General features: G+C 32.7%; 4 protein-coding genes across 13 annotated transcripts in view; 2 read left to right on the top strand and 2 right to left on the bottom strand.

Moving 5' to 3' along the window:
• Nucleotides 1–25,458: 25,458 nt before the first annotated feature.
• Nucleotides 25,459–29,690, top strand: LOC103494919 (glucose-6-phosphate/phosphate translocator 2, chloroplastic-like). Its single transcript, XM_017046113.2, has 6 exons — nt 25,459–25,764; nt 26,168–26,696; nt 27,090–27,315; nt 27,610–27,832; nt 28,474–28,687; nt 29,224–29,690. The coding sequence occupies exons 1-6, from the start codon at nt 25,592–25,594 to the stop codon at nt 29,233–29,235; spliced, it is 1,377 nt and encodes a 458-aa protein (XP_016901602.2). The 5' UTR covers nt 25,459–25,591; the 3' UTR covers nt 29,236–29,690.
• An 870-nt stretch (nt 29,691–30,560) lies between these two features.
• LOC103494920 (tryptophan synthase beta chain 1) lies at nt 30,561–35,011 on the bottom strand. Its single transcript, XM_008456305.3, has 5 exons — nt 34,563–35,011; nt 33,134–33,490; nt 32,078–32,520; nt 31,879–31,973; nt 30,561–31,201 (listed from the first exon to the last, which is right to left on the bottom strand). Exons 1-5 carry the CDS (start codon nt 34,908–34,910, stop codon nt 31,026–31,028), a joined length of 1,419 nt encoding a protein of 472 aa, XP_008454527.1. The 5' UTR covers nt 34,911–35,011; the 3' UTR covers nt 30,561–31,025.
• Nucleotides 35,012–51,309: 16,298 nt separating this feature from the next.
• LOC103494918 (FHA domain-containing protein DDL) lies at nt 51,310–56,344 on the top strand. Of its 9 annotated transcripts, none has more exons than XM_051083046.1 (11): nt 51,311–51,624; nt 52,050–52,616; nt 52,950–53,037; nt 53,602–53,668; nt 53,914–53,971; nt 54,109–54,201; nt 55,038–55,152; nt 55,248–55,295; nt 55,376–55,421; nt 55,519–55,589; nt 56,048–56,344. In XM_051083046.1, the coding sequence occupies exons 2-11, from the start codon at nt 52,115–52,117 to the stop codon at nt 56,085–56,087; spliced, it is 1,128 nt and encodes a 375-aa protein (XP_050939003.1). In that variant the 5' UTR covers nt 51,311–51,624; nt 52,050–52,114; the 3' UTR covers nt 56,088–56,344. The 9 variants fall into 9 exon arrangements, with proteins under 9 accessions (XP_050939007.1, XP_050939003.1, XP_050939005.1 ...); XM_051083048.1 differs by having other exon boundaries at nt 51,311–51,484; XM_051083045.1 differs by having other exon boundaries at nt 51,312–51,624; nt 52,107–52,616.
• Nucleotides 56,345–70,884: 14,540 nt separating this feature from the next.
• LOC103494916 (septum-promoting GTP-binding protein 1) overlaps nt 70,885–72,089 on the bottom strand; it is a 2,737-nt gene continuing 1,532 nt past the window's right edge. For both annotated transcript variants that reach the window (XM_008456298.3, XM_008456299.3), the window contains exons 5-6: nt 71,499–71,582; nt 70,885–71,309 (exon numbers count right to left, since the gene is read on the bottom strand). In XM_008456298.3, the coding sequence (XP_008454520.1) occupies nt 71,145–71,309; nt 71,499–71,582 (249 nt within the window). In that variant the 3' untranslated portion in view covers nt 70,885–71,144. The remainder of the gene's footprint in view (nt 71,310–71,498; nt 71,583–72,089) is intronic.

Consider the following 72,089-nt stretch of genomic DNA (forward strand, 5'->3'; position numbering starts at 1 on the left):
GTTTCATAATACACTTAGGATTAAGACTAATGAGATAGAAACCTAACTAGTTAACAAAGTTATGTATAGTGGTTACTTTTTCGTGGTCTAGTCTATGCAAACTCATTGCATAGGATACTCATACTCACATGTCACCTACACGAATGCGTTGGATCATTGTGTTTGTATCAAATACAAAATGAGTCGTACCTATAGTGTTATCAGGATAAGGTACCCAAACTTATCTCTATACTACATATCAGGAAATCCCTTTAACCTGTATCTTTAACATTAATCCATGTATGTCTCTACATATACTGTTAAACACTCATCAAATAACTTAGAATGTTTATTTATTGGATTTAGGTTATTAACACAAAACTAATAATATAATCAATAATGCTTTATTGAAATTATAATAATAACACTTTATTAATAACGGTCGGCATATTACATTTACTATTTACGGGTTTCAGAACATAAAACCCAACAAACTCCCACTTGGACTAAAACTCTGGTCTATTGATAATTGATGAGATGTACAAAATAAAGTAATCCGCAAACATCATAAATGGTTGAATGTACAAGTATATTACATGAAACGTATATATACAAATACAATAAACTAGAGCATCCTCATACCCATATTACACATCTCCTACTTGCCCTAGATTACCTAATGTACATATCTAGCAGACCTAGACTTTCAAGATGACCCTCGAACACTTCATTTGTGAAATTCTTCGTAAACGGATCAACAATGTTGTGCTCTAAAGCGATCTTGGTTACAATCATATCCCCTCCTTGCACAATCTCCTATATCAGGTGATATTTCCTCTCTATGTGTTTTCCTCATTTATGGCTGTGAAGTTCTTTAGAAGTGGCTACTGCCTCACTATTGTCACAATATAAAGTGATGGGCAAGTTCATGTTTGGAACAACTTTCAAATCATGCAGGAACTTCTTAAGCCAAACTGCTTCTTTTAGTGTTTCACAAGCAACGACGTATTCAACCTCCATGGTGGAGTCTACAATGCATCCTTGCTTGATACTACGCCATACTACAACTTTTCCATTTAGGATGAACACTAATTCTGACGTGGACTTTCTAGAATCCTAATTAGTTTTGAAACAAGAGCCAATCTAATATGTAAGGATCAAATCCTTAGCTCCATACACAAAGATGTAGTCTCTCGTTCTCCTAAGATACTTGAGGACAATTTTAACAGTTGTCTAGTGGTCTAATCATAAGTTAGATTGATACTTACTGACTACTCCGACTACATAACAAATGTGTGAAACACTAAATTTTTCTAAGACCATTGGAAAACTTAAGTTCTTTGAAGTGGTTGTTAAAGGAAGTTAAGCATAAAAGTGTCATAAAAAGTGTCATGGTTGTTGGAACAAAAGGAAATTTTGTTTAAGTGTTGAGGCTTAAGAGCAAGTCATTTAAAGGTTATTTTGGTGTGTGTAAATGGCTAAAATGATGGAAAAAACCTCTAAATAACTGTCATTAGGTGTTTTAGAGGTTATCTTGCTTATGTATTAGGTGGCCAAAAGAAGAAAGAAAACCTCTAAAGAGGTTCATAACCTATGATCAAGGGCAATGGTCGAGTGTCATGCATGTTTAGGCAAGATGGACATGGTTCTATTTTCATAAAGGTTATTTTGGGCATTTTGAGGCACACGAAAAGGCCATGGCACAGCCAAGCGATAAGGAGAGGTTAGCGTGTAGGGTTGTGCGCGCAGCACAACTTGTGCAAGGCACGCGATGGGCCCGCTAAGTAGGCTGCCAGAACACATGGGACACCTCATTGTGACGTTAGCACAAGGCATGCTGCCCACCTCAGCGAGGTTAGCACGTCGCAAGGCCCCAGGCCATGAGTATGTGACTAGCCTCAATCACCATGCCATGAGCGTCGAAGGGATGTTTTTGGGTTGTTTTCGGTTGTTTTGATATTTTTTGTAATTTTAAAGGAAGCTTTGAATATTTTCATGGTTAAGGGATTAATTGAGGATTAAATATGGATTTTTCATATCAAAGAAGTTGTAAAGGAATTTCTCGACGAAGGCTCTGTTCAAGTACTGTGAGTAACACATTGATTTAAAAGCTATTATTTAAACATGGCTTCAAACTATACAAGTTATTTCCAAGTTATTGTTTTAAAGCCATGTTTTATGATAAATGTTATTGAACTGATTTCTTAAAGCTAAGCTACTAACATATTATGAAAGCAAAGGAAATGTTTCAATGTTTTTCAATATGTTTTATCCTAGCCTAAATATTCCATGAGACCTATTGTATACATGTGGTTAACTTCATATTAATGGTTGGATTGAGCCTATAGTTTATGGGCCATCAGGTAGGGTATATCTTTATGCTTTAAAGGAGGAGGATTACAGTGAAAGTTGTTTTCTATCGACTATTCTGTCTTAGGACGAAGAGGTTTAATACTACCTGTGACTATGGATCATTGTCTTCCAAAAGCTATGCCAAAGTTCAATGTTTTAAGTATCATGTTATGAAATGATTGTTTATTGATAAATGTTATTTAAGCTTCAATTTTATGTCAAACTGTTTATGAAAACATGTTTTATATAACTGTTGCTCACTAAGTCTTTTAGCTAATGTTTTCCCTCTTTCCAGATACAGGTTATGAATCTGCATGTTGAACATACTGCTACTAGGCCAATCAGTTTTCATTTATGAAAAGAAATGATTTGTCGAAGATGTTGTCATATTTTGTAAAAATTATGCACAAAGTTATTTTTATAGGGGCTACACTACCATTTTAAAGTCATTATCAAGTTTAAAGACTTCCGTTGGAAAATGTTTATGTTTTCAAGTCAATGGTCAGTTGAAATTATTTTAGAGCTAAATGGTTTCATTTGACATCACGCCACCTTCCAGGTCCATACAGGTGATTCACGAGGGGGTGTGTCAAAATGTCTGGCCTAGTGCAGAGCATAACATACATTAAGCTACCCACAGATAAGGCATAGGGAATACGTCTTATATCGTCAACTTCTTGCGGTGTTTTAGGACACTGCTCCTTAAACAAGTGAACCCCATGCCTGAAAGGTAATAAACCTTGCATAGAGTTCTACATTGAATACCAAACCAACATTCGATATCGATTGCTTAAGACAGTACTGACGTTTTGTTCTTACAATTCCTTGTGATTTGGATCTCAAGAACATATTGTGCCTCTTCCAAATCTTTCATTTGCAATTGGGCTTCTAACCAAGTTTTAACGTCAATTAGGTATCCTACATCATTTTCAATATGTTACTAAGAAAGTTGCTTTTCTTTGTTGATTTTCTTGTAAACACAAGGTTCATCAATGTTTTTGTCAAAATCATAAGATTGGATCACAATATTAAAACTAATGTTTAAAGATTTGGATGCTAGTTTCAACCTATAAATGGATCGATTCAACTTGCAAACTTTTAGCTCTTGACCTTAGGTTATGAATCTCTCGGACTAAGACATAAAGATACTCTTTTCAAGATTACCATTCAGAAAAACAATCTTAACGTCTATTTGTCATATTTCATAATCGTAAAATGAGGCTATGGATAAGGGAATCCTTATGGACTTTAACATAGCAATAGGAAAAATGTTTCCTTATAATCAACTCCTTCCCTTTGGGTATACCCATTTTGCTACAAGCATAGCTTTGAAAGTCTGTACCTTCCCAGCTAAATCTCTCTTTCTCTTATAATTCCATTTGCACCCTATAGGTTTCACCCCCACAGGGTAGATCTACAAGCTCCCACTCTGAATTGAAGTATATAGACTCCATTTCAAGGTCCATGGCTTTGACTCATTGGTTCTTGTCTACATCATTCATTGCCTGTTTACAAGACAATGGATCCTCAACACCATCATCTTGTATGACAATCTGAGTTTTAGTTAAATCGAAGTAACAGTTAGGTTGTAATACAAACCTCCCACTGCTTCAAGACATTCTCAACAATTGAGAAGGATGAGATTGACTTGATGTGTAGATTTCATCAACTCTTGATGACAGAACAACTTCATCAACAACTCTTATTAATTCATCAGTAACTTCTTTTAATACTAATTTGTTTCGTGGTTTATGATCTCTCATATAGTCTTCTTTCAAGAAAGTAGCATATATTGATACAAACACTCTGTTTTCTTGTGGATCAAAGAATATGTTGGCTTTTTAGCCCTTAATCTTAAATTAATTAATTAAATTAAGTAATTAATTAATGTTTTGATAATAACAAATCTTAATTTCTTTATTAACAATTTTATTATTTTGAATAGTCCATAATGTAGAGCTTAAAACAATGATTCTGACGCCTTTTAAATCACCCAAATCGGAGTTCAAACAAAAAAAATATTGCTGAAAGAAGCTTAACGGAAAAATACCCGAGATGGTGACGTGGCGGACAAGTAATCAATTTGAACCAATTAGAGAAAGCCACTTGGACCAATGGAGGAGTAACACATGTAACTTTCATTTTTGCTTTTGTTTTTTAATTGGTTTTTAAAAAGAAAATGAATTTAATATTAGTATTATCTTTATGTCTAACGGCTAGTTTTTTAGAAAGAAGGTGAACTTGTTTTATTAGGACTTAAACAAATTATTTTAAAAAGGACATATTATTATATAATGTCTAATGGCTAATTGAGTTTAAATCTCAATCATTCAATTTTATTTTACTTACATCCAATGACCCAAAATGATTTTCGATTTCAATATCTTTCTCCTCCTTTTTAAATACTTCATTTTCCCCCAAATTTTCAAGAACTTTGTTTAACTTTACAATCCTCAAAAGTTACAAAAGTCACTCTTGTTATTCTCTCTAAAGCTTCCAATTTTCATTCTTTTCATCTTGTCCTTGAGAGAATTCTTATTGTATTGTGAGGATTAATTATTGTAAGCTTAAAAATTGTATATTCGCTCTTTTTATTAGAGTTTTCTTTTGTATGTTTTTAAAACTTCAATACTATTCCGTGGAAAGGAATGAGTTTGTTCTTGAACCCAAAAAATGAGCAAGTAGCGGTTCAGCTCTAATACGTGGAAAGAGTCAAAAGAAGGTTTTCAATCAAAATCCCAAGAGGTGCTTAGGAAAGTGGATGTAGATCAAGTTTAACTGAACCACTATAAAATTACAGTGTCTTGCTTTCTAACTCTCTTCTAATTATTTTTGCATTTAATTTTAGTTGCATATTCTTGTTGGTTGAGTTTGATTGCATACTCTATTACATACTTTTTACCAATCTTGTTATTTAACAAGATTTAGCTAAATTTTTTTTATTTAATTTAAAAATTATCTAATTATTTTTATTTAGACTTATTTGTTAAAAAATTTAATTAAACTCTATTCACTCCCCTCTAGGGTTGCCATATTGGTCTAATAGAATAGACCACCTCTCGTTTCTTCAAGGTAACCAACAAATTTGCACAACCTTGAACGAGATTCCAACTTCTTAGATTTGTCGCTAACACGTGTGCCAGACAACCCTAGATTCTCAAGTGACTTAAACTAGGTTTACGTCTTCTCCATAACTCTAAAGTTGTTTTAGAAACACTCATTGATAAAACATTTTTTGAGATATGAAATGTAGTCTCTACTGCATACCCCTAAAATGAGCTAGGCAACTGAGCCTAACTCTTCATATAACAAATCATCTCTAACCGGGTTCCATTTCTCCTTTCTGATACACCATTTTGTTGAAGTGTACCAAGTAAGGGTGTAAGAATAACTCGAATAACCCGACAACCAAGACTACCCAATTCATATTATATGGGTTGGGTTGGGTTAGTTTAAAATGTGGGTTGGGTTCGGTTGAAAATTTTAGTTTTTTACGGGTTGGATTGGGTCTCAAGTTGAGGGTTGAAAAATTCAATTCAACTCGACCAAGCCCGAGTTAATATATATATATATAATATATATTAGGTTAATTTTTATAAATATAACAAACAGGTAAAATATTTACGGCTCATGTAACAAAATGAAAAAGCTCATGAAACTGGTCATTTTTCTAAAATATTCCAGGTTTGCCCTTCCTTTTCATCGTCTTTCTTTACTTCTTCTGCGATTTTTTTCTTTCCATCATCTTTCTTCTCTTCTTCTGTAATTTTTCTTTTATTTTTTCCAAACTATTATTTGGTTCAAGATCGTGTACTAAATATAAAAGATCTATTTTTTATTTTTTTCTTAAATTGTTATTTGGTTGTTCAAGATCATGTACAAATATAAAGGATGTTGAAACGTCGTTTAGATTTCAAATCTAAACGACCGTGTACAAAAAATAGCCAAATCTAATCGATTGTGTATCAAAGAATCTAAAAAAATCGTTTAGATTTCGATAGCCAAATCTAAACGATAAACGATTGTGTACTAAAGAATCTTGAAAAAAAATGTTTAGCCAAATCTAAACGGTCGTGTAACCAAATCTAAAAGATCGTGTAGCAAAATCTAAATGATTGTGTACCAAAGAAACTTAAAAAAATCGATTAGATTTGGGTAGGTAAATCTAAACGATCGTGTACCAAAGAATCTTGAAATAAATCGTTTAGATTTGGCTACCCAAATCTAAACGATCAAATCTAGGCGATCAAATATAAAAAAATCGTGTACCAAATATCAAAATCTAAATGATCGAACCAAATATATAGCGTGCGTTGTTGACGAGGCATTTTTAGTATTTTCATTGTAGGTTTGTCGGTTTTTTCCGTTTTCGAAATTGTTCTATGCAATGTGTAAATATTTTGCTGCTCTGTTATATTTTCGAAAAAACCCATTTATATTATTTATATTTTATTGTTTACTTAATATTTATAAATAATGTTTGGAATGTTAAACTTTTATGGATGTTTAAAACTTTGAATTTGTCGATGTTTGAACTTTTATGTATTTTTCGATATGACATGTACAACAATTTTAAACTTTACGAACATTAAGAATGAAAAAAAAACAATACAACTCAACAACCCAACCCATATTTTAAGGTTTAGGTTGGGAATACAATTCGGATTATTTGGGTTGCCCACCCAACCAACCCGAAAATATGGGTTGGATTGGGAATGTCTCCAAACATAACCTAACCCGCTTACAACCCTAGTACCAGGTGCTGAGAGTTGGAATTGGATTTCATGTTCTATCATATAGTCTTGAAATCTCAAATCCATGTACTCTCCACCTCAATTAGATCGAAGTATTTTAATGTTTTTACTTAATAGATTTATAACTTCAACCTTATACTCCTTGAACTTTTCAAGAGCTTCAGACTTATACTCCATTAAGTATAAATAACTAAACATGAATAATCATCTATAAAAGAGATAAAGTATTCAAAATCTCGTCAAGCTTTTACATTCATCAGGCCACAGAGGTCTAAATGTACAAGTTCTAGGGGCTCTTTGGCTCTTTTTTTCTTCAAGAAAAGATTCACATGGAGGTAATGTTATCTTCTAACTCATTTAGAAGTTTATTCTTTACCAATCTCCCGATCCAGTCGAGATTAATGTGACCTAATCTTAAATGCAAAAGATAAGTATTGTTATTTGGAGAAATTCTTTACCTTTTATTTTGAGTGTTAGCAGTTTTAAACATCTCTTAATTTTAAAATTACTTTCGCTTCATTAGGCCTTAATATGTATGAGTTATTTTCTAACTTAGCTGAACAAATATGTACACCATTGTTAAAAATGATAGCTTCATTTAAAAGGAAAGAAGAAAAGTACAATTGTTCTAATAAGCTAGAAATAGAAATTAAGTTCTTTCTAATCTTAGGAATTATGTACAAGTTTTCTAAAAACGGGTATCTATTTCTAAAAAATAACATGACATTTCCCACTACACGAGTTGAAGTGACGTCTCCCATTTCACATCCCGTCCCAAAAGTCACTCTATATAACCAAGTGGGGACATGACTACCTAGACATTGTGCACGAGTCTCTTCATCAGATATCACACAGAACACCTAGTAAGCGGAAATAAATGCAACCAACAAACTAAAACGCAAAATGTGAACTCAAATGAAATAAGAAGACTTTCATACTTTAAATAATAGACTACTTTCAGTAGGTAGTATAGAGTTTCATTCAAAAGAACTATATACAACTGAAAACAACATTTAGGCTCTTCTCACCTAGCTTTTATATGCTATGTGAGTTGACAGTGGGCACTACCAAAATGATGTGTTTCACAAATGACACAGTAGGCGCTCAAGGCTACAAATTCAGCACTAGATGTTCTTTGCTACCTAGGGGGATAAAACAAAACATTTGAAAGGTTAGATAAAAATGTCTAGTGAATGGGGTCTTTTATCAACTCCTTTGATAAGATAAAGTTTGCCTTAACGCATTACAATCATTTCGCCAAATCGTGTGGTATAAATAATATATACAACTCAATCAATAAGACATCGAATTTAAATCAAATCATTTTAATGTGTTAGGCGATTCACAACATCTCAATTTTATCAACAACTTTCATAAATCATAATTCCTGTGAAAATATTTTCTTTTCAATTCTTTAACTGTTAATTATATCGCATGGAATGCATCTCGCATATAACATAATCACCTCACGAAATTATTTTGTTGGTTTAATTGCATCTTTGTACCATTTCTTCAGCTCAAGCGTTTACCATACTCATTTGCCAAGTTGCAACTATACGGAGTAATCTCAACCCATTTAGCAAGTTTCATCAATTCCCTCATGCATAACCCGTCTTCCAATGTCAGATCTCACGATAAGCAAGGGTTATCCTATACCAGTTCACACAGCAAGTATGAAGCATCCTACTAAGATCACGCAGCATGAATAAGACATTATATTCTACAACAATACACAGCAAGAATAGAACATTTTACCCGAGATCACACAGCAAAGGATAAAAGGCATCTGATCATTGCATAGGATATAAAAGATCATCTCATTTCATCATCTCAATTTTATCAAATCTTATGCATTCCTTAAATACACATTATTGCATCACATCATTCTAGTTCATAATAAGTCCAATTCATTTATAAATCATATACATTTTAAGAATTAGAAAGCATAAAATAATTCATGTTGTTCGTGGTCTTAGTAGAAATATAATAAGGATTTAACCATATTTTAGAAATCCTTTTTTATTTTGTAAAGCATTTTGTAAGAACCACTCACAATTACAATCAGCTAGCTTCTTAGTCACGAGCTCTCTTGCACTTTCTTACTATGATTGTCGAACTCAAGCTCCTTTTAGATCTCTAAAAAGCTTGGAAATTATCTCAATTCTTTCTTAAGTAAGCTCAGGGTAAAAAAACAGCTTTAAAATGACCATAATTCATCTATTTACAAGCCTTTCCGATGAAGTTTCCCATGACAAAATTATTACATCTGTCGGCGGTGAGAATTGGTCTAATATCAAAATGTCATGTGTCCATGTCATTTTCTTATCCTAAATTTGGATTTGGCAACAATGTCAAATCAATCACTGACTTGCTTGCACAAGGATGACATGCTACTTCTTAGTGAAGGAAGCTTAAAACGCAAGACAATTCATCACGAAGCTTAAACGCAAAATGCAAGTTATTTTGCACTTTTCTTCTGTCACATAATGGCCTCATTGTATAGTCCAATCTTGCCACATGAATCTTATTGCATATACAAATGACAAGACACAATCACAGCTTCACATTCGTTCCAATCTTGAGCATCATCTCATCCTCCTCGAGCTGCTTGAAGGAACTAGTTTCCTATAAAGAAGAACAAACGATGTTAGTGGCTCTTGAATCAAGTAACTAGGCATTTTGGTCATTTTTCACTAAACAAGTTTCTAAAACAAGTAAATCATATTTACCTTCCTTTTCCTTCTTCTTCTCAGCAAATTATTTGGGGCAGTTTCTCTTCCAATGTCCATCCATATTGCAGTGGAAACATTTTCCCTCCAACTTAGCCTTCCCTTCGTCCATAGCAGTAGCAGTAGGACCCTTCCCTTTCCCTCATTTCTTCTTCTGAATTTTCTTAGATTCAAAAGATGAATGTGAAAACTTGATTCCAGATGATGAACCCTTCTAAAACCTCCTAGAATGGGCAATGTTTGCCTCTCCTTCTTTCTGTCCTTATTTTTCATAAAAGACTGAAAAGTTTGCAATTCGTTTAGGAGGGTAGTCATGTTGTACTCTATCTTGTTCATTATCGCATTACTGAAGAATTGAAGGAAGCTCTTCGAAATAGATTTCAAGGTAAAGGACATCTGACTCTACTCCTCAATGACCGTCTAGTTCATTTCTACCACAATGAAGTGGACCATCATGTTGAGAACATGTTCTCTAGAAAATTGGCCCTCCTTCATACGGGCATTAAAAATGTATTTTATGGCCTAGTATTGGATCTAAATGGACGGTTGCTCAAACATCTGCTGAATGGAGTCAATGATCTGACTTGTAGTGACCATAGCCTCATGCTTCTTACTCATTATGTCAAACATACTAGCCAAGATGTAGACGCAAGCCTTGTATTGGCCTTTGTCCAACGATCATATGCATCCTTGACATCTGGGATATGCATTTCATGTCACACCCTATCCCGAAGCACCTCTCACTCGGCCCAAGATGTGGTGTGAAGCCAACCGACATCGTTCTTCTTCTAACGATACATGTCGACCTTGTTTAACCTGTAGCTCTTGGCTACCTCTTTTCTTTAAACTTAGACATGAAATGCGGAAAGAGAAATCTAATTTAAAATTGATGAACTAAAATCTTTGCAGAACACCTTCAGGTTTACCCAACCATGGGACAACCTGTTCACAGTCTTATATAGACAAAACTAAATTTAGAGTTTCAACCATGGCAACACCAAAACAAAACTCAACAAATTCAAATCCTTATACTAGTCTATTACAGATAACGGCAATTAAGTCTTCTATTAGCTTAATTTCAAATTATCATGCATGCATGAAATGAGTCGTACAAAAATCTAGTCAATCAAGTAGAGTAGGCGAAACTTTAACAGATGTCGAAACCATGATCTCTAGTTCTAAGGAAAATAGAACATTTAAAGGATGAGCTATAAAGTATCGCAAGTGACAACTTTAAAAACAAACATTGTAATGAAAACATTTGAGCAAAATACATGTAAACTTAGCAAAGCAAATTTCTTTCCAAACTTAGCTTTTAAACTATCTTTTCTTTCTTGCTATACCTTAAACTCCTTGTATCTACGAGAAGAAACTTTAGACATGGAAGCTCTATCCTTCAATACGATACATGCGAGACGAAGCTTTAAGTGCCAATAGCACCCTATCTTGCTATAGCTATCATGAGATGGAAAATATAGGAATTCGTAGAGGCCTTGATCTCTTGCTTAGTCTATGTAATGGAAATTCTAGGCATCTACCGAATACCCTCATCACATGACCTCTATGCATAAGAAAATCTATCATATCAAGACATCTTGGTATAGACTTAAGTATATTCAAAAACATCATGCTAAAACCTTAACTCACTTAAGGTAGCATGCTTATGAAAAAAGCTTGCATTAAGCAAGTCTTAAATTTAGCTTTGCTTCAAATAATCTCTTTGCTCAACTATTTGCAGAAACTTAGTATTCAAACACATTATCGTAAATCTTATGTTTTAAGAAACATTTCTCAAATTGAATGCTTTAGAACTTCAACTCAATCATGCTTTCTCATAACTCATTTCTAAACTTGAAACTTATGCTTTGTAAATAATTTCATAAATCTAGCATATTCAAATGCTTAAACTCAAAGCATGCTGTAAAACATAAATTCTTAAATCAAACTTAGAAGTTCATTTTAAATTCATTTTATCACTTATAACTTATAGCTAGGTTCTTAGTGATGGAACATGAGCACGAACAATGGAAAAAAAAGATCTTTATTCTAAATGCAACTAAACAATTTAGTAATTAACATGCAACAACTATCCTAATAAAGCGAAATTAGTGTTAATTTATGTACCTTCGTAACTTTTCAATCCTTATAATCTCCTCATTAACTCAAACTGAAAACCACCACAAGTGTTGACACGTTATTCTCTAGACTTAGAACAAGGTTATAGGACCCGATAGGTGAAGGAAATTGAGAGAGAGATGGAAGTTGAAGTAAGTTAGAGATTTTGGGAGAGAAATAGGTTTTTGGTTAATTTTGTTATTCAAAATTACAAAAATTATCAAAAAAAAATTCTCATTTCAAAAGATACTTGTTTATAACCTAGTTACAAAAATGCATGTAATCAGTTCATAAAATCTCAACACCTAATATTCTACTAACTATTAGTGGAACTCAGTGAGCTAGATGTTTATATCTTATGTAGCCACTTATCCCACTAAGTGTTAGTGGAATTATCCAACAATATGTCATATTTTTCCACTAACTTTAGTTCAAGGGTAATATGGCCATTTGACCATAAGTCTACGTCAAACTTTGGCCTTTTCAAGTCAAAAGTCAACATTTTGACATTTTATCATTTTGTCCGTCTTAACTAATTTCGACCTTCCGAGCATGAATCTACATTCATTTTTTCAAAATTCAAATCAACAATGAGCCTAATGCTTCAACATTTTGACTTTTTACAACATTGACCATTTCCATTAATTTTGAGCTTTCGAATATAAATCTGCATTCATATTTTTAATATTTAAATCACATTTAAACATAAAGCTCTTTCTCAAAGTAATAACTAATGGTCAATTTCTCTCTCATTACCTAATTCAAACAATTTGGATTATTATGCTTGGTTGAAGTTGTGTTTTCCAAACATAGCTAGGTGTAAACTCTATACTTTTCTCTTCATAATATGTCATTGATTCAAGATCATTGCATGCAAAATGCTCCTTTTGAATCTCTTTATTACATACTTCTAAGCCCTTGTCCTGTGCAAGTTTTTATATTGTTTACCAAGTGAACAACAGGTTTATCTAGGTGATCTAAAGTCAAACAAAGGGAGTTGATGTCAAAGCGTAGTTCTAAGGTTCATTAGGCGTTTAAGAAGTATAAAAGAATAGCTATATAGTGTAATTAGTGTAAGTTTAAACTGTATCGACACTAGAGAGTCTGTAAATGGGGCTAAGATGGATGCGAGATGGAAGAAGTGGTGAAGGAAATCTAAGCATTACCAAGCGAATAAGCAATAAACAATCCTTGGTGCGAGATAAATTAATTAACATACTTATGATTAAGACGCGCTCCTCTCAAAGTCGTTAAAAGCCACACACATAGCCACCTTCTAGGGTTCACATGACCAAGCTTCATTAAACAAGTTATATCTACAAGGTTGCACTCATAAGGCTTATAGGGATTCATGTTTAAGGGTGGCAGCCTCTTAGCGCCTAGTACCCACACTTGTTCTCCTTTTGAAATACAAATGATGGAAGTGATCTCGCTAATGTGGAGTTTGTTTCCAAACTCACCTTGTGCACATTAGTTATATCCTTACTACTTGCCCTCTCGGGTAGTTGGTGATATGCACTGTCCAAGTGATGAAAATAACTTAGCTAATGTGGAAAGAAATATAAGCTAACTTTCTTATCAAGAACGTATCATAACACTTAGCTACAAATAACACAAAGATGGATGAACAATTAAGAGATGAATGGATTGAAGAGGTATAAATATACATTGTATTAAAGAATATACGTTTTCAGCCATTGTACAATATAAACAAATACAATGTAAAGAAATACAAAAAAAGGAAAGAATATGGGAATAAGATCTTTTTTACTCAGCGTCAAGCTCTCATTAATGTACTGACCGAAAAAGAGGAAGAAAGACTTTACAGACAGTAGAAAGACTATTCATTCCCACCACTCATTAGGGTTTAGTCCCTTTAAACCTTGATCGGACTGAACACATTGCTTGATGGTGATGGAGTCCTTTATATAGGCAGATTTAGGCGGGAAATCTAGTCTTCTGAATATGTCAGTGCCGAAAGCTGCTTTTATGTTAAGTCATATCAACTCCATCCGCCACTTTTGTCTTCTAGCAAACCTCTTCTCGCCTACAGACATGGCCTTCTTGCCTAATCTTCTAGCAAGTTTCTATGTGATTTGCCAATTTCTTCTTTTGTTCATAATCCTACATTTAGACACAAAAAATAGGGTGAAACATGCATGAAAGCTTATGTAAAGTGTATTTCCAAATATTTATGAATTTACAACATAATCTATGTGTTTGACACGTTTCTTATGCATTTTAGTCACATTATTCTACCTAAAAGCCTATAATAACTTGTATTTTTACAAGTTATCATATTCCAACATATTGTTCCAATTTAATTCCATATGAGCTAGCAGAAGAACCTAATGAACCAATAAATCATGGGCTCTGTTGGAATTTGTGTCCTAAAACTCGTAGTTTGTAGTTACAATTATATTCTATTCAATAAAGTGGTTATTAAGGACTTATTAGTGAAAATGGAATACTATAATCTTGAATCCGATAAACTAAAGTCCCGAGACTATCTAGTGTAGACTTAAACTTTATGTAGAGACATAAATGTAGATCAAGTTCAAGTTTATAGCTCAAACGGTCTATTAAGGTTGGGCACCTTATTCTGGAAATGTTCTGAATGTGGCTCGCTTTGTTGTTAGTACAAACAATTTGATCCTAAATCGTTCATGTAGAGATATGGAAGTAAGGGCATCCTACATAAAGAGTTTACATAAGACTCGAACCATGAAATAGTCACTTTTAAGTTATAACACCGTTGACTATATAAAACTGACTATTTCGATTATGACGATCTAGGTAACTTAATCTTAATCCTGAGTTAACTATGAACTTCTGTTCACATGAAAATGTCCTTAGATCTACATAGGTGAGGGCAACTAAACGGCGCTGGCCCAATAAGCCTCTCATTTCAAGGTAAGACCGGGTGGATGGCTAAGGACATAGGGTGCAAGACGGAATTCGCTCCTACTCGCTTTACAGTTAGTAGATTGATTGTTCCCTTAAGCACTGAATCCAAGTCCTGAACAAGGGATCCCACACTCTCATTGTTCCAAGAGGGATTCGATTTATAGGTTGGACCTTAAATCAATTGTTCAATAGTGGATCAGTGAGACTTAAGGAACAAAATAACTTGTTAAGGATTAAAATACCGATCATGGTTTTATCAGATGAACCCAAATATATATATACTGAAGGGAGTGCAACTACTTGATTTTAGTGGAATGACCCATTAGTTAACGAATGTTGATTAGCTCGGTCTAAAAAGATTTAGCCAGTTAATCTCTGATCGTTATAGTCGATGGTTCATAGGTCCATTAGTTTCCTCTACTAGCTCATATGGAATTAGTTTAAAACAATATGTCGGAATAATTCGAATTATTCAAATTAGGTAGAGAGAAACCGACAAATATATGTGATATAACCATCGGTTATAGAGCTTCATGTTGAAATGTGATTTAAATATTAAAAATATGAATATGGATTCATATTCGGAAGCTCAAAATTGATGGAAATTATCAAAGTTGTAAAAAGTCAAAATATTGATTTTTTACTTTGAAAAGTCAAACTTTGACGAGCTTTATATCCAAATGTGATTTAAATTTAGGAAAAATGAATGCAGATTCATGCTCAAGAGGATGAATTTAGTCAAAACAGACAAAATGGTAAAAAGTCAAAATGTTGACTTGGAAAAGTCAAATTTTGACTTTGACATAATTGGTCAAATGACCATATTGCCCTTAGACTAAAGTTAGTGAAAATTTTCAACATTTTGTTGGATAATCTTATTAACAATTAGTGGGATAAGTGTTTACATAAGATGTAAACATATAGCCATTAAAATGAAACGAAGAATGAGGTGATGATTTTTTTAAGCTTTTTCATGCATTTTACATGTAATTTTTTTATAAAAATTTCTTTTGAAAATTCTTTTAGAGACTTTTGGATAATTTGAGAAATTATTCTTTTTTAAAAAAATGATTCCACCTCTCTTCCAAACCAAAAATTGTTGGTTCCCTCCTCTTCATTCCATCCTTATCTCTCAAATTTTCCTTCACTTAATGGGTCCCACAACTCGATTCTAAGTCCAGAGAATAATGAGTTAACTTTAGTGGTGGTGTCGATTTGAATTCAAAGAAGATTGCGAGGATCAGATGTCTTCAAAGGTATGTTTTCTCTTAACCCTAATTTAGTTTAATTAGTGTAGAATTAAGCATGTTAATCACTAAATAGTTTAGTTGCATTTCGAGTAAAATTTTGATTTTAATTCTACTGCGCATGTTTCGTTTTCCATCATGTAGTACAAAAGCATGTTGATTTTACTCAATTTCATATGGTGGGTCTATCTGTTTACTTGATAAATTGTGTAGTTAAACTAAAATGGATTTATGGTTCTGGCCTTAAATTAATTAGGTACTTTTATTTGTATTACCTATTGCAATTGACCCGGTTTGTGGCTTAATTAATTTGCTTAAGGGTCTATAATTTTGAGTTGATTTTAGGTTGTAACTACTATATAGAGAGAGATAAAATCAAAGTTTTTGGAGAAAAATTGAAGACAGATTTGAATTTAGGCCCGAGACCCGAATTTTAACCCGAAACCCGACCAGTAACCCGTCATGTACACCTTTAATGATCGTGTATGGTTTTGGCCCATTTCAACCCATCGCGCCTAACAGACCAGGCCCAGCCCACAAGTTCTCCACGGCCTTTGTACGTGACCTACCAACGACTCACACGCTCGTAAGCCTGACCCTAATCTGATCCGATAGTCGTTCGTCCAACTTGCGCCACGTGTTTGGCTCCAACACTTACAAGCTACTCAACTTCTCTTTACCTCTTCTCTCTACCTTGCCATTGGGGTGAAAATGGTGAGAAATGAGAGAAATGAGAGTCTGTTGTCTTTAAAAACACTCATTGCGTCCAAAAACGCTAACCTCGTGTGATAGAAATTTCTAAAAATTTATACGTCGCGCGTCCAATAAGTGATCTCAATCGAGATCGACTTGAGATCCTTTGAAATTTACACTTTTTTGATCGAGAATCCTAATATTTCCTCTTTCTGCTTTTAGTACAAGTCAAACATGCAAGATGGCTCCAGACGCATCTCTAGAACCTTTTTGTTTTCTAACTCGATCACCAAGCACCATGATGCTCCTGCCTTAACACTGTGATTTGCTCTCTATTTTTTATCTCGCTCGAGATTACTCAAGGTTGGTTCAAGATTCATACTTCTGTCTATTCTCTGCATTTTCTCTACCCTTTCTCTTTGCTAAATAGGACCAAGTTTTAACACTTTGTCCCAAGATCTTGGGCAAAACTCTTAGCTTCTTCTCAACTTCTTAGTAAGCAAAGGAGATAGAAGATATGGGTATTACATTTTTAGCAAGGGAAGGAGGACATTTCACCATTAAGAGGAAGTGTAGATCATCGATTACCAGAATCGTATTCAGGTTTAATTTCCACGTTGCATAATTCTCACTAGTTAATATTTCATTTTTAAGCAGTGTGATTATTGAGGAAGACATGCTGAAATAAATAACAAATAATTGACCATATTTGTTATCATTGTCCTAACTCATTACACAAAATGTCCATTCAATTCAGGAAAAACAAACAATCAAAGAACCCTAATCGAAAAAATGATTTAGTTTTTACAACGATACTTCAGAAGTTTAGTGTAGCAGTCACTAAAGGGTGATCAACTACCCCTCTCTTGAATTGAGACAATCTCAACTAATTACTAATACCAAAATAACTCTTCTTCCTATAGCTCTTAGCTAACGTTGTTTGGTTAAGGATTCATTAACTAACTTAATTCATCCCATAAGTGTGATCCTACCATTTTCAAATGCAAGATGTATGCTACAACAAGCTACGGTTAGGAAAGACAACTGTTGAAGACTAACCTAAGAAACTCTATCCATTTTTAGAGTTTGACTTTGTTCCAACTTCTATAATTAGGCCCTTCAAAAAGATTGTAGCTCCATGATGACATGCAGGCTAATTATAGAAATCTCACAGTGCAACCGAGGAGACTATAGGATACATTGACACGCATCCTTCTCTACCTACTATGAACATTTTTCCTATTCACCTTGTTATTGACTCATATAAACACTTTCAGAAGGGAAGTCACACCCAGGGCGATACAAAGTCAAGTATCTAATTTCATATATTTAACATATCAATATATATTAAATAACTAATGAAATTAATAATCATGCATTAACATGCTTAACCAAAGGTGGGATTTATCTAAATAACATCCATAAAGCATTTAAATAACAATTGAACCAGTAAAATTGGACTCTAGGATAAAATAAAGCAAAATTTACATTAATTAAGCTTTAAAAATATCCAAAATGGCTTCTAAAGCTCCAAAATAGATCCAAAAGCCTTCGAAAAGCTTCATTGATCCATTGGTGAATCAAACACCTGGCTATATATAATACCAGACTTTAGTGATTATTGGCACACCCACCTAAGCAAACGTGGTAAGGAATCATCGTTTACGTTCTTTACACCACATCCAATGATGGTCGATATAGACTCATATGCTTAACATATTTCGCATTTGAGAAAATAATTAAAGTTGATTTAGTACAAAATTTACAAAAAATAAGTTTACAGTAGATTGTAGTATGTCACGCATGCATACATCCCATGATAGTATATTTGGTCTTAGTGGACTTCCTCTTCCCCTTGGCATGTTGAATATCTAAGACTCTTTTTAAGCCACTAAGCTTGCATTGATGTTGAAATTTCTGAACACAATCTCTCCGCAATTATCATTATCAAAATGTTGAAATTTATGTCCTAAAACTCGTAGTTTGTAATTATATTATATTCAATAAAGTCATTGTTGAGAAATTGAATACTATAATCTTCAATCCAATAAACTAAGGACTCATGGCTATTTTTTAGTAAACTTGAACTTTATGTAGAGACATAAACATGGATCAAGTTCGAGTATATAGCCTAAAATGGTCTATAGTATATGAATAAATGTTGGGCGCCTTATTCTGGGACACTATGGATACGACCCACTTTGTAATTAGTACAAATGATGTGATTTTGAATCATTCATATAGAGACATGAAAGTGGAGACATCTTATGTAAAGAGTTTACATATGACTGAACCATGAAATAGTCACTTTTACGTTATAACATCGTTTATTGTTTAAAACTGACTATTTCGATTATTGATGGCCTAGGTAACTTAATCTTAATCCTGAGCTAACTATGAACTCCTGTTCACACGATATTATCCTTAGATCTGCATAGGTGAGGGCAGCTCTTTAGCGCTGACCCAATAAGCCTCCATTTCAAGGATAAGATCGGGTGAATAGCTGGTGACATAGGGTGCAAGACAAAACTCACTCCTACTCGCTTTAGGGTTAATAGATAGGTTGTTCTCTTAAGGACTAAATCCAAGTCTTGAACAATGGGTTCCACCCTCTCATTGGCCCGAGAGGGATTCAGTTTATAGGTTGGACCTTAATCCAATTGTTCAATAGTGGATTAGTGGGACTTAAAGAACAAGATATAGTCTAGGAGGTAAAACTGTATTTTGATCTAGCCGAGGTTACAAACAACCAGTAAAGGATTAATTTATTGAACATGGTTATATCAAATGGACACAAATATATCTATAGTGAAGGGAGTGCAACTACAGGACATAAGTGGAATGACCCGTTAGTTAACGAATGTTGATAAGCTCGATCTAAAAGAGTTTAACCAGTCAATCTTGGATCGTTGGAGCCCATGGTCTATAGGTCCATTAGGTTCCCCTTCTAGCTCATATGGAATAAACTTAAAATAGTATGATGGAATGAGTCGAATTGTTCGATTTAGGTGTGAGGAAAGAGAAGCCGATAAGTATATGTTATATAGCCGTCAGTTATCAGATTAAAGATAGGGCCTTATAATTAAATTTGATTTAAATATTAAATATGTAAATGTGGATTCATTCTCAGAAGCTCGAAAATGATGGAAATAGTCAAAGTTGTAAAAAGTCAAAATGTTGACTTTTGACTTTGAAAAGTCAAACTTTAACCAGTAATATATTCAAATGTGATTTGATATTTAGAAAATGAATGTAGATTCATGTTTGGTAGGTCAAAATTAGTCAAGACTGACAAAATTGTAAAAAGTTAAAATGTTGACTTTTGGTTTGAAAAGTCAAAGTTTGACTTTGACCAAATGACCTTTTTGCCCTTTGACCAAAGTTAGTGGAAAAATACAATATTTTGTTGGATAATCCCACTAACTCTAGTGGGCTATGTGTTGTCATTTGATGAAGACAAAAAGTCCACAAGAGAAAGTGCACTTTGTGTTGTTGGCTCATAAGCTTGAATATAAATTCACTATAAAATAGACTTATAGGTCTTTTGGAAAAGGGTATTTTTGAAGACCAAATTTGGGCTGCTTGTTTTTTCTTTGTATTTTTTAAAAACAAAATTAAAGCCCAACCATATTCTTTAATACCATTTCCATCTTCTTTCTCTCTCTTGGTTTCCTTCACCAACAGGTCTCACAACCCGGTTTTGAGTTCGGAGGATAGTAGGTCAATCCTAGTGGTGGTTCAAGCAACAATCAGGGTTTTGAATGTAAGTTTTTTTTTATAAAAAAAATCCTAATTTCAAACTAATTTACGGTTTAGGGTTTCATGTTAATTAAGTGCAATTAGGGTAGAATCTCAATCCTATTTTCCCCGTGCATGTTTAATGTCTATCACAAAAGTGTCCCAATCATAAAAAAAAATTTAGAAAATTTTGGTCTACTTTGGTTCTCCTATCTTTTCTTAATAAAGATAGCTCAACAAAGTATACCAAAGCTAATTTCACTATATCATCGTCGTCACACTCGTATTCCAAATGTGTGTCCTCTAACTCGCTTACAAAAATGGACTCTATATCTTTGAAACTTCTCTAGCAATCTATTATTCCCAACAAACCAAATAGACTCCTTTTTGAGATGCCATAGACCGATTACAATGTTAAACTCCCTTCCGCCAAATGTACAAACAAGATCCCCTAACAAGAAACTTATACAATCTTTCGTTCATCTTTCACCTCTCTCTCAATAGTACGTGATGAATGAGTGGCCCATGGAAGACAATATTTATATCCAAAAAGTGGTCAAACCTTGTTTTCCTAAATAAAGCTAACTGATGTTGTTTGGGTTTGGTCTTAATATATTACATGTTGTGTTTTCCAAATGGGACAAACAACTTACTAAAGCATGAAAACGATGGGACGACTTAATCTTGTACATGGGTACGTTAGTCGATGTCGATGTCATAACAGAAGCCTGAAACAAAAAGGAATGGGTATGATTTAATTAGAGAGGTTGCACAAAGAAAGAAAAATAAATTCGACCAATATGGAAAACAAGAAGAAACAAATAAAAAAAACATACAAGGGTCTCTATGCTATGTGGGAAAGCACACTTTAAATCACCCTAAGTCATGTGAGATTATGCAATTAAAGTTTGAAATGTGCGAGATTTGTACAACATGAGTATGAGATGTGTGAGATGTGCAAGATAATACATAAATATCTAAAAAGCTTCATAATAAACATGCGTAAAAGCACACTAAAGGACTTAAGAGAGGTAGAAATTTGATTATGGAATGCATAGTGAACGTTTGAAATGTGCGAGATGTGTGTGAGATAATACATAAGTACCTAAAAGGCTTCCTAAACATACGTCGTAAAAGCATTCTAAAAGACTTAAGAGAGGTAGAAATTTGATTTTGGAACGCATGGTGAAAGTTTGGAATGTGCAAGATATGTGTGCGAAATAATACATATGTACCTAAAAAACTTTCTAAACATGCATAAAGCAATCTAAAAGACTTAAGAGAGGTACATAATTGATTTTGGGATGCATAGTGAAAGTTTGAAATTTTCTTGATGTGTGCGAGATAATACATAAGCACCTAAAAGGCTTCCTAAACATGCCTAAAAGCAATTTAAAAAACTTAATAAAGGTACATAATTGATTTTGGAACACATAGTTAAAGTTTGGAATGTTCTTCATGTGTGTGAGATAATACATAAGCACATAAAAGGCTTCTTAAACATGCGTAAAAGCAATCTAAAAGACTTAAGAGAAGTACATAATTGATTTTGGAACGCATAGTAAAAGTTTGGAATTTTGTTAATGTATGCGAGATGTGTGCGAGATAATATATAAGTCCTTAAAATATGTTACAATTTTCTTACAATTAAACAGTCACTGAAAACAAAAATTACAAAACAATAAAAATCCATGAAAGATTGCAATTTCCTTCACAAGTCCTAAAAATATGTGGCAAAAATTCAGTTATAGGATAATCATTGAACATTCAATTGGATCTGTTCTTTTTTTAAAAAAAAAAAAAAAAAGAAAGAACCCATATGATATTCTTATGTACTAGTCATGATGACCAAGAAAGCAAAATAAATTCAATGCCCCATTATAAGAAGAAAACCCATATTAATGAACCACCAATAGTGAAATCAAAAGGTGTAAACCTATTGAATAAAAAGGCACAAAATTTGTAGAAGACATCACTTATGATTCAAGTAAAAGACATAAAATAGAAATGTGATTAAAGAAAATAGAGGAAAGTGGTTTAGAAAGAATCTAAAAGAAAATGCAGGGGGAGAGGATGAGAAGATGGGGAGAAGGGAGGTGAAAATGGTGGGTGTTTATATGTAAAAGTTTGAAATGGAGGTCACCAAAGATGGGGAATGAGAGAGACCTTGAAAAAGGTAGAAAGGGAAAATGGGGTTGAAATGAAAATCACTGGAGATGGGAAAAACGACAAGAAAAAAGTGAACAGAGAGAAATGAATTTATTAAAACGAGTAAAACCAATTGCAATTGCAATGGTAAAATGGGAAATTGCCTCACTATTGTCATTGCATACAGACATTCACTAGAGGAAAGGATTATTCAGACAAGGAGAGGACAAACTGTTCGGGTTCATGGGCGAGAGGGCAAGAATAAAATGAGTTTAAAAAAAAAATTTACGTTATGTTTTAGGTGAAGGAGATGAGAAATTTTATTAAGGGAAAAATTGGCTTTTCACTATGAATTTGTCCTGAAACTCTATTTTTTTTTTCAAACTTAATTCTGAAACTCATCAACCCCTTCAAAATTGACCTATTTTTGGCAATTTTTCAATTAGCTTCAAAAAGAATAAGCTTCACTTTTGCCATTTCCTACAGCAAAACGCAACCAACTTGCTACTTATATTTGGAATGAACAAAGGCTTTGATGAAACGACTTGAAATCTCCTAAAATATCTTGTAAATCTCATGCTCATGGTGAGAAACTTTGTCAAAAGGGGTAAACACAGTCCTTTTTGGAATACTATCCCACATGACTAGAGCAGCTTGACGATGAAAACTAGAGATCACATTGTTAGCACAATAATTTGAGATTTCAGAAGTAGCAATATGTGGTGTCTTCTTCAAGCAATTGGAACTCTTTTTGGTTATTGGAAGACCAGATGGAATCACTGTTCTATTAGGTGATACTTTAAAACAAGAAGTTGTACTCTCAACACGAGCTGCCATAGAATCAAAGACATCTGGACTCATAGAAGATGTTGGACCATAGCTTTCTCCAACTTCTAAAGTGACGTCACTTAAAGGTGACTACAAAAGAGGGGTGGGGGGGGAGTTAATTTGCATACATTATAGCAATAAAAAATAATAATTGAGAAATAATAATAACAAAAAGAGAATAAAGGAATGCTTACCAAAGGTCTAGGAAGATCACAGAACTGTGAAGCACTTGGAACCTCTTCGAAAATTTTGTCATCACAAACCGATGGTTTATTGATTTTTTTTAGATCTCTTCCAATGACGATCATAATTACTGCTTAACTAATTTCATTATCCTTAAGGACAAATCCATCCGTCTCAAACATGCAGATCCTTTTGCCTCCATTTTCGTCATCAACCTTTTGAAAAATTTAGGTAAGAGAACTAAACGTTATGTTTCTTTTCTCTCTCTCCAACCAACATTTTCAATGTATATTTCACCAATATTCCATCGAAACACTTATTATCAATCAACATTTATCAATAAGCATTGAATGATCTTATATCAACAATGAGACAAGTAAAATCACTCTCAAACATTAATTCTCATTCTATACTCTTCGTTGAAAAATTCTTCTCAAATCATTCTCTTTAAAAAAGAGTTTGGTTTTTCTATCGCTTTTGATATTTGTTCAAATTTGTCTTTAGAAACAAAAGATCGAACTGTAAGTGTGAGTGGTTGATTTTTTTTCATTCAAATCTACGTGATTGTTTATACAATCATACATGATCGTGTATAAAACGTTAAATGATCGTTGCGATTTAGAAAGATATTCGTGTAATAAAGTCCAAAACGATAGTTGTGATCTTAATACATGATCGTGTAACAAAATCCAAATGATTGCTTATAGAGTGTTACACGATCGTGTATGATAATTTAAACGATCATGTAGATTTTAATTTTAGTCTAAATCGTTCAGTTAATCGAAAGTATCAAACATGAGATAACAAATCTAGTCTTTCATTAAGATTTTGTCTTGATCGTTTAGTGTGGGATTCAAGAATCGTATAATATTAATGGTCATGCTCTCAATATTTGTACAGTTTGTTGGAGAACTGGATCAATCTTTCAGAAATTAGGTGAGGGGTCAAACGAAAGGATTGAGGGTTAAGAATGATATTCCGTATTTCGAACTTGTGAGTTATCTACACCAAAGTTTAAACATTGATTTGGATATGTTCAATATACATATAAAGTGCTACTATGAGTTGAATGTTCCAGCCCCTCCAATTCATACAAATGGTGATGAAGATCTCAAATTTTTTAGAAGGCAGCGAAGCATCCAGAATGTCGTACATATCAATGATGGCTAAAGAAACTGATAAAGTCGATAATTATTACTACAATTTAATAGAATTTTTTATTGATAAAAAAACTAAATAAAAATATAGAACATTTCTAAGCTACGAAGTCTAAATCGTTAATTAATAATAATAATAATAATAATAAAACTAACATTTAATTTTCATGAAATCTTTTATAGCAAAGATTAAATTGTCTTAAATTTAAAAATACAAAAACTAAATTGTTATATAGTAAAATATAAAAACAAAATTATTACAAAATTAAAAATACAAAGATTAAATAATTGAAAGTTGCGATTGTTACCTCCAAAAATCGAGAAACCAAAAATGAATACGAATTTATAACCTAAATTATAAATCGGTAAAATTAGTGAAGAGAGAGACAATTAGATTAGTTGGATAAAGGTATAGTGTAAAGGTTGGTTTAAATGTTAAAGTTATGTTGATGGAAATAAAATGTATCACCAAACGTAGGAGTTAGTAAGAATGGACGTGGCCACATTTTGATAGGGCTACATAAAAATGAAAGGTATTGGAAATGTTTAATACATATTGTATTTTCTTTGATGTAGGAGGAGATTAGGTGATTTAACCATGGAGGAGGGGCACATGACAGCATGGTGAAGCTCTGATTGATCATACAGAAACAAAGTTTCCAATTCCTACAAAGAGAAAAGAGAAAGATTACATGACAAACTTTTCAATACCAAAAAACTGAACCACCACCTTTTCTTGTGAAAGTGATCCTAAATGTCACATGGCAACCAAATCTTCTCCTCATTTTCATAGTTCAAAATTCAAATACAAATACAAATCCCCCAAACCCAAACCCAAACCCAAACCCAAGCCCCATTATAAATTCTTCGCATGGTTACCTATTTCTGAGCTCAGCTCCCCCACTGACCCCATCACTCCTAAACAATACTTTTGGTGGGTTTTTCTTAATAATATTCCATTCCACCCAATTTCCAAAGCCCCCTCTTCTTGAATTTCCCTTCACAGGCCTTAAGATCGTCGCCGTCTCGTTTGATTCGATCCTCTTTAAAAAATTACCTTTGAAAATTAGTTTCTTCTCCTGATTTCTGTTTCTGGGTCGGTCAGTTTTGATCACTTTTTTTTTTTGGGTTCAAAAGTCGTAGCTTCTTTGTCCCTTTAGAGTCGTGAAAGAACAGTTTGTTTCACGGCTCTTTGAGCTTTTGAGAAACTTTTATTTTTTTTTTTATTTTTTTTTTTTTTTTTGAGGAGGGAGGTTCTTTCTTTGTTTTGCTGATCATCTTATTTGCTCGAACCCAGAAGTTTAATTGTTGATTTGTTGGAACTTTGTGATACCCAGTTGGATTTCTACCATGATCTGTGCTGTGAAACAATGCTCTAGGGCTATCCATTGCTCTGATGGTGCTATTCGGAGCAAAACATCGGTTCCTTCTCGACGATCCTCGTTTCTTCCACCTCTTCCGGTGCAAAAACCTCGAAACTCCGCTATTTCTGTTCATAAGGCTGTACATGTTTCTTCGCTTGAGAATTTTGGAACTCTTGGTGTTCGTAAAGCGAATCTGATCAAATGCGAAGCTTACGAGGCTGAGCGATCGCAGCCGATCGAATCGAGCGTTGAGTTGCCGCAAAGTCAGGTCCCTTCTGAGGCCGCGAAGAAGGTGAAAATTGGATCCTACTTCGCTCTTTGGTGGGCTTTGAACGTGGTTTTCAATATCTATAATAAGAAGGTGTTGAATGCTTACCCATATCCATGGTTGACCTCGACTCTGTCGCTTGCCGCCGGATCTCTGATCATGTTGATCTCATGGATGACGAGAATTGCCGAAGCTCCCAAAACCGATGTTGAGTTTTGGAAGTCTTTGTTCCCTGTAAGTTGTACTAGGATTTGTTTGGTTTTGTGATGGGTAACGTTTGTTTCTTAAAGAAGACAAAAGAGATAGAAGTTTCTTATTTGTTATGTTGTGATTTTTTGGCCACTGAATTTCACTTCTTGGATCAGGATAAAGCTGACGATAGGGAAAGCTAGTCTAATTAAGCAAAATGGAAAAACAAATCTAGTGTTGTTGAAAATATCACTACACGTTTGAAAATTTAAGTTTGACATAGAAACTTTTATCTCTTTTCATTCTTGTGTGTTAAGGATAGAAGAAAGATTCTCCGAGTTCTAATTTGATTTAATTATCTTTTTTTTAATCAGTTTCTTTGTTTAGATAACTTTAATGTTTGTATCTGCTGACATTGATATAATTATTTGTTTCAAGGTTGCTGTTGCCCATACAATTGGACATGTTGCTGCAACCGTGAGTATGTCAAAGGTTGCAGTTTCATTCACTCACATCATCAAGAGTGGTGAACCTGCTTTTAGTGTATTGGTTTCGAGGTTCTTGCTGGGTGAGACCTTCCCGCTTCCTGTCTACTTGTCGCTCCTCCCGATCATCGGTGGTTGTGCTCTCGCGGCTGTGACCGAACTCAACTTTAACATGACGGGTAACTAAATTCAACCTCCCATTATTAAACGTATAGTTGTGTGCAATTTTAGGAGCTTCGGTTTCTAATATTGTTGTTCTTTTTAAGTTTGTTTTATGCTAATGTAAGTAGCTTGCATTCCTTAAGTCTGCTTTATTCTGCAACTTAAAGTTGTTACTTTACTGCAATATTTTATTACTTGTTTGTTCTTTTTACGTTTTGCTGACATTGGCTTGCGTTGGAATCATGCTGTCCCCTCTAAGGTTTTCTTATATCAATTCTAATATAATTGCTTTCCTGTGGTTATCTCTTCAGGTTTCATGGGTGCCATGATATCAAACTTGGCATTTGTATTCCGTAACATATTTTCAAAGAGGGGCATGAAGGGAAAATCTGTTAGCGGGATGAACTACTATGCATGTTTATCGATTTTGTCTCTGTTACTCTTGACGCCATTTGCATTTGCTGTGGAGGGACCACAATTGTGGGCTGCTGGATGGCAAACAGCCGTTTCTCAAATTGGACCTCATTTCGTTTGGTAATTAGATTTACTTATTCGCCGGCTGGCACTGATGATAAGGAAGTTATCAACTAATGATTGATCTAATATATTCATGTTTACTCCATATCTCATTGCCCTTTTGATGATTCTTCTGTTTGGTCAGGGCAATATATTAACGCGATATTATTAAGCACTGTACTTTGTTAAAGTGAAACCATGCTGATTTATATTGGGAATGTCTTGCTTATGAGATCTACGTACTATGGAACTGAAATAGAAAGTGTCCTCTGTCAATTTCATGCAGGGGAGCATCTTAAAGGTTCAAACAATAATTTCTAGAAATGATCATTTGAATGGGTAACTAGATTAAACCAGAGACCTCCTCTAGTTCCAGGTCAAAGAAATGGATTCTATACCAAATCTCATATGAGCTTTTTTTGACTTCTGAATCAGTAACATGGATTTTGTCAAGAATGAGTTTGAAATATAAATATGATTTTCTGGTTATTCGACTTTATAATTAAACAAGTTTCATCATCTTTGTTATATGATTGAATCTCGTATTGCTGTTTTGGGCCTAATCATAATGTTTATTTTGTTCCTGCATTGCACAATTGATTGTATAGATTGTTTGCTGCAACTTAATATTTTAACTGTATGAAAAAAAATATATATAGGTGGGTTGCTGCGCAAAGTATATTCTACCATCTCTATAATCAGGTGTCTTACATGTCCTTGGATGAGATTTCTCCCTTGACGTTTAGCATTGGAAACACCATGAAACGAATATCAGTCATAGTTTCCTCCATCATCATCTTCCGCACGCCAGTGCAGCCAGTCAACGCTCTTGGAGCTGCCATTGCAGTTCTTGGAACCTTCATATATTCGCAGGTGATTCTTTGTTCTTCGCATTTGCTACTCCTTGGTTCTTCTTCATTCATGGTTTATTTGGTAAATATATCATCTCATCGTATTAGTATGGGTATTGAAGATAATCTATTGGTCCATACTTGTTCGCTTGGGTTAGGATAAGATAAGGTTTATGTGTTCACATTATTCTCATGTCAAAACCCCCAATAAAAAATATTAAAATAAAATAAATAAAGAAACAGAACCCCAACTCTGTGATATGCACTCTGGTCACTAGATATTAGAACTTAAACCTCATTGTTTGTTGCACAATTTCTTGAATGCCGACTCGGGAACGGAACACTCTTGAAAATTGGTTCTGTTTTTTCCTTTACAGGGTACAGGAAGAATTTTGTCCACGTTTCTTTTTCTTCCCCCATCTTGAAAAGAATGTCTATATCTCCCTTAAAATTCTTGAGCGTCTTTGATAATCTTTAGATCATATTCAATGCATAATTAGAGACAAACTTTCACAATCAACATAATTTGTTGACCAAATATTGTTCTCTGCTTTGCAGGCAAAGCAATGAGGAAAGAAGAAAAGAACCACGAAGTTAAGTTTATGATAATGTAGCATTTATGTATCGGAGAGGGCAGTGTGTCTCCTAGTAAATTTGAGAGATAAAGATTAGGTAAAAAGAAAAAGAAGGCGAAGAAAAAGAAGCCAAAGAGGTCGTTTCGGAATATTCAAGACTGGGAACTTTTATTGTAATGAAGCAGGAGCAAGCACTTGTCCTGTTTGTAGATATAAATAATGTTTTAGATTTATAAGTTTCTATTTAGGTCGGGTTAAGTAAGGTAATTAAGGATTTTGTTGCAGCTTTGTTTGAGAAGATGAGGAAGGAAGAAAAAAAAAAGGGGATTTGAAGGGAGAAATGGTTTTTAATACATAATAATGACAAGAGACCACCTTGGCTTTTGTCTCCTGGCCTATTTGATTATGAATCATAAATAATTATGTGGACCTCTCTTCTTTTGCTTTAAAGTTTCACATGTTGGTAGTTGGTATGTGTTGACACAAGCATCTCCTTTGGGTTATCCTCCCTCCAACTTGTCCACTGGCTGCTCCTTTTTTGTGTCTTTTCCATCAACTCTCAAATCTATCTTTGTGGGTGTTTCTGTTCACACGTGTCTGTTTGGATATTTATGAACTCGTGCTTTTTTTCAAAACGTTCATATTCTTTCGACGATCGACTTTTTCAGTTTTCATTTAACTATGTCTCATGTAAAAAATTTAACTATGTCTTATGTACAAAATTTATTAGCAGTTGAATGAAAATTGAGTCGGTCAAATGAATCTGATGGTAACTTGGAGCATTTTAGGGTTATTTCAAAGATAAGTTTGATATGGAGCATTTTGGGGTTATTTCAAATATAAGTTTGATAGAAAGTTCAAGAATAATAATGTAAATTTTGGAAAAATATAAGTTAATTTGTTAATGAAAGGCAAAGTCAAAAGAATACTCATTACACTTTAACCTACAGTTGATGGGACTAATGATGCATTTGCACCTTTGTGAATGAGAACTGACCCTCGCAAAGTGACCACATTTTGATTCTTTCATTTCAAATTGTGGACCAAATATGGATTCTGTTCTTTATGCTTTTAAGTTATAACATGTACATTTAATATCTGACAGACTATAATTTGGATTGGCATTCCAAATGCTTAAAAACATTAACACCTTTCCTTTTTCTTTTTTCATCTAAAAACACTTATGCTTATTTAATTATAGATATTTAGGCCAATTCTTCTTCAGTCTTACGAATTCATGTGTCTAAAAAAATATCAATTCTATACATGAGCACTAGGAATTCACTACTTCTTTGCTTCCCCCAAATATCCATTAGAAAGTTAATCCAAACAGAAGATCACGTAGATTTGTTAAGATCATATGTTATGGAACTACGTTTGTAGAGCCCACTTCCACTTCCTGTACATCATATCAGTCCAAACACAAATTACACTGTTTGTCTAACTTATTCTTATGTAATAAGTCCAAACACTTGATACAGACTCATTGATTAAAACCTCGAAAAAATACATAAACAGTAAAATCTATCCCCACAAGGCCTCTTCAGACTATTCATTTTGCCAAAATCTGTATCAAAATGCAAACTTTACTTGTATAAATACGACACATAGTTTTCTAGAAGAAAGGAAACCAAAGGAAAGGAAAGGAAACTTTGATTTGTAATGTATACTTTATTGTCTTCAAGCTTGGATCTCATCATATTGGAAAACAACTCAATTTAGACGAAGCTTCCACCAAGAGAAATGACCTCTAGTTTTACCAGTACTGGTAGCCATGGTGATGTATCAAACTTGCAAATACTTGATTGCTGTCTGGACATCCTTATCTCCTCTGCCGCTGCAGTTAAGCACGACCTTTGTTCCATCTGGGAGGGTCGGACACAACTTTTCAAGATAAGCCAGAGCATGAGATGTCTCCAGAGCTGGGATTATGCCCTCCAGTCGTGACAATCTCTTGAAGGCTGCAGTCACAAGCCAGATTATGAATTTACCCTCTAATGATCAGAAGAACAAGAAATGGTGAAAGCTAGCTTTCACAACCATCAACTTGGACAGGAATCTAGTTCTAATTGGATGTACAAGTTTCCAAAAACAGTTCATAGTGGTTCAAGATAACAATCAAAATCAATCAAAAGACAAATACAAGGAAGAGAAACCTCCCCCAGGACCAACAACTCCACTATCAAGATTGACTCTGCAGTAGATTATTGATCATAGAATCAGTGGGTGAAACAGAGCTCGGATTGTGGTAACAGATAGGACTTTATGTAAAACTAATTTAGTACAAATTTATTTAAAACATAATGAGAGAATGGATAATTTCTCATCTGGAGCCTAAAGAAGAACCACGATAATTGGTCATGATTTAGCATGTGCCGGTGCACAGTTCACAAAATTAGTAATGGCTGAAAAGAATGCATAGCAGTTTCCACCTAAAAGGCAGGTGAGAATCAAGAAAGGAAAGAAACAAATACATTGAACAGAGCAGAAAAAATGGACTGAAGTAATAAGTATCAAAACACTACCTAAATAGTAAAAACAGATTGTCATTTTCAGTATAAAAAGAGAACTTTTCAAAAGATGGATGGTATATCTAACAAATAAAATACCAAGAAATTAATGTATTGCAATCAAGTACCTTCAAGTGCTTCATCATCAGTTACACTGTGGTACTCAGCACGGCCTAGATCTTTCAAATAACTATGCTCTGGTCCAACCCCAGGGTAATCCAAACTGCAGACCACGAAAAAGAAACACATGGATTAAATTTGAAAGGTGCAAGATTGGAACAACTGGCAAACATCATGACAAAGAAAAACTTTGTATACATCCCATACCCTGCACTGATCGAGTGAGGTTCAATTATTTGTCCATCGTCATCCTGTAGTAAATAACTCATCGCTCCATGTAGAACACCAACTTCCCCTTTGGTTAGAGTGGCTGCATGCTTACCACTATCCAAGCCAAAACCTGCAGCCTCCACACCAACCAACCTAACATCTTCGTCATTGACAAACTCATGAAATAGTCCCATAGCATTTGAACCTCCTCCAACACATGCTACTAGGACATCTGGCTTCCCTCCCCACTTCTCCAAGGCCTGTTTTCTAGTTTCTTTACCAATCACAGCATGAAAATCTCTCACCATCATGGGATATGGGTGGGGCCCAGCAACAGATCCTAAGATATAATGGGTAGTCTCCACATTAGTCACCCAGTCCCTTATAGCTTCTGAAGTAGCATCTTTTAGTGTGGCAGTACCAGAATGAACTGGCCTAACCTGCAAAGCAAGTGCAATTTATACTTTGATTATTCCTTTTGAACACCTAGGATGAGTTAGCAACTGCAAATCGCACCTATTAGGATAAACCTTTTATTTCCAAATGCCGATTCATGAAAAGACTTGGAAGAAATATAAACGCTGTGACCAGGTTGCAAAACTATCTCTACAAACAATAATGGAAAGAATAGGAAACAAATTATATTACATGCAATAAAGCTTTGTTGACTGAATAAGCTGCACTTTAAATCATATTCATAGCAAGGATGCAAGTCAGAGAAAGCTCAATCCATAACTTCAGGGAATGCTAACTAGCAATGAAAAAGGAGAATAGCTAAAGAGAATGTCTGACTATGCAGTAGAGAAAAATATCACTTGGTAATAAATACAAACGTTATCAGAGGGATCTAAAACATGCAAAAGTGAACATTCAGCCAGGAGAACAAATAAGATAAATACGCCTGGTGTGTTGAGCACCCTAATTCTCTAACAGAAATACAGTTTTGCAGGACCAAATTGATCGTAACAGATTGGATGATGGAATTAGAGTCCTACAAATCAATGGCTGCAGATTAATAATGGAAGAAAACAACCAAAATTATAATGGACAAACCTCGGCCCCAAGAAGCCGCATTCTGAACACATTGAGAGCTTGTCTTTCCATATCTTGGGCACCCATGTAGATGATACATTCTAGTCCAAACCTAGCACAAACAGTTGCAGTTGCAACTCCATGCTGACCTGCGCCTGTTTCAGCTATAATCCGTTTCTTTCCCAAACGCTTAGCAAGCAAAGCTTGGGCAACAGCATTGTTAATTTTGTGAGCCCCTGTGTGGTTAAGGTCTTCTCTCTTCAGGAAAATATGAGGCCCTTCACCATTGGAACGTCTATAGTGCTCAGTCAGCCTCTCTGCAAAGTACAAAGGGCTCTCTCTCCCCACATAGTCTCTCAAAATCCCATCCAGCTCTTTCTGATGATTAGAGTGGAATATTAAAAAGAGTGGGTAAAAAAAAGATAATAAGTACTGCTTGGTACGTCCAATTGAGAAACTACTGAATTTCAAAATCATGAACTTTGCAATGAAATTAATAAATGTCTCAAAGCCTTCTTCTCTTTGAAAATAACATCTACATACTTGATGGTTTTATTAAGTAACAGTGTCTAATAAATATTAAACTCTCACTTTTCTACTTCCAATTTCAAGAAAGAAAGTTACACTTGTCAGTGTCACATTACGTACTTTTAAAATGAAGCTTGGGACTAATTCCATTATAACTCAATTAGTGGTCTAAGAAGGTAAAAGTTGAGAGTACAAGTCATATAAAGACGATTACAAAGTGGATTAATAATTAAACAAGTACTATTCTACCAAAAATCTAATCAATTCCTTAAGTTTATCAAAGAGTAAAAGTAAAACCAATACAAAAAGTTGAGAAAAGATCGTGCGAAAATCCACATAACTCTAAAAGTTTATTTTACCAAAACAATATTCATTTTCTGAACTTTATCAAAGAGGAAGAAAAACCAATTCAATAGTTAAGAAAGAACCAAGTAAATCCACATTTACTCTAAGAATCACACTACTTTGAAACAATCAATCAATCAATCCTGTCAAGAAGTTCACTCATTCCCAGCAAAATTAGTTACTAAAGAAACGATTTTCATTTAAATCTACGAAACACTAGCACAACTAAATTAATACAAGCAAGATTCTAAATCCTCAAAAGAATAATTTACCAACTGAAACCAATGACTAAACTCCACTCCCAGATAGCATTCATTGTCTCTTCAAGCAACAAATGGCGTCCCTTAAACTCTATTTTTAGCAAAAGCGATGGACTAAGAAAACATTTCAACTTAAATCCACATAAAATCAAATAAGCATTCAAGAGATTCAAAATCCTCAAACAGCACCTAATTAGGCGATTAGAACAAAGACCCAAAACTCAGGAAATTAAACTTCCTCCATCTAAATAATATAATAAATAAATAGTACTAATAAAGAAGAAAGAATTTCAAAGGAAAAGAAAATTCCCCCAAACCTGAAAGTCTTGGTCCCCAGCAAGGGAATAGAAAGCAGCTTCGAGCTCGGTGAGGGCGTGCATTAGGGTCTCGGGGACATACTTTCCCCCAAAACGGCCAAAACGGCCAAATGAATCCGGTCTCTGTTGCAGACTCAAAGTATGGAGTTTGTCCTCCATTGCCAGCGACGGCTCCCGAGTCAAAGTGCAGGAGACGGCGTTTGAGCGAAGAAGCGGCGATGGGTTGGAGGAAACTCGCCGGAAACGGACAGGAAAGTGAGGGATAGAAGAAGAGATCTTGTTATTTGAATGGGAAGGGGAGGGTGAAATGGTGGGGATTTTGCAGTTGAGGGCAGTAGAGGCAACCATTTTTAGAGAGAGAGAGGGAGAGAGAGACCCTTTTTTTCTTTCTTTTTTTTTTTTTTGCTTTGCTTTTTAGACGAATTTATAATAAATAGGGCAGCTCGATGTTTAAAGAGTTGTTGTAATTTACTAATTTTCTGCTTTTTAAAGTTTTTAATTAATATATATTTCATATTTTTACGAAAGTTTGTAATGAGTCCCTTCTTAACTTCTTCTTTTTTCTTTTTCTTTTATTTTAGTCCCTTTCTCCACTCCTCTCCCTTCCATTTATGTTGTTAACTTAACTTTACTCATATTCCAACTTTTATTTCCAAATTTGGAATCCATTTGTTTTCCTTACCCAAATTGTCAAATATATATATATATATATATATATATATATATATATATATATATATATTTATATAATAGGGTTTTTTTCAAAAATATATAAAAGCATCAAAATATTTACGCTCTATAAAATAATTTCAAAAATAGAAAAAAAGTCACATGCCTATAATAGAAAATATAAAAAATGTCTCATCAACTTGACGCGTAATATATTTAGTACACCATCGTTTAAATTTGGCTATTGTTTCTACAGGATTGTTTAGATTTAACCATTGTTTGGTACTCGTTTAGATTTAGATAGCCAAAGCTATACGATTTATTTTTTTTTTCAATTTTATCGTTTAATTTGGTTATACAATCGTTTAGATTTGGTCGTTTGAATTTGGCTACATGATCGTTTAGTTACCCCAAATCTAAACGATTTTTTTTTTCAAAATTTTGTACATGATCATTTAAATTTGGATAAACAAACTTTTTTTAGATTCTTTTGTACACGATCGTTTAGATTTGTTTACACGATTATTTATTTTTTTAAGATTTTTTGGTAGACGATAGTTTAGATTTAGCTAAATTATTTTTTTTAATTCTTTTGGTATACAATCTTTTTTTTAACATGATCGTTTAGTTTAACGACGTAAAAAAAATAAAGAGAAAACTAAAGAAAAAAAATCAGATTTAGTTACCCAAAAGAAGAAAGACAATAGAAAAAGTGATAGAGAAAAAAAAAAGAGAAAAGGAAGAAAGATGATAGAAAAAATCGTAGCGGAGAGAAGAATAAAGATAGAAAAGCAAACATAGAATATTTAAAAGATAACTAAATTTATGGAATTTGTTACATACGCCGTAAATATTTTAGCAGTTTATTATATTTATGAAAATTTTTCTATATAACAGCACAAGATATTTAAACTTCTTTCAAGTGCAATGGATTTTTTGTTTTTTCTATAAAATGTAAAGAATAGGTTTTCTAAAAATATAATAAAATAGTAAAATATATACCTTGTAGAGAACGATTTTAAAAATGGAAAAAACTCGCAAGTCCACAGTAGTAATACCAAAAATAGCCCGTCAACACCTAATTAAATGGTCACATGCGTGAGTAATCTCCTTATAAATGATTACGTACTACAATCTAAACGAATGATCTACTATCATTAAAGTTATGATACACGATCTTGTAGTTATTTTTTAACGATGGGGAAAATACTTCAAATTTAAACGATCGTGTTGATCATGACAAACGATCGTGTTGATCATGACAAACGATCATGTTCATCATGAAAAATGATTGTGTTGCTTATGGTAAGCAATTGTGTAGTCCAATGTAAATGATTGTTAAAAACTTTAAATTTAACGGTCGTATTGATCATGCTAAATAATTGTATTAACTAGGTAAGCGATCATTTAGATCATTTTAAACGATGAAAAAATGCTTCAAATTTAAATAATCGTGTTAATCATGGTAAACGATCGTATTAACAATGGTAAACGATCGTTTAGATCATGTCAAAATGATATTTAAACGATATTCATATTCTCGAATATGAGAAAGATGAAATAGTTTCTAAGAATCTTGTCATAAAAGGTAAAGATGAAGTAAAAGATTTAAACAGAAGAATAAATCGTTTAAAAATAGAAGAAAAATTTGGAAGGAGATGAATAAATCTGGGAAGAGAAGATGAATAAACAGAAAAAAAAAAGAATAAGAAAGAAAAGTAATAAAACGCTTGCAATATTCAAGGGTAAATATAAAAATTATGAAAATATTATACGAGTTTCATGAGCTTTTGCTTTTTGTTACACGGGTCGTAAATATTTTTGTATTTCATTATATTTATGAAAATTAACCTTCTTATTATTAAAGAAAAAAAAATATAAAAATGGCAAATTTGACAAAATATTTACAAAATGTAGCAAGATTCAGATTAAATCAATGATAGACATTTATCAGTCATATTGATAGTAGTAATAAAATGTTTATGATTGATAGAATTCAAAATTTTGTTATATATTGTAAATATTTTAGTTTATTTTACTATATTTAGAAATGTTTCTAAAACTTTTTTTCAAGGTTATATTTTGGAGTAAATAATCAAATTGCAATTAAGCCATTAGATTTATATATCGATACAACTGGGAGAAATAATATATTATATAAGAAATTATAAGGTATATTTTGGAGTAAATAATCAAATTAGAAATTAACTTTATCAAATAAATTAAACATTGACAATCAATTCGAACATAGTTTAGTAGATAAAGATACCGATTATTGTTCATCTAAAAAATTAATATTATACACATATTACCATATTTGTATTGTCTGCTTTTTTTTCCCTAATCAGTGTGACAATTAAGGAAATAAAAGATAGTGAAAATCAATATCCATCATTATTATTGAGATAAGTTATTATTTATTTATTTATTTAGGAAGTGTAATATGTACGTGATTTTATATGTTTGCATAAAGAAATTAAAAGAAAAACGAGGGACTAAAAACGAAATAAATAAAAGTTAGGAGATTAAAATAACAATAAATTAAAGTCAAAAAAGGAAAGGTAAGAAAAATGACGGTTTCTTCTTTTTTATTTGGGGATTTCAGTTTCCTTTGGCTGTCATTCTCGTCCTTCTATAATTTAACGGCTTCGTGTATGCTTCTTAATACTTAATTCTAATTGTGGTCACTTTTCCGATGCAAAACAAGGAGAACAATTACCACTCTAAAATTTTAATTTAATTAATCATCATTCTTTTTAATTATAAAAAAAAAAAAAAAAGGCATTTAATTAATGAAGTATTAGATTTTTCACGATTATATTCATAAATTTTAAATTTCATCAATTGTCCATTATGATTTGTTAACTGTTGTAATTAGCTCTTAGATTATAATCAATGTCAATATATTGAGTTAAGCGGTGAAAGGTAGAATCTTTATTAATCGAATAGAGAGAAAAACAAACTATCTCTTAAATAGACCCAAGGCACTATTTGGTCACAACTAACTATCTAAGTACCCAGTTATCTAAAACCTAAAATTTTGGATCAATCCAATATTACACATCATTTACAAAATTAATAACAAAAATATAAATAATTGAATTTAGGACTATAATTGAAAGTTGATATGTGCCCCAAATAAAATTGAAACATAAATCTAACAATTTTCTATGACATTTTCACGTTGACTATTGGATCAAGTTAATTATTTTGGTCAAAATAAATATTATTTATATGAGCTAAAATTCTATTGAACCCAAAGACAGGCTTAATTCAGTGCAAATGTTAAATAAGGGTCAAATCCATTAGGTTGAGCCTAGGGACCAACTAAGCCCAAGCTCATAAAGTCTATCAAAGAGCTCTATAAATTCACATTTACATTACTTATATATATATATATATATATATATATATATATATATATATATATATATATATATTTATTTATTTTCGTTCATCATTAGAAATATATGTATCATATCAATTCACCAGTAAGTTCAAATTCTTTTTAATCTTTTTAGTTTTAATACTCTTCAATAATCTATATGATTGTCTTATAGCGTAAATATTTTCATGTTATGAAATTTTATAGAGGACAATTGTAATACGTATTAAATTAATTAATCTTTAAAGCTATTAATATTTTTTAAACACATTTTTATCGTGTTTATTATATAGTGCCCCCTATATAAATTTTCTCGATCTACCATTGAATAGAGTTCTCTTTATTTGTGGGAATTCAAAAAATTTTACTCTAGAGAGTCTAGGGAGAATTCTCCCAATAACAAGAATACTCAATAGCTCCTAAAGACTAAATTACTCCTTGAAGCTCAAGTTCTTTAGAAATACAAATATTCCTCCAAGACTCTAACTTCAAGAATATCAAGTGCTCTCCACTTCCATACATCAAGTATACGTATTCAACCGAAAGAAAATCAAAGGATCAAGAATTAGAGATCAAACTACATCGCATCAAATCAAAACACGACATCAACACAAGTTCAATTCCACGAAACATGTTTCTTCAGAAACCTCATGCAAACAAATTGGTACATCCAATAGGACATCTCTACCTCTCAGCTCTCTCTTGTCATCTAAATTAACAAATCAACAAATGACATCAAAGAAAGTCACTTCTAAGGCTACTATTGCAAGTGGCACTTACACTAGAGCTGACACCCGGAGTCATTCAAAGAGGATCGTGTGAGAGTTACAAGGTTCTGTTGTCATAAAGAAAAGTTGGGAATATCTGATGAAATTTCATAAACACAAGATCGTCATCATAGAGAATCCTCTGTTCAACAACACTACTCCTTCTTATCTATTAAAGAAAGAATCACACTTTGAAGTAGTGTACATCTATTATGATGGCAGATGTAATAGCTGAGGCAGCCTGACAAAGATGGAGAGGAAAATAAATTTCTTAATGAAAGCTGTCAAGGAGCGAGATCATGAAATTGTTGCCTTGAGAAATCATATGAAAGCTTAGTTGACTATAAAGGAAAAGTTGCATTGCAAGAAAACTTGACGCAACAGTCCATCTACGTCGTCTCTCTATCGATCCAACAACTACAGGATATGTTCACAAGACAAATAAGAACTCAGTGTGGAGAACCGCCACAAAGTTCTAGTTTATGAGGTAAGGCTTTCGGGAAAAGAGGATGTAAGGAAGATATTCATCAGTTGAAGAAAGGGAAAAATGTCATTTTTGAAGGAAATCTAAGCAATGTTGAATTTTTAAAGGCTACAGAGCTCATTACTCCGAATTTGAAGCTGAAATTTGGAGGTAAACTCGTTAATACATTCCAAAGCAATGTTGTAGAAGGAACTTTTCTATTTCATGGCTGGATTAAAAGTTATGAACTTGGAAAGTTTAAGTTAATTTATGGAATCATTTAGATTTTATGGGCAAGGTTTAAAGGTTGGCCAAGCATCAGGAGACCAAGCATTGTGCTGCATGTGTTTTAGAGATAGGAAGGCTATTTTTGTAAGGTTGTTCGCATGCGTGACATGGCCAAATGCAAGCCAAGTGACGTGAGGCATGCTTCAAGGTAGTGCAGCAAGCCATATGCTCGCAAGGCCGCTGGACACGGTATGAGTCATGTGGCCATGGGAGCCCGATAAGCAAGCATGAGGTTAGCACATGGCCTGACATGTTGAGGAGTCTATCCGCATGTGTGCTGCCTACCGCCCATGTCCAACGCTAGTGCATGATCAAAGGCTATTTTTTAGCAATTTTTTTGGTGTTTTTGCAATTTTTTATGTTAAGTTTGACTAATTTTTGAACTTAGAGGATTTAATTGAATTTAAATTCTCTAATTTCAATTCAAGAGGAGATTTAGAAAATTTATAAGCCGAGGATTTAGCTACCACCTATAAATGACAAAAATGAGTTTCAAGTTGATTCCTATATATCATTTACTAGCAAATGTTTGTAGCATACTTTGAGTTAAAATATTTGAGCTATACGTGATTTAGAAAGTTATTCCCAAAGCATGAATTTAAAGTTTAGAAAGAATTTGAAAAGCTTGTGTTTACTAATGAGTTTACTGATGTTGTTAAGTTAATTCTTAAACAAGAGATTTATGAGCAAGTATATAAATGTTGAGTTTCTAAAATATTTAAGTTTAAGATTTATTTAAGCAAAGCCTAATTTACAGATTTGAGACTTGTTGTATGTAAGAGATTATATAAACATGTTGTTTTAATTTAAGATATCTTGTGATTTATAGTAGGGGGAGTTTCCTAAGCACAAAGGTCCTATGATGAGGGTATCAATAGATGCCTAGAGTTTCCATCACTAAGATTAGGTAGAGATGAGACCTCTACAAACACCTAAAATTTTCATCTCAGAGTAGCTATAACGAGATGAAGGTACTATTGATACCTAGATTTCCATCTCGAAGGTATACAGAGATTCATGGTATAGCAAGAAAGAGAATGGTTTGAGAACTATTTATTTGCTTTACTAAGTTTATATATTATTCATAATTTGTAAACCATGTTTTGTTTTAAAATCTAGTCACTCACTGAGCTTTAGCTCACCCTTTCCAAAAATGTTTTCTCATTTTCCAGGAAAAGATCATGGACCTGATGCCTGATCACTACTACCTCTATTTTAAAGTATTTTGAGTATCATACTAGTATGTCTTTTGTTTACCTAATGCATATTGTTTGCATTTTAGTAATTAGTTGCACTTGAGTAAGTTATGGGTTGTAAGAGTTAGTTTGTGTAGTGGTCTCTGTATCTTTAGATTTGTTTGTATCTATATAAGACCTGTTAAACTTTGTTGTTCTTAGTTAGGCCATATTACTTTATTGTATAAAGTTTGTTTTCAAGTTTTTGCGATATAGGTATGTTTCGTGTTTTATTAAGTTTAAGTTTAGTTCTAGTTCTAGTAGGGTCGACATGTAATGTTAAAAGGAGAATGGTATCTGTTGACTTCACATTGTTTCTTAGGAAAAGAAAATGTGGTTTGGGAGGGAGTGTGACAAAAATCCAGGAAGTAGAGGAGACCAACTGATCAGGTAGTTTGTTCGAAGCTTAATGGAAATGTTTTTTAGTGTTATATCGATATGGAGTTGGAAGTGATTGACAACTGAGAACAACTAGAAAGAGAATCCCCCAACTGCTTTTATAGCATTAGACGTATTGTCAGCGTGATGGAGTTGACAAACACCAAATAGTGAAAGGGAGAGCCAGTCATCGACTACATAAACTGATGGAGAGCTCTGAGTTTGGATTGCAAAGATAAACTCACTGAATTATCCGTAGTGGAAATGAGCGCCAAATGTATGCACTAAGAACTCCTCTATATTTTGTAGGAAATAAAACCTCGTTCATTTAAAGAATTGGTGACTTGCACCCATGACATGAAGTTGAGCATCGCTAATAAAGGAACTAAATATTTTTCAATCCTTGAATGAAAAAATGGGAATCAATTAACTAATTTGAGATTAAGGGCCAAAAAGTCAATAGAGATATCATTACTCAACTATTAAGGGAGCAATTATCTATTATCCCAAAAAAGGGAAGAAGTGAATTACATCTTGTGCAGCTGTGTTTATAGATCCAACTTAGACAAATCTCCAAAATGATAGGCTTGTTGAGTCGGGTGTCAAGGTCACTCTCACCCATATAAATCAAAGAACTTTCATCATAAATAAAAGTTCATAACTCATTTAGAATTAAGGTCGAGTCTCGTATGGTCATTCTAATGAAATATTGGTTCTATCAAGGAATGGTGTTATAAAGAAAAACTAATTATTTTTTAGTTTTGTCTATGTATAAACTCCTTTACAAAGGATATCCTAATTCACATGTCTCCATATTGAACGATATGATTCATATTGTTTGTAACATTTACATTTTATGTAACAATTATAAAGTGGGTCTTATTCGTAGCGTTACCAGAATAAGGCACCCAACCTTTGTCCATTTACTGTAGAGTTTTTAGGTTATAACTTGAACACGAACAACTTATATGTCGACCATATATTGTTCAAGTAACATCATATAACCTTGGATCTTAGTTTATTGGATTGAACTATTGTTGTCTAAATATCAAATGAAATACATGTGATTTAATTAGATAAATAATTTGTGTTATCAAACTACAAACCATAAGATATACAGGATTTAAGAAACAAATTCCAACAATCTCCCACTTGTCATAAGATGAGAGCAACTGTATAATATCAAAATACAATACAATAAAACGAGTCATAAAGCGAGTGTGATGTTAGTATCAAAATACTATACAATACAATACACATCTAATCTGGTTCTAAATTTTGAGAAGTGCCATTTCATTAAATCTAGAAATATAGCCCTAGGGCATGTAGTTTTTTTAAATGGAATTGAAGTAGATCCCACTAAGATTGATGTTATTGCTAAGCTCTCTTACCCCATAAATGTGAGAGAGGTGCATTCTTTTCTTGGTCATGTAAAATTCTATAGACGATTTATAAAAGACTTTTGTAAGATAGCTCAATCCATGACCCCCTTCATCAAAAGAACGTGGATTTTGTATTTGATGAGAAGTGCAAGAGCAATTTTGATCTTCTAAAGAATGCATTATCGAGCACCCCCATTATTCACACTTTTTCATTTGTAGATAATTCATTCATGCCAAGCACTCAAAATGAAGGTAGCATGTTTTAGATATGGTTTCCTCTTTAGCAAAAATTTAAAAATAAAGAAAGATAGAATAATATAGAAATAAGAAGTTTGGGTTTTTTTAAGTCTTTGTATTACCACTTTAAGCCTAGAAAGCTTAGTGCTAGATCTTTCAAGCTAGGGAAGAGGAAAAACTAATTGGGAGTCTTTTAAATCTATTCCAAACTTTATTTAGGCTTAAGTAAAAGGACTTTGTACTCTTTTATGCATGAATAGGTATGAAGAAAGGTTTTATATGTGCTCCAATTAATTGCTTGCTCTTGAATTGTATTAAGGATCATGTACTTGACAAGTAAGTTCGTTTTGTATGATTGTGTGCATTAACTTGCTAGAGACGATCAAGGATAAAGTAGAGATTGGTGATAGTGCTTGAAATACGTCTATTGCATATTAATACATTTTTAAATGATGAATAGATGGAAAGATCAGCCTCGACATACTCACAGGATGTTTAGATGTCGTGAGATCAGAGTGAATTGAATTCGTCAGATTGCAATGTTTTCTTTTCTCAAAGGTAAAGTTTGTAAAACAGTACAGACAACTTTATTTGCTTTTTCATGTGGGTTTTTGATTACATAACATGTTGTTGCGTTGACTATCCTGCAAGTTATGGTAGTCATTGAAAAACTATTTTGTTTGATCCACTTAGACATATGTTTTAGGAATCGTGTTGACATGTACTTAAAAACTTGATACTTTGTTATGGTGATTATCATGCAGTTATAGTAGTTAATAAAAAGTTATTTTGTGTGATCCGCTTAGACATATGTTTTAGGAATCATGTTGACATGTACTTAGGAATTTGATACTTTGTTTCATTGACTATCCTGTAGTTATGCTAGTCATTGAAAAGCTATTTTGTTCGATTTGCTTAGACATATGTTTTAGGAATCATGTTAACATGTACTTCGGAACTTGATACTTTGTTTTGTGCTGTTATAAACGACGTGACTTTGTTTGTTTGTAAAATTTTATTTGTTGTGTAGATGTTTTGTTTGTCACTTACTTTGTGTTGTGTTGTTATAATGAGCATAGATGTTATGTTTGTTGAGTTTTAGATTTAAGTGTGTTTATGTGTTTGTGGAGGGAGGTAAGTTTATGCTTAAGTTTCAACTTAATGCAAACTAGAACATTGCTGGGTCAGTAAAGATTGAATTGAAACTTATATTTGCAACACTTATATATTATGCTTATACTTATGTAGACAGTGTTTTTAGTTATCTTTTGTGTCCCTTATGGGTCTTTTATTAAGACCCTTGGCTATATGAACCTTGACTTATTTTGAAAAGTTCATTTGTCAGCTTTATTAAGAAGATAAAATTTCTTTGGCATGCACTTAATGTTTATGCTTATGCTTATGCATTTTTCGTAATGAATGTTGCCTAAGGTTCATTTTCTTCAAATTTGCAAGTAGTTGAAGAATCCATGGACCATAGTATCGATCAAGTTCATTTATGCGTCAGTTTGATTAGATTAGGTCACACATACATGTAAAATATTACAGTTAATTTATCTTTTGAGTTATTGTAAAACCTTTATCGACAATGTAATTTATATTTTTTATTATCAATATAAATATCTTTCCAAATATATGTGGGTAATGTTGAAATTTAGTTTTTTTTAATAAGAAATATATGACAGAAAAATATGTGTTGCGAAAATGAAAATAACGACACCAAACATGTGCCGACATATAAGCCTTTATTAAATAGAAACAATGTCATCAAAGCACATTTCTTGACAAGAATTATGTGTAACGACGAAACATTTACGATGACAATATATTAGTGTCGAGTTATATTAAAAGGTGACATACTTAAAGCGTCATTATAAGGGTTTTAATGATAATATATTCGTGTCGAGGGATAGATAACAGTGACACATTTAAATTGTCAATGTAACGGTATTAATGATAATATATTCATGTCGAGTGAGAGATTACGGTGACACATTTAAAGTGTCAATGTAAGGGTATTAATGACAATATATTCATGTCAAGATATAGATAACAGTGACACATTTAAAGCGTCAATATAAGGGTATTAATAACAATATATTCATGTCGAGGTATAGATAATGATGACACATTTAAAGCGTCAATGTAAGGTTATCAAAAACAATATATTCATGTCGAGTGATAGATAACGGTGATACATTTAAAGCGTCAATGTAAGAGTATTGATGACAATATACTGCTATCGAGTTATAGATAACAGTGACATATTTAATACATCAATGTAATGGTATTAGTGACAATATATTGGTGTCGAGTTATAGATAACAGTTATATATTTATTGCGTCATGGTAAAGGTATTAATGACACAATTTTGATGTCATCAAAGCATATTTAATGATACACTTTACAAAGTATCGTTAAAAAGAAATAAAAATAACCACTTAATGGGTTTCGAACTCATGACTTTAGGGTCGGGCGCGCGCTCAATTTTATGAAAAGGATAGGATTTTCGAAAAGTTGTTATATATAACAAGATTGCCATTGAAATTATATGAGAAAATATGATTTGCAGGTTATAAGATTCAAACACGGGATGTCAAAGGCGGAGGAGAAGACGACACGTGGTATGCGGAGATTGGCTGAGAAGTGGAGAAGACGTGCGTGAAATCTTTCAAAAATGGAAAATAAAGGAATACGCTCGGCTTGGATTCGATCTCACGACCTTGAGGTGTTTTGCATGCGTGGAATTATTGAATCTTTTTTGTCATTTACCACTGGTCTTTGATTTACCCGTTTTTCTTCATTCGGATTCCGTTTTAAGTATTTTTTATTGCGTTAGGTTTGTAATAGAGTCTAGATTCTAATTCTGCATAAACTTATAAAAATAATGAATATATGCATTGATCTAGACAGAGAGAGCCTAGACTTTCGCGTTTTCGACAGAGAGAAAAAATTTGCTATTATCATATAATTTTAATTACATGAGAGAGGAGATTAAAAAGTTTTGAAATTTGGGTTTTTTTTATTTCAAAACTTTTTTTAATGACACAAAAAATTTATTAATAATTAACGATGCTTTAAATGTGTCAGTCAAGAAACATTAAGTTGTGTCAAGAAATAACTTTCAACAACACAATTGTACCTCATCCTATCTTTTTTATTTTCAACGACACAATATCTTTATTATTAGTCTCATTAAAACCAATTTTTCTAGTAGTGGTCATTCATCTTTGTTTTAAATTTCCTTTTCATATTAAATTTTTTGAATAATTAAAGATCATTTGTTTTTATTATGACATTGCTTGGCTAAGAGGTATTGCTTAGTTTAGTTTATGAGTATTGATCTTCTTCCTCCTTATTCTTTGAGACCCATGTGCTGAAACGCATTGTGAATTCTGCAAATTATAAATGTTATCTTGAATTTCTTCTTCAATCTCGCTTATATGAATGATTTGACAAATGATTGATCACCTTAGATTTTCTCTTTTAATACGTAATCATCATAGGGAGTTAAGATAGGTTGTATATTCATTAGGGATTCCAATCATGAAACATTTCTCTAATGTAACTAAACAAGATAGCTCCAATGACTTAATTGATCAGACAATGGAAATCAATTGGTTGCTTGGTTTGCCTTTAATCTTAATGCTCATTAACGGAGAGTCTAGGAGAGGGTTCTCATCTAGGTTGAAGTTAGTATGATTCCATCGTTGTCTAGTTATGTGCAAAGGTAATTATAATCCACTCATCTCATTTCCCATCACCACTTTTTACTCTCTTAATTAATTGCTTCATATCAACTATAAACGTTAATTAAAAAGAAATCTCTAGAGCTCTCTATGGATCAACTCCACACTTATCTTAGACTACTTGAGTTTTAGAGTGAGACATAGATAAAAAGAGAAATTTATTTGGTACGAGTTGAGGGATTCGACACTTCGTTTGACTTGAGACTAGGTGTGACTAAATTAATGTAGTACAAATAAATTATACTATATTTGATAAAAATAGGTACTTGTATTATTTTTCTAAATCGATGCAATGAGGACACCGACAAAAAATCATATGAGGACTCAATGTACCCTAATAAAATTCAAAGCAATTTCATGTCCTCTTTAAGCCTTGTTGTAACTTACATTCACACTGTGATGACTTTTCATATAACTATAGCATCACATGAATGACATGAAAACTTGTAATTCATTCTAAAAAAAGCCTTTATACATTCAGCAACGGTCCAAGATGTTGCTTGCATACGATCATCTTTAACAATGTTCAAATCAAATACTATATATTACAAGATATTTATAAAATAACAAGTAAAATCTTAATCAAAATTAAAAAGTTTAATTCAAATTTACAATAATAAAAAATAAATAAGATAATGAATAATATAAATATATTATAAATTAAAATCAAAATGGTGATAAACAAGTTAAAGATTGATTAATCATAAATATTTTCAAGGAGGTAGTTAAATCAAAACAAATCTTATATGAAACTGTCGGTTAAAATTTCATAGTGGGAGAAAAATTGGTTGTTTTATCTGTTGATTCTATTAAATTGAAATCTTACGACCTACATTTCGAATTATACTATATTTCGATAATTCGGCTCCTTTATCTCTTGATTCCATTAGGTTAGAAGTTTACGGTGCGACATTCAAATTACATTGTATTTCAATCTAGAATTAATAAATGTTGTATGAATTACTCTATATCCGAACAAGTTGTTATCTGACTTCACCAAGGGAAAATTGAGAATTTAAAGAACATACATTATGTGTGTTACGTTTTTGCCAAAAATCTTATTATTTTCGTTTTTTTGGACAAAAATCAAAAGGAATTCCAAATTTTACTATATCTATCAATTTATCAAGATTGTGGATAATAGAGAGAATTCTTTTGGAAGAAGACAAAAGATTATAGACAATAATCTGCCTTCAACCAAATAGAAAAGGACCTTATTTATAAACTTATTCGTCGTCATTCGAAAAATCATGTCTTTTTCTATAATTTAGTTATTAATACTTTTCATGAAGTGATGCATCTAGTCATTTTTGCATCCATTCATGAAGAAACTCAAATAATGACCATTTTTTCCAACAATTCCCCCCCTAAATGTTAAGTTGACAAATGGAAGAAAATAAGCGTTTGATATTTTCCAATGGAGAACTTGCATGAGGATAAGTAGTATAAACTTTGAACTTTCTCTAGTGAACATCAATCGAGTTTACTTGGTTAGACAATGGACATTATGCCTTGAACTGTCAACTGTTCTAGAGTAAGCTAAAACAATTTATATCACTCATCTTCTCATTATAACAAAGTTTGTTCTCATGATTGTGTTCGTTTTGGCCTTGAATAGCACCTGGTCTCTTGAGTGTTTTTAGAGAATTCGCCTTAAGATTCTCACAGAAGCGGTCCCTTCACACTCACATAGGTGATTCTTGTATAGAACATCGTTTATGCTCTTTTTATTAATAATTACCACTTACAGAAATCATTAAAAGCATGATGCTTACCCTAAAACCATACTAGCACTACCTCATTATTCGTAGAACGGGTGAATGATTTTAATGCAGTGCTCATTATGTTATCTAGAGATCAATTTTCTCGTTGAACCTAGATCTTGAGATCTCCAGTCACTAGGTTGAGTTGCCTCTCGTTGAACCTAGATCTTGGGATCTCCAGTCACTAGGTTGAGTTGCCTCTCTGGGTAACTTCATATTATAGGCTTTAATTTCATTTTTTTTTTATGAACTTTTAACCAACTCTCTAGTTAGGCCTTTAGTAAGTGGATCTGCAATGTATCTTTTGACCTCACAAAGTCAATGGTGATAATTCCACTAGAGAGTAGTTGTCTAATTGTATTATGTCTTTGTCAAGACTTACCATTATACATAATATTTCGTGCCCTTCCAATAGCTGCCTAGCTATCACTATATATACATATTGCAGGCACTAGTTTAGACCAATTTAAAATATCTTCCAAAAAATTTCGAAGTCATTCTGCTTCTTCTCTAGTCTTGTCTAAAGCTATATATTCATATTTCATTGTGGATCGTGCTATATATGTTTGTTTGAAAGATTTCCAAGATACAACTTTACCTTCAAGGTTAAAAATGTAACCACTTGTGGATTTGAAGTCTTTAGTGCTTGATATCCAATTGACATCATTGTAACCTTTAAGTACAATAGGATATCAAGTATAGTGTAATCTATAATTTTTAGTATGCTTTAAGTATCCCAAAATTCTCAAGATAGCTTTCTAATGATCTTGACATGGATTACTTGTATAGCAACTTAACTTACTTATAGCATACGCTATATCAAGATATGTACAACTCATGATATACATTAAACTACCAATTATGCGAGAGTATTCTAATTATGACAGATGTATTATTAAATTATTAAATTACAAAGATTTGATTTTCAGTTTTATCATAACACATGACATCTTAAATTATTGTCCAATATATTTTTAAATTGGCAACATTATTTAAAATGTGTGGAAATAATTAAGTGAAGAGATATATGCTAAAATATTATTGAATTGCAAATATTTGATTTTCAACTTTATCATAACATATGACAAATGTATATAAATTATTGTTTCATAAATTATACAAAATAATTTTAGGGATTCAAACATTATATTTGACATAATCTTAGGGATTCAAACTAAATTAAAACCAAAGTGTAATTTTAGGGTGGGATATATAACAAATATTATCTTTGGCATGATTTTAAGGATTCAAATAAACAATCTAAAATTAAGGTGTAAAATTTTAATTGAAAAATAATTTTGAAAATTTTGAATTAAAACTAGAGAAAACTGTAGCTTAACGTGTAAAATTAGGGTGGGATATATATATATCAAACATTACCTTTGGCATAATTTTAGAGATTCAAATTAACAATCTAAAATTAATGTATAGAATTTGGAATTTAAAATAGTGTTAAAAATTTGATTTAAAATTAATAGTTTAGGGTGGAAAATAATGTTAAAATATAAAATATGTATTATGTATTATTGAGGTCTATTTTTTTGATGAATAATCTCAAGAATAAAAAACACTTAACAGTTAAATTTATCTTGGAGTTAAATCAAGGGAAAATCCCCTACATTTGACACAATTTTAGGAATTCAAAGTAACAATCTAAAATTAAGGTATAAAATTTGGATTTAAAAATAGTGTTATAAATTTGAATTAAAACTAATAGTTAAAATAGGGTGAAAAATAATGTTAGAATATCAAATATGTATTATGTATTGTTTATGTATATTTTTTTTATAAATAATTTAAAAAATAAAAAATGCGAAATAGTTGAATTTAACTTTGAAGTTATTTTAGGGAATTTGAATTCAAATTGACGATTTTAGGGGATGATGTAGATTGAAATTGTTATTAAAAATTTGTAAAATGTATTATTTAATATTTTTTTTAATAAATAATATGAAGTATACAAATTCCTTAATTACTTGATTTTGTATCTTAATAATTAAGAGATGTTGAAACTAAAGCCATACCTTTACGATTGTTAGTTCAATCTTCTACAACGACATAATATTTTTTGATTTAGTTAAGATTTATCACAAGTGAATGTGTTTATAAATATACTGTATTAATATGTGATATTTTGTTTGATTTTTTAGTCTTAACAAATGTATTGTAAGCAATTGTCATCGGTAGAAGGTAAATTTGGGAAAAAAATTGAAAAAATTTATGTGACAAGTAACTTTTGCCATAACATGTCATGAATCAAAATAATTTTGAGATTTGTAATTTTTCTTTTTTTTTTTTTTTTACGGAGGATTCTGCTATTTTCACGATTTCCTCCGGCAGCCCAAATAAAGAAAGTGGGAGAAGCCCAAGTTTGTAGCCCAAAGAACAAAAGCACTGTCCAGTTGTAATATCCCGACTTGTCGTCCTTCAACTGGTGCGTAGAATTATTAGTCCGAAAACCTCCCAAAGTGTGTGCCTAAACCCTTTCACAGTTGGAATTTTTGCTTTGACGAACGAACCCAAGCCCTAGCGTTGAGCACACGACCATCAGCCTCCCGTTGCTCCTGTTTCTTTCTCACTCTCATTTCTCTACGCCATTCAGCCGGTAAGGCAACTGCGCCGCTTTCCTTTTCTCCGGCCACAAATTCACGCCAAAATGGAAAGCCATTTACTCTAGAATCGAGAAATGTCGTTCCATAGAGGAATTGATGTGTTGGAATTCTTGGCGATCATCTAGACACGAATGTGAGGATGTCTTTTTGTTTGGAGTTGGTTGCACGCTTGTGAATTTTTATTTTTGCTGATACCCTTTTGGGGGAAATTTTGTTTAGGCCACTCCACTTGTAGCTGTAGGTCACATTCTTTTTTCTTCATTAGTATTCGGAAAAATATTGGTTAATAAAGTATCTTCCGTGAATCAGTTGTTTGAAGTTCGAATGAGCTTGTTTTCAGTTTATCTGTTGATTTAGTAGAGTTGGAGCTTCTAGCTGTCACCTTTATTTTTATCGTTGTCTGTAATATATAGCTATTCAATTGACAACTTGTTTGTTTCTAATGAACTTTTGAATTTGTGGCTTATGTGTATTTCATAAAATAGTACTTCTTGATTGGAGTTAGATGGATATTCTCAGTGTTGTTACGACCTTTCTTGAACATGATTTGGTCTATAGGTTGTACCTGTGCGTCCTTTAATTCTAAAAGACTGGTATGGTGATGTTGTCATTCAGAAAAACAGATGGGACGAAATGTTTCAGATGACCCAGAATCTCCAGGTAGGGTGCGGCGATCTTCTCCTAGAAGGAGTCCTTCCCGCAGAGGAAGATCACCTACTCGGCACAAGAGCTCCCATAATGGCAGTTCTCCAGCAAGAGACAAGCATTCTAGTCGCGCTAAATCTCCAAAGCATGGGAGGTCAAGTTCTCCAAGAACTCGGTCTCCTTCTCCAAGGACCAAACGATTGAGGAGAGCTGCTGAAAAAGTTCCGGATAAATCAAGTGATAGAGATCATGAAAGGAACCGTGGCAGGGGTAGTGATAAAGAAGCTCATCGGGAAAGAGTCTCTGATAGGGAATTAGGGGGAGAGAGAAAGGAGAGGAGTTCTAGACAGGATGTTAAGGATGGAAAATCTTCCAGGTCAAGACATGGAAATTCTTCTTCTCCATCAGAACGCCACCAAAGGAACCGCCATAGGTCCCCATCACCCCAGCCTGATGCCAAAAATCATGATGAGGTGTCTGGTGATTTCTACTACTCAAAACATGATACTTTAAGTGACTGCTTATCAGTAATGTGCAATTATGTTTCAATTGTAAAATGAATACACTTCCCTATTTTCTTCTGTAAATTTGAATTCATTATCTTGGTACGTAAAGAAAATGCATCCTCCTAACATAGCATTTAATATTTAGTTGTCATTTTCTTTTATTACTTGAATTCTATTGGTGATACGATTCTTCTTTTGCCCATCTTTATTTAACAAGGCTCAATTCTTCATAAGGTATTTTAAGTAGTTGGTATGCTTTATTATTATTTTTTTAGTTTAGTTTTTTTTTGATATTTTTTTGTTGCAGTTGTCTTTGCTTTAAAATTTATATGGAGTACAACATCTAATTGTCATCTAACTTTCCAGGGGAGAAATTCAAGAAGACCTGAAAGCCGGTGAGCTGCTTTTGCAACCTTTTATTTATATGCAAATAAAATATTTTTTTTTGTAAGGAAAGCATAATTTCTCTGGATAGGAAAATCCTCCAAATAAGCAAGAATATTGTTATGACATGAACATGATTCAGAATTGGAGAGATGTTGCTTTTTTCGATGAATGCTACATGACTTCTAATATATAATGTTCTGCTTGAAAGTAGTCTGGATCACTTCTTTATAGTGTTTAACTAGCAAAAAATGTTGACCAAAAGATTGATGCTTCACTAATTTTCCATTACACTCCAATGTCTTGATGTCCCATACAACTCGTACTATTGTCTGGATCTGTTGGATGTCATTGGGAAGCTAGGTTAAACTTGGGCTCGTATACAGTTCAGTCAAATTACTGAATATAGAAAAACTGAAAGTACAATGAAATTTTGTTCTAATAGTTGATGAAGAGGACCAAGCTTTTAACCTCAGATTTTCTTGCCTATCTTAGGTTCGGTCTGTTGTACTGAGAATCATCTATATCTATTGCCTCGCAGCTTCTGATTAGGTTCTGATTATTTCCATGAGCAGGAGTGATGACGATGATTCAGTGGCGAAGATGAAGGCTGCCGAGCAAGCTTTAGAAGCTAAGCAGAAGGTGTGCTTTAGCCTTGGCTTGCTAGGCTTCTGAAAATAATATGTTTTAGGGGAAAACATGTAATTTTTTGTCAGCATTCTTATTCTATACATATTTGTTCTTTACCTGCTCACGTAAATGTCGTCATGTCTCTTTGAAATTTCCTCTGGAAACTGCCTTCTGTTGGAATATTTATTTTGTTTGTTGAATTATTTGTTTCTCATTAGTGGGCTAAGTTTTGTTTTGTTTTCCATTTTTGTTTGCAGGACAAACCTTCCTTTGAGCTATCTGGAAAGCTTGCAGCAGAAACTAATAGAGTCAGAGGTGGGATAATTGATTTCCTCTATTGTTCTTAAATTAGTTTTGTTGGGAAACTTGTGCACTTAGTCCCATAGAAATGGCTTTCCTTTATCCTTTGTGTTGAGACAAATTTCAGAAGCTTATCTACTCTCATTTGTTAGGTATTACGTTGCTGTTTAATGAACCTCCAGATGCTAGAAAACCTGATGTAAGATGGCGGCTTTATGTTTTTAAGGCTGGAGAAGTGCTGAATGGTAAGGCCTTTTGATTTATGCAGTCTATTTGACTTCATTGCATACTTCCACATGTGGATTCATCTTTTGGTATTAATGGGTAATGGGTAAGCTCCATTTGGTGATGGGACAGGCAGCAAACTCTTATTTGTGGTCTAACGTATGTGAGCCCAATACTTTTGTCAACGGAAAGCATATATATTACTGTTTTCCTTCTACTTAGTAAAATACATGTAATTTGTTACCTATGTAACTCAATTTATTTGCTGATATTTTTTCCACCAGAATGAAAATTTAAATTGTTGATTGATTCTCAAAATATTCCTTGAATGAAAGTACGATGAGATGTGAGGATTCTTTCTTTGTGTGAACTAAATGTTTTTATTTATTATTTATAATCAGCAGCTAGCGTTATTTGTTTACTTAAAGTCAAGGTTGATCTTACAGGGGGCTGATTGTCTGAAAATGTTATTTTCTTTTGTTCTCTGATTTTATATATATATTTTGTGAGAGATGAGGGGAAATATTAAAATTGCATGAACATTTGCAAGAACACTAAATAAGAGTAGATATTGTTCTAAGAAATTTTCATAAGAGATAGTTATAAGAAATTGTGCCTTGTTTTTATTCTCTGGTGGATTAAAAAATTTGAAATATTCTATCGATGGCTCGATGTTACACCTTTGAAGAGTTTGAAAGTGTCTAATGAGTCTCCATTCGAGAAGAAACATGTACGCAATCAATAATGGAAAATTAGTTATTTGGTTTATGTTTGAGTTCTTAATTTTAACATGTCAGAATGCTTTTTCTGCATAGACAATGTTGAAACTGTGTTAACATATCAGAATGAATGTTAGAGCCTCTTTATATACATCGTCAAAGCTGTTACCTTTTTGGGAGAGAAAGAAGAGTGGCAGACATTCCTACCGATCATCCGTCTTGCAGCAAGCAACATGCTGTCATCCAGTTTAGGTGGATCTGATGTTAGCAGTTTTGTTTTTCCTTGATGTAGATGGATAGCTTGTAATTCCCATTTTTAAACTCAATTTTGTTTTGTTATCTTGTAGGCAAGTAGAGAAGGAGCAATCTGATGGTACATTGTCAAAACAAGTAAGGTAAGATTATGCCATGATTGACATGACAGGAAATTTTCAATCTCAGGTTATTTTTATTTATTAATTTGTTGCATTTGTAGGCCTTATTTGATGGATCTAGGAAGCACAAATAAGACTTATATCAACGTAAGAAACATTTTTCATCCATTTTTTGTAATTCATGACTTTGATGGTTTAAGTCTGACTTATTCCGTGATTCCTTCTATTATCTTTGAATTTGCAGGATGCTGCAATTGAACCACAACGTTACTATGAACTTTTTGAAAAAGACACTGTAAGATTCGGCAATAGTAGGTAAGATATTAGACAATATCTTGAACTTTCATTTTGTGTTTGAGATTCATTTTTGGAGGAGTAGTATTAAAGATGTTCTAGGATATGAGTTTTCTGCTTCCATTAGTAATTTAGACAGATAGGCTGGACAACCTTTTATTTATCTCACAAATAGTTCTCAGCATGCAACTTCTTGCTGAATCTATATGTTCTTTACTTATACTACATCTTATCTAAATTACAAACTTATCGTATTAACTTGTTAAACAATCTCCATTTTGATTCTAAAATAATCAAGCTCAATTGTTAACAATAATGACGGAATGTCATTTGGTCCTTAATGGAGCAGCTTCTTATTGTATATGGATCTGAAAAATACTGCTGAATTTTGTTTTCTTTGATGGTTTGTTCTTGATGCACTCTGAACATTTTCTATACATTCATTTTTGTTTATTTATTTATTTTGCTAATTTTTGCAGTCGAGAATATGTTCTGTTGCATGAGAAGTCAGCTGGATGATAAGCCTCGAATTTAGTTTAGCGTCTGTCAATTCATCCGGTGGGGAATATGTTTCCTTTTCATTGAGGCTCCAGAGATGTTCCCATCATCAGGATGTTGCGGGTAATTGGCAAACCATTCTAGATTTGTCTTTGTAATCAATACCTTCAAAGAAAGTATTTTTATGCTATGTCCTATTAAAAATGTCTTCAACTGAACTGAAAAGTGATGCATTTTCAAGTCTATTAATAGTAAAATTTTGATATCTCTTAGCGCTACATGCATTTGATAGATATATTCCAATAAGTTGCACTTCTTTGACATTGACTTTCAGGCTTCCAATGATCATTTATTTAATCTATATTTGCAATGGCTTGGTTGTAGATTTCCCCCATCCCCTTCAAGTTTAGGATAAGTGCACTTTGATGATGACAATTTCATTCTAGTTTGTATTGGATCCAAGAGAATGAGCAAAGTCATTTTTTGTTCTACAAGACATGGTTGGAGGAGGAGAGCTTTTGTTGTATCGTTTAGCAATTCTCAGGAGATAAAAGGGAGAACTTTGACTAAAGTTCATAATTTCCCTGTGTGGTCACAAGGAAATTGGATGGTTTTCTCTGTTCTTTAATAATTCAAAAGGCCTTAAGTGGTGGATGGTCCTTGGTTAAAATTTTTAGTGGTAGAAACAAGGGTTTGGGCATTTTGTCAGTATGGTTACATGGAATGATATTTCAGTGGCATGTTTGGTCATCTTTGTCAGATTATTGTTTTGCAAATTGGTGCTTTCGAGCTGTCTTTTTCTCTCACTGGACTAGTGTGCGTTCTCCTTTGGATATTCTTTTTAAGTTTTATGGCTCATTTGATTTTGGTTTTATTCTTTTATTGTGTTGTTTTTTTTTTCTCGTTGTAGAGTTTGTATCCTTTGAGCAATATTCTCTTTTCATGTAGTCTATGTAATGTTTTGTTTCTTATTCAAAGTAGTGTGAGGTTTTAGAACTTGTAAACTTTGGGGGAGGTAGTTAATTCTTTGACTGGTTGTTGGAGCAAGGAGGAGTTGATAAAAATGATGGTATCATTAATTGCGTGGGGGCCGCTGGCTGGTGGAGTGGCTGAGATTTATTGTAGACTATTTTATGAAACCCAATCCCCCTCAGGGAAAAAACAAGAATATAAAAGAAAATGCTGTCACAAAGCTCTAAACTTATATTACAAATCCTCAAATGAACCCAGGCGATTCCATCCTAAATTCATTGAATATGGGGATTTGGAAGAAGAATCGTTGCCTAAAAAGACAATGCCTAGCTACCATAGTTGATGAAGGTTCGGTGGTTCTTTTTTCTTCACTCTTTGCAAATGGATGGTATTGATGGCTGGATTTTAGTTATTTATGGGCTCTAGGAACTTCCAGGGGGAAGATGAGGGCATGGAGATGACTTCACTTTGATTTTGATTTCACTCACTGCGCTCGGTCAAGTCTAATTGTTTATTTTTATCTTGAATTAGTGTGGCTTGTGGCCCAATATGAAATGATCCTTTTTCATCTAAATTGTAGTTTCTTTATTTTTGCGTGGGCTGCAGTTTTTTAGCCCATTTCTTTTGTGCTTCTTTAAGTGGCATGTTGACGTTTTAGGCAGTTTTTACGAATGATCTGTTTTTGGCAATTTGCCTGAAGAAATCAAAGCTCTCATCGGTAGGTTTCTTGACAATAAGATTGAAGGTTTTGACTAAATCAACGCCTTGTACCCGATGATAACCTTCAGCAACCAACCATGCTTTGTAACGAGCAATTGAACTATCAGGATTGTATTTGGTTCGAAAACCCCATTCACAACCAACATTCATGGAGGGAAGTCGAGGTACTAAAGATCATGTACCATGTTCTTGGAGAGCAACTGAATTCCTCACACATAACGGATCGCCCTTCAAGATACTTGGAAGTTTCAGAATAAGAGGTGGGAGTTGTGGGACCGGTTGAGGCCAGAAATGCTTGATTTTGCTCGTGTTTGCATAACATGAGTGGTTGTAGTGATGGATTAGGGAAATGTGAGATGGCAAAGGAAAATATGGTTTCATGAAAGATAACATGTTTTGAAAAAAGAGTATATTTGGTTAATGGATTATAGTAGATATAACCTTTAAAATTAAGAGGATAACCAAGAAATATGTCCTGAATAGTTTTTGGTTCAAATTTATCTTTTGTATAAAGCTTGAGTAGAGGATAATATGCACATCCTAAAACTTTAAATGATGCAAATCAGGAGTGTAACCAAAAAACATTTCAAATGGGAAAAGCATGTTGAAAGATGAAGAGGACATTTGATTAATAAGAAAAATTGTAGTATAGAAGGTATATGGCCAAAAATCTAAGGAAACAGATGAATGAAAAAGTAAGAATATTGTTGTTTCAACTCTATGGTGATTGAATTATGCAATTTCATTTTGTTTAGTGTATAAAGGACAAGATTTTTTATGATAGATACCCTTTGAATCAAAGAAGGGTTGAATAGAAGCATCGCAAAATTCACCACCACTAACAACGACCAAAACTTTTGGTTTTTGTGAAGATTTTCAACATAGGGTACAGATTTATGAATAATGACATTCGTTAAAGTTGTAAGCAAAGGAAAAAACTAAGTAAATTTGCTAAAAATTGTCAGCAAAAACTAACATAATAACGATATCCATTAAAAGAAATTATTGGAGATGGTTCTCATACATCGAGGTTCAAGTGGTGTAAGAGAAGTAGAGAAAGACATAGGAAAAAATAATCTAGACATCTTAGCTTTTAAACAACTAATGCATTTGCAGTTAGAAAGAGAGAGGACATAGAAAGACCAATCCAAGATAAGAAAGAAAGAAGAATTTTGGGAGCAAGATGACCAAACTGAATATAATGAACTCTCCTATTTTTGAATGAAAATTGTAAGTTTGGGAATGCAAATTAGAAGTGGAGAAAGTAGAAGTACTGAGAATAGGGTAGAGGTTGTTGATACTTTTACCAATATATAAAGTGTGACCAATGACTTTATCATGAATGAGTAGTTAGTTACTATAAAAAATAAAAATCCAATTATTGTCACGACAAAATTTATGAACAAATAATAGATTAACCGCAAGTTTAAGAGCATAAAAATTTTTGGAAAGATTAAAAATATGAGAGGTAATTGAGAGTTTACCACTATTGGTATTTTGAATATTAAAGGTTGACTATTACTCACTTTGACAGTTTCAAGATAACACTCTTGAGAAATCTCATTCAAATTCAAGTTTTTTATTCTTAAAAGATGTGAAAACTATAACCCTATTTATACTAATTAAAAATGTTATGTGACAAGATACAACATTTAATTTTATGCCATTTCAACTACTCAAATAAATGAAAATACACAACATTAAACAAGTACATATTAAAGATGCGAATGAATTTTAGAAATGCATTAAAAATGTAAATGAATCTGAATTTCTAGATTTATCATGACCCATGGATTATGAGTGTCTAAGTGACTCTTGAAATTCTAACTTGTAATTAAAGATTGGAAATTTAGCTTGAAAGTTAATCGTTCTATGATTCAACTAGGAATATCATTTTTCAAGAAAAAGCCAGAGATCTTTTGAAGAGGCAGAACCATCAGCTTGGGCAAAGGCAGAGCACAACAAGGGAGCGTTAAGCAAGGCTATAAGGGCCTAATCACGAGAGACCTATTGAAGATGTTCAAGGTTGATTTCAGAGGTGGCGGGAGCGATGGGTGAGGGAACATGTAAAGAACTAATAAGATTGAGAACTAATAAGATTGTTTGAAGAAGATATTTCACTTGTATTTATATAAAATACATGAGATCATATACGGAAAAGATTACAAATAGAATCAAATATACAGTTTAGGCAAAATCAAAAGATAGAGATTATGGAATATCCTTTAATATTATGTTCAAACTTCCTTTCTATAGCTATTCAACTGCACTTTGCTCAACCTGATGTTGTAGTTGAAGGAGATATATGTTCTTTTATTAAGCAGTTTTTAGGCATCTCGAGTTTTGTTGTATAAAGGTTTCGAGAGTAAACAACTTAATACATTACTACCTCCTTCTTGTAACCTAGCTTGCATACTCAATTAATTCAACGTTCTTGAAAAACAATTGAATTCATGATTAGACAAAATGATCCATTCAATCTCAAGACCGATAGAAAAATAGTTATTAAGTGAGAATTGAGGAAGGAATCTATTTCAATAGAGATATGATGAATGTTTGTGGGCAGGGGTGTGCACTAAAATCGAGAACCGAATTTAATGACAAAAATTGAATTGAAAATCTAGCTTTGACTGCAGCGTTGGTTTAGTAGGACTTTTAAACTAAAAATTTCGTTTTGGATTGATTTTAGATTTGAAAATCGAATTCAAAGCCGAATCGAACTTTTAAATATCTAATTGCTTTTAAGAAAATATATATTATATATTGGAAAGTTGAATCGAGTTTTTCCAGCATGATTCAATTTGGTATTATTGCCAAATTTGAAACATTTTCATTCGATTGGCAGATTTGGGGTTATTACAATGGTCGAATTTCTTAGGTTTTGTGATGATGTTCCTATACGAGACAAAAGAAAGTGATATCAAAAGTGGGAATCTCGTCATTATCGTAAAATGCACAAAGAGAGATATACCCTAATCACTCTAGGTCTATACATGGAATAAATATTTAAGTATCTATTTGATAACGTTTTTGTTTTCTATTTATCATTTTTCGAGAAACTAACTTGTTTGGTAATTGTTTACTTTTTTTTTTTTTTGAATTTAAGAAATGTTTCAAAAAACAGGGTCAAATTTGAGAATTCGCAAAAGTAATTAATTCTGTTTTTGTTTTCTTTTTTTAGTTTTTTGTTTCACTATTTAATCAAACTTACCTTTTGCTTTATCGGGCAAAAAGATTCTAAAAAATCTGGTTTTCTTTCTCCTCAAGCCATGGATTCGAATCTCATAAACATTTCCAAATATAGTAAAATAAATCAAAATATTTATAAAATATAACAAAATTTCATATTTATTACTAATAAACAATGGTAGACTTATGTGAAAAAAAAATAATCAAACAAGACTGTGGTGTTGAAATGAGTTATCCAAACATATTTTTTATCTTATTTTTTAAAATATAAGAAAAAAAAAAGAAAATAGAAGACGGAATTGTTATGGAAACAAAACTGGATATTTGTTTTTGCTTGCTTGACCTTATAATGCTTCTGCTCTTTGCCAAAGTAGCACAATTATTGCTATCAACTATTGGGTTTACACAATTACACTTAATAACGGGGGTTGTATCCAACATTTGAAAAATATGAAATGTGTGAGTAAATTGAAATTGTTTTTAGTTTTGAAAAGATATCACAGAATTAAGTATTTTCTCTCAATTGAATGATTGAGAATATTAAATTTTCATAAACTTTTAACATTGAATCAAATCAAGAAAATGTGAACAATTGCAACCACAACTAACAATTAAAGACTAATTGCCCGATTTGTGAGAAAGAATTACTTCAAATTTAATCTAAATTCTTTTTATGCATTTTCATCCTACCAATTTCCATGCATATTCCACATTTGCTTTCAAGTCTTAAGGATCAATTTGTGACAATTTCAAGAGAAAAGCCTACATCAAGAAATTGGTATTTGTTTGAATTGAACAAGTGCATATACATTGAAAGAGAAATGCTTAAAATTGATAAAAAATTCACAAGTTTTGAAATCAATCCAATGAATTATGCTTAGGGCCATTTAATTTATACAGAATTCAAGTTCAATAATTGACCAAGTTATCTAAACAAGAAATCAATACAAGACAAAGAATGAAATTCAAACAAGATTTCATTCATTCATCAAAGTGAGAGTTCTCAAGAAAATACACCTAAATTTCTATTCCCAATAAAATTTACCTCTAGTTTTTCATCATTTTTGAATTAGATTCAACGAATTTGATGAGCATTCCCATTAATTTGAGAGGAAAAATTAGAATTTTGAGAGTGTAGTAATGAAAAATGGTCATAGACTTGGTAAAAATAAGGAAAAATACACTTGTATATCAAATTGGTAGCAAATGGCGCACCGAGTCCTACCTCATTCCGTCTATCAAAGTTTTGAGTGTCCCGTCGTCACTTTGGGTAGGCTTGACATTAGTTGTCTAAGCGTAGCGCTGTGCCAAGTGGTAATCGCCATAAGAGCTACTGGGCGACCTTGATCACAAACTACATTTCCACAATGAGACTCTACGTGGCAAAGACCTATGCGATATGGGGTACTGTGTGATAAGGAAAAAACAATTGTGTGAGGGACTCTTGTTTCAATATCAACCTACTTCACCTAGAAGAAAATGATGTCATTGTCTACATGAGAAAGTCGGTGATTGATTTGACCTCATCACCCTAAATCTAAATCCAAGAAGGATATAGTAGAGGTACGTGGCGTTTTAGTATTGGGCCACTCCTCGCCGCCGACAGAAGTAATCATTTCCTACATGGGGAAACCTCATAAAAAAAACTATAAATAGAGAAATTCTAGTCATGTTGGAGTTGTTTTTCACTCTAAGCTCCCTTAAGAGAAAAATTCAAAGATTTCCAAGGCATTCGCAGAATCGAGACACAGCGGCATCTGGCAAGGATCCCAAGGAAATACAAGGAAACTCCTGGGTTAAGAACAAGGCAAAGGAACTAGTCAATTGTGATTGTGAGTGGCTACTCTTATCCAAATATTTCGTGGAATGTAATAAAGGTTTAAAAAATGTGTTAAAATCCTTTATACAACATATTCTTTTGAGCCATAAAAATGCATGATTTTTTTTAAGATTCCCAGTTCTTAGAATGTCTGAGTCTATTGTAAGAATTGAAAATGTAATTATTATAAAGGGAGTATCTTTGAAGGCATTCCCGAGTCTTGTATTACATGATGAGAATATCGTTACTATTATGAAAAATAATGATTTTCTATGAATGCATAAATTTGCTATTGTGAAAATAAGATGATTCTTGTACCCTACACAACATCTTACCTTTTCTTGTTGTGTAACTTGGGATAAGATGCACGACTCATGCTGTGTGATCTTGAATGTAATGCCTCATACTTGCTGTTTGTTCTAGTATGTGATGCCTTTTGCTTGCTGTGTTATTTGACATCAGAAGACGCATTATGCGTGATGGAATTGATGGACTTGTGAGATTACTCTGCATAGCTGCAACTTGGTGAAAGAATGTGGCAAACGCTTGAGCTAAGGTAGGGTACAAAGATATAATTAATTGTAAAGAATGATTTTGCATAATGATAATATGATGCTTTGAGACTGAAATTGATACATTAAAAGTATTGATAAAAGATCCCACTCACTACACGTTCTTCGTCTAATCTTTCCAATGTTTACTTTCCTTCCCCCCTCCTCCCCTCCAAGGTAGCAAATGACATCCAGTGTTGAGCCTGCAGCCTTGATTGCCAATTGTGCCCCTTTTTGAAACGCATCACCTGGTAGTGGCCACGTTCATCTCGCATAGCATACAATGACTAGTTGGGAGAAGTCCAAGTGTTGTGTTAAGTGGTGTCAAGTAGTTTTGTAATGAGAATCATGTAATGTACTGAATGTACTCAGTCATCAAATTATTAATGAAGTTCCATATTAAATCACTTATCCATACATTTAGTGTTGGAACTTCTGTCCTAAAATTCGTAGTTTGTAGTTTAAAATTATATTTTATTCAATAAAATGGTTATATTTAGGACTTATTAGTGAAAATAGAATACTATAAACTTGAATCTAATTAACTAAGGTCTAGAGCCTATCTAGTGTAAACTTGAACTTTATATAAAGACATAAATGTGGATCAAGTTCGAGTTTATAGCCCAAACGGTCTATAGTGTATGAATAATGTTGCACGCCTTATTTCGGGAACACTAGGGATGCAACCCACTATGTAGTTAGTATAAACGATGTAATCCTGAATCGTTCATGTAGAGATATGGGAGTGGAGGCATCTTATGTAAAGAAATAAGACTGGAACTATAAAATAATCACTTTTAAGTTATACAACATTGACTATATAATCTGACTATTACGACTATGATGACCTAGATAACTTAATCTTAATCTGAGCTAACTATGAACTTCTATCCCAAACGGTATTATCTTATTCAAACTTCTAGTTAACGAATGTTGATTAGCTCAGTCTAAAAGGGTTTAGCCAGTTAATCTTGGATTGTTGGAGTCCATGATCTGTAAATCGATTAGGTTCCCCTGTTAGCTCATATGGAATTAACTTAGAACAATATGTTGCAATAATTTGAATTGTTCGAATTAGATAAAGAGAGAGAAACAGACGAATATGTAGGATATAGACATCGATTATTCGTTTGATATAGAGATTTACGTTTAAATGTGATTTAAATATTAAAAAATGAATACAGAGTCATATTTGGAAGCTCAGAATTGATGAAAATGGTCAAAGTTGTAAAAAGTTAAAGTGTTGACTTTTGATTTTGAAAAGTCAAACTTTGACCAGCTTTATATTCAAATGTGATTTGAATTTCAAAAAAAGAAATGCAAATTCATGCTTGGAAGGTCGAAATTAGTCAAGACGGACAAAATGGTAAAAAGTCAAAATGTTGACTTTTGACTTTAAAAAGTCAAAGTTTGACTTTCACTTGAATGATCAAAAAGACCATATTGCCCTTGGACTAGGTAGTAGGAAAATCAAACATTTTGTTGGATAATGTCACTAACACTTAATGAGATAGGTGGCTACATGAGATGTAAACACCTAATCCACTAAGTTCTACTAATTGTTTGTGGATTATTAGGTGTTGAGATTTAAGAAAGAAATTATATGCATTTTTTCATGTAATTAGTCTATTTAGATGGTAGTTTTCAAATTGAATAAAAATTTTGGCTATTTTTTTTGTAATTTTGAATTACAAAATAAACCTAATTTTCTTGCAAATCTCAACCCAATTTGCCACCTTCAAATTCCATCTCTCTCTAATTTTTCTTCATTATGGGTCCCATAACCGAATTCTAAGTTTTGAGAATAGTAGGTCAACAATAGTGGTGATCTTAGGTTCATGATTGTGAGGAAATTTGGAGGATCGAGAGGCTTCAAAGGTAAGTATTTTCCTTAACCCTAGTTTAGTTTGAATTAGGTCTTTTTTAGCATGTTAATATCTAAAGTGTTTAGTTGCATATAGAGTAAAGTTCGATCTTTATTTCCACTGCGCATGTTTCGTATTCCATCATTTAGTTTTCTTGTAGTGTCCTTAATTCAACTTACTAGGCATTTAACTTGTTGTCTCATAGAGAGATGTGCGTTAGACTTTTAACAACACGCTTCCTCCTAGTCGCGTGATGTGGTTGGCGGGGCGGGGCGTGACAGCTGCGATGCTACTATTGAGTGATGCAACACTTCACTTGGTGATACTCTCGGGTATTTGCGTTATGCTTAAGTACTGTGGCAACTGGGTCGCACTTTGAAAGGTAATTTCGTAAGTACTTTAACTTTTGCCACCTTGTGCTCTTTTGCTCGAATTTAAGTCATTTTTTCACTGTTTTGACTTCTTTGCTTCTCTTAATGAATGACCTACAAAATAAGGGATTAGATGCATAAGTTTGGCTAGACTCAAGTATTTTAACATAGAAAACATAACACTTTTATGGTGCTACATAGGTCAAGTTAAACATTCAAATCTAACATATGTTAAAGGCTAATCAATAATAATTAAGCACAATATCGTTGAAAAACACAAGTTAAACAATATCCATGAAAATAATTAAAGCTAACATAGTTACATTATAAGTAAATCCATCAACACCCTAAAACTAACAAGTTTAGCTATTCATGACTCTTAAATACATATTTTCATACAATTTTTTTGATAGCATAAGGATAAAGAAGAGTAAAGAACTAGGGAAGACATTCTCGTGAAGCTCCTCCTTTGATGGAATTTGCCAATCTCCTCTCAATTGTCACCTCGGGATCTTGAACAACCGTTAAAGTAATTCTCGAACTCTCCAACTTTTGAGGACAAGAAATCACTCTTTTAGGTTTGAATTATATCTTGATTTTGTGCTTTGAGTGTTTAAGGGTATCCAAATAAATAGGGGAAACAAACTTGACAAGAAGAAACTTAAAAAAGTAACTCATTTTTTAATTTAAGAAAGCAGGAGTTGTGGTGTCTTTTGGAAGCGCCGCGACACTCCATTTGTCTTGTCAAGTCGTAAGGTTGCACTCCTCAGAATCTAGCGGTGCTTGAGTGCAGCACAACTCATAAGTCTTTGCGTAGCACAAGGCATCGACTTAGTGCCACGACGCTTGCCCTGTTTTGGGAATTCTTCATACTTCTCCCAATTTATTCATATTTCTTCCAATTTCTTGATGGTTTCAACTTTGATTTGGCTCGGTTTGATCCTTTTGGCTTTTAGCATTCAATATCATGAAAATGCTAAGGAATACACTAGAAAATTAAATCTTTTAAAAATAACTCCAAATATTAGGCTAAATATGATCATTTTAGGCACATATCACCACCCCAAACTTAGACTGTTTCTAGTCCATAGCAAAAGATAGTATAGAACTATATAAAGATTCCAACATGTGTGCAAGAGATTCTTGCCTCAGTGAATAGCAATATAGACAATAATAATGAAAAATTCAAGTAAATTAATGGTTGCAATCATCCATGGCCAAATCTAATCATCTCCCATGTGTGTTTATGCAAGTTACATTTAATTCAAAAAGCAAGAGCTAACATGAAGAATGAGAGTGTGTCGTCACTTTTTCCTCTACTCTATCTCATGCACCAATCATTAAGAATCCACACATATGAAGAAAGTAATATATTAACTAAGGTGCCTTAATTAAACTTTCATTTTTTTTTTTAATTTTTCTTTTAAAGGGCCTAGAATTGCATTTGTTTTACCTAGAGGTATTAGCTTTTCACACTCAACCCTAGGGACTTGTACCATTCTTTTCCTGCGGCATTCGAACTGATCACGAAGGAGGTAGCCCTCTTCACTCTTATCCAGTCTCATTGTTAAAAAAACATTTTTTTTTTTCATAGGATAGATTGTTCATTTAATTACATGAGTGATCACTTTTGTAAAGGCTATAGTAGTCTTCATTTCTTTTTCTTTAGTCTAACATTACAAAATATCATGGATATTGACTCTCTAACTAGTGGGACCTTTCAATGACAACCAAATATATTCAACTTAAAACGACTATTATGTCAAGTTTCTAAATCGAAGTGACTACATATCCAATGACATGGGAGACTCAAAGAGAATCATAAATATTCTACCAGGGATAGACACTTATTGTAATTATAATTGACAAAAGTTTATTAAGATCTATCAATTAGTGTCTACCAGTGTTTATCTATCGTTAATAAAATTTAAAATTTTACTATATTTTGTAAATATTTTAATTTATTTTCTTGTAATTTAAAACGATCATTTTATTAATCAATAAATCTATTTAACTTATGCTAAATTAAAGGGGTTTTTCAAGAATATAACAAACTGACAAAATATTTATATTGTATAGAACAATTTTGAAAACGAATAAGTCTATAGGCCCACAATGAAAAATATCGAAAATGCTCCAATCAACACACGATTAATTGGCCACACGCACGCGTGTAATTCTTCTTCTAAACGATCATGATATGCGATCGTGTAGAAAATGATACACAATCATGTATGTAGTATCAACACGATTGTGTAGTTTCTTTTTAAGATGGAAAAGTGCTTCAAATTTAAATAATCGTGTTGACCACGGTGAACAATCGTGTTGACTATGATAAGCAATCATTTAGATCATATCCACACGATCGTGTAGTTATTTTTAAACGATGGGAAAAGGGCTTCAAATCTAAACAATCGTGTTGATCATGCTAAACAATCTTGTTGACTATGGTAAGCAATCGTATATCAAGCGATCGTTTAGATTTTGATACACGATCATGTAGCTCTTTTTAAATGATGGGAAAAGGGCTTTAAATCTAAACAATCGTGTTGACCATGTTAAACGATTGTGTTGACTATGATAAGTGATCATTTAGATCATATCCATATGATCATGTAATTCTTTTTAAATGATGGAAAAAGAACTTCAAATCTAAACGATCATATTGATCATGTTGACTAGGTAAGCGATCATTTAGATTATATCAAAGTGATATTATAACGATCTTGATATTCTAGAAGAGAAGCTGGAAGAAAGAAAGAGAAAATAAAGAAAGAAAGAAAAAGAACACTACAAGAATTTTCACTTTTACCGACGAAAAAAAACGTCGCCATATGTATATATTTTGTGTCAGTATAAATATGTAAAAAATGCATGGGTTTTATGTTTTTAAAACCTATACCGATGTTTTTTGCATCGCCGTATGTATAAATCTTGCGTCAGGATAAATATGTATAAAAATATATCGGTTTTTCTTTTCTAAAACTTAGGCCGATGTTGTTTGCGTCGCCATATATACAAATCTTGCGCCGTCATAAATATGTATAACAAATCTATGGATTTCTAAAATTTTGCCGATGAATTAGAATTTCGTTGGGATAAACACATTTTTGCCGACGTAAAATGATGCGTCGGGATAAAAAGTGTCAAAATTGCCAAATATTCTTATAGTGGAAGATGAATAAAGATAAAAGAAAGAAAATCTAGAAGAGGAGAGTGAGGCTGAAGAAATCTAGAAGAGAAGATGAATAAATCGCAAGAAGGAAAAGAAAGAGAAGTGACAAATCGTTCAAAATATGAAGGGCAAATCTAGAATTTATGAAAATACTTTACCGACTTCATGGGCTTTTTGTTCTTTTACGTGGGCTGTAAATATTTCGGTGTTTTATTACATTTATGAAAATTAACCTAAACTAAATATATTTATTTCTTTCGATTTCAAACATATTTCATTTCAACACCTTTCTCATTGGGTGCACGCCATCAAATATTAGGTTTTCTTTTTTATAACTATTATTTTGTAATATTATATAATCTATAATACTTTACATAATATATTTTAATTTTTCAAAAGGAACTGAGCTAATAACACGAAATATTATATTTTTATATGTTTTATCTTTATATAATATAATTATACATTTTAAAATTTTAAATTCAATTACATCTTTGTACACTCATAATTTGCACCGTTTAGATCATACAATCTAAAAACAATTTAACAAAATCCATATTACAATGATGAAAATATTCATTTTATATATTGAAATATATGTAAATGGAAGGGTTTCACATCGATATCAAATATTCACGATTATCTTTGATATCTTTAATAAAGGTAAATTTTCATAAATATAACAATAAAATATTTATGGCCCATGTAACATAGTCATTTTTTAAATATTTCAGGTTTGTGCTTCCCCTTATCGTATTTCTTCTCCTCTTCGTTTGCGATTTGATTTTTTTTCTTTTCATCATATTTCTTCTTTTCGTCTTCTTTTTTTTCAAACTATTATTTGGTTCAAGATTGTGTATCAAATATAAAAGATCTATTCTTTTTTCAGAGTTTTGTTTTGTTGTTCAAGATCGTGTATGAAATATAAAAGTAGGTAGCCAAATCTAAACGATCCTGTACAAAAAGAAAATAAAAGAATTTTGAAAAAGTAAACGATCGTGTCCCAAAAGAATCTTAAAAAAGATCGTTCAGCCAAATCTAAACGATCGTGTATCAAATGTTGAAAAAAAATCGTTCATCGTTTATATTTGATTACCAAAATTTAAATAATTGTGTAATCAAATTAAACGATCATACAACCAAATTAAACGATTGTATATAGAGAATTGAGAAAAAATAAATCGTTTAGATTTGACTATCCAAATCTAACTAATCGTGAAATATAAAAGATTATGTACCAAACAATAGCCAAATCTAAACGATCATATACTAAATATATTACATGTCTTGTTGACGACATGGTTGATGAGACATTTTTTGTAGAGACATTTTTTGTATTTTCCATAATAGACCTATAAGCATTTTCTGTTTTCTAAATTGTTATATATAGTATAAATATTTTGTCGCTTTATTATATTTTTTAAGAGATTCCTTATTAATGCTTCATGTAACGTAAAAATGTCATGTATTTAATTTAATTTGAACAGGAATAATAGCAATATACACAACTTAGTTTGAGAGTAAAAAACATCTTAATTATTCATCTAAACAAATTTTTTCTTTTCAATATACCCGTTGATATCAATATATTATCATATTATATCCCAAAATACATCCATAAAATCAAAATATCGATATTGACATTTCAATCCTTCCAAGATTATCCACGAAGGGTTTAAGGAGTTAATCATTTAAAGGAAGAAAACCTTTTCATTGATATTTAAAATAATAAAAATAAAAAATAAAAAAACTCAATGGAAACCGACCCCGCAAACTTCCTGCTACGAATCCTTGCTCGAAGCCTTCAACTCCCAAAATTAAATTGAAAATTTCACGAGATGGATGATGAAATGGGAAGCGAAAATCATTCTCATCCCCTCCTGCTATGGAACAACCTACGTAAAGGTCTCGACTTCCATTTCATAATTTCAAACCATTCGAACTCTATTTACATATTAATTTCCAAGACATTAAATCACACGGGAGTTGGAGTTGGAGCTGGACATGAGTTTGCTTCGTCCTTGGATTGTGTCTCCCAAAAGTAATGAACAAGAAAAGCTTCATAGGCTGCTTTTCTATTAGCTATGGAAAATAATAATCCCCACCAGAATCTCTTTTCATACCCTCCCTCTAACGCAATCAAATGTAATCTGTCCTTGAGTAAAGAGGAATCTCATCCATTCTCTATTTTTCTTTTCTTTTTATTCCGTCAAATAAGAATACCTTCACTTTGATCAAAACAAAAAGTTACAAATAAGATATCAGATAACAAATCCCAAACAGATGATAGATCAACCTGTTCGGAAAAAAGGATAAAATTTTCTCCTACTTTCTTCCTTTTCTTTCTTTCTTTCTTTCTTATGTGTTTTTCTTTCGTATTGTATGTACATCAGAATCAGGTTGAGTGTAACGAAAGTTAGAAGTCAATTATCGGCTCTCCAATAGTGAGGTTCCGCTCAACAGACCACGGTATGTCAAACAGCTTGGCTGCTATGAACTTAAAAATCTTGTTGACATTGATGTTGTGAATGGAGCTCGAGAAGAATAGAGTAGCCTTCATAACTCTGGCATAAGCTCTTGCCTGTGAACACAAAAACAAGAATTCAAAGACAAGTTTGATGAAGAACAAATGGAAGGGGTCCCTCAAAGCATCGATTCCACACGGTTTTGATGGCTAAAAGTCTTGCCATTAACCCCCCCCCCCCCCCCCCAAACAGTACCATGTGAGAAAAGTGTTCAAATGGAATTTTCAAGCTAATGATTGATTTACCTGACTAACAACTGTCCACTGCAAATCGGGTGGGAGTCGAACAAAGTCGTCAAATTTGGTTCCTATCAAAATGGGAATGGCTGTCTGCAATAAACAAGAAATGACCCAATAATTACTCTGAGGTTGTTTTGAATAACACGATTTTAATAAGTTTGAGTTTTTGGAGTACTACACAGTATACAATATCAGATTTCTCAGGCAAAAACATACTACCTTCTTAAACTCTAAGTTACACGAGCACAACACATGAAGCAAAAACCACATAAACTACGATCAGGTCGCTATTTCAAGGTTGTAAAACTAATACAAATCAAAGTTATATAGAGACGTGGTTTAATACATACTTTGTGGATAGTCTATCCTCTTCATTTTGTTTAACATGTGGGGTTAAAGGAGATTCAAACAATATATGTCTAAATCAGTTGAACTATGGTCATGTTGGCATCTATTCCTTTTGGTTAGGCAATATAAACTTGATTTGGGAAACCTACCTTTGAAGTTTTACCCAACGTGAAAACCAAACAAAATTTGCACAATCACAGAATTTATTGACTCTTTGTTCAACACAATCCATATATAGAAAGGGAAAAA

This window comes from Cucumis melo, chromosome 4, assembly GCF_025177605.1.
Source record: "Cucumis melo cultivar AY chromosome 4, USDA_Cmelo_AY_1.0, whole genome shotgun sequence".
Taxonomy (NCBI): domain Eukaryota; kingdom Viridiplantae; phylum Streptophyta; class Magnoliopsida; order Cucurbitales; family Cucurbitaceae; genus Cucumis; species Cucumis melo.

Excerpts from the sequence above, each read along its gene's own strand:
- LOC103494920 (XM_008456305.3), bottom strand. The coding sequence starts at position 34,910 with ATGGTTGCCTCTACTGCCCTCAACTGCAAAATCCCCACCATTTCACCC. Across the intron at positions 33,491-34,562 it reads CTGGGGACCAAGACTTTCAG|AAAGAGCTGGATGGGATTTT; the intron begins GTTTGGGGGAAT and ends TCTAATCATCAG. Across the intron at positions 32,521-33,133 it reads TGCGGCTTCTTGGGGCCGAG|GTTAGGCCAGTTCATTCTGG; the intron begins GTTTGTCCATTA and ends CTTGCTTTGCAG.
- LOC103494919 (XM_017046113.2), top strand. The coding sequence starts at position 25,592 with ATGGCAACCAAATCTTCTCCTCATTTTCATAGTTCAAAATTCAAATAC. Across the intron at positions 26,697-27,089 it reads TTTGGAAGTCTTTGTTCCCT|GTTGCTGTTGCCCATACAAT; the intron begins GTAAGTTGTACT and ends ATTTGTTTCAAG. Across the intron at positions 27,316-27,609 it reads ACTCAACTTTAACATGACGG|GTTTCATGGGTGCCATGATA; the intron begins GTAACTAAATTC and ends TTATCTCTTCAG.
- LOC103494918 (XM_051083046.1), top strand. The coding sequence starts at position 52,115 with ATGGGACGAAATGTTTCAGATGACCCAGAATCTCCAGGTAGGGTGCGG. Across the intron at positions 53,038-53,601 it reads TCAAGAAGACCTGAAAGCCG|GAGTGATGACGATGATTCAG; the intron begins GTGAGCTGCTTT and ends TTCCATGAGCAG. Across the intron at positions 53,669-53,913 it reads CTTTAGAAGCTAAGCAGAAG|GACAAACCTTCCTTTGAGCT; the intron begins GTGTGCTTTAGC and ends TTTTGTTTGCAG.